Source organism: Boleophthalmus pectinirostris, unplaced genomic scaffold (genome assembly GCF_026225935.1).
Source record: "Boleophthalmus pectinirostris isolate CB_2022bp ecotype Guang Dong unplaced genomic scaffold, ASM2622593v1 HiC_scaffold_18, whole genome shotgun sequence".
Classification (NCBI taxonomy): Eukaryota; Metazoa; Chordata; class Actinopteri; order Gobiiformes; family Gobiidae; genus Boleophthalmus; species Boleophthalmus pectinirostris.
The window spans coordinates 13889960-13962048 of record NW_026571133.1 but is presented as its reverse complement, the minus strand read 5'-3'; the positions used below and the strand labels follow the sequence as shown (position 1 = coordinate 13962048).

General features: G+C 37.9%; 1 protein-coding gene across 1 annotated transcript; it reads left to right on the top strand.

Annotated features, from left to right (window-relative positions):
• The first annotated feature begins 35195 nt into the window (after positions 1–35195).
• Positions 35196–39156, top strand: LOC110161405 (macrophage mannose receptor 1-like). The gene is made up of 5 exons (XM_055153853.1): positions 35196–35215; positions 35799–35858; positions 36015–36292; positions 36372–36668; positions 38013–39156. The coding sequence occupies exons 3-5, from the start codon at positions 36175–36177 to the stop codon at positions 38396–38398; spliced, it is 801 nt and encodes a 266-aa protein (XP_055009828.1). The 5' UTR covers positions 35196–35215; positions 35799–35858; positions 36015–36174; the 3' UTR covers positions 38399–39156.
• Positions 39157–72089: the final 32933 nt, after the last annotated feature.

Genomic DNA, 72089 nt, shown 5'->3' with positions numbered 1-72089 from the left:
TGTGATACTAACTGTAAGCACTGCTCTGTTTGAAGCTGTCTTGCTCAAATTAGACTTAAATTTAAGTAACTTTTATTTAACACAATCTAACCATAAAGAAACTAATGTAGCTGGGCAGATAGCAGGTGAGGTGATTTGTGCTGTTAAACACTATGGCAACTGTTGAACATTCCATCATAGACATGCATGTAGAACACCCCCAGCATGATGTCACTACAAAGCATCGATAGAGTACATCATTTGAAGCATATGCCAATTTTAGGTGTAAATTCTCACAAAAATAGGTGGAAGATCTGCCTAAACCAAGACTGATGAAGAGTTTTAGATTTGATTTGGTGCATTTATGTGTGAGAGAAAACCCACAGCTTTGACTATCACAAAATGTAGTTACAAAAAGAGACAGCAGATGGTCCTAGGCCTGGATCTGCTGACTTTGCTGACATATACAAATTCAAATAATGTGTCTAAGCTAAAAAAATATGCCTGTTAATGCTACACTTACTCTGCTAATTTAGATGCAATTTGAGCACATAAATGGACAGAAAGGATTTCTTGAAGATGACTGGACAGTAAAAGGAAAAATAATGATAATAATGGTAATAAACAATAACTCTGAACACACAGTACGGTACTGCAAGATTCTGATTTTGATTAGGTTAAAACATACTAACAGCTAAAAGCACAAATTGTGAATTTTATATCCCAGTGCTTAAGGCTAAGTTAAAGAAATGCAAACCGCTATCCAACTTTAGCAATAAATTATTGTGAGAATTATTAAAAACTTTTACCAAAAGCAGGTGGGGGATCTGTCCAAAATACGGCTGATGTAAGATTGATGTTGGAGCCTCCAGGTCTGTCTGAAGCAGGTGCTGTAACAAAACACATTAAGGAAAGGTGAAGTAAAAGTGTCTCTCTGAATAGTTTTCTTTCTGGTTTGATCTCTACAACTTTTTGTTCAGCTTTTACTTTCATATAAGTGCCCTATGAGGACTTTAATTATAATTTCTGAGTGGGTACTCTCAATGGCTACTTCATTGCTGGAGTTAGCTCTTAAACATGACATGAATTCTATAAATTACCTGCCTTTTGACGTAAGTCGTTTAGTCACCCCTAGAAACATAGAAGGGTTACAAGATAAAATAATGAAAAATAACTGTCATTCCTGTAGTTGTGTTTTATTTGATTAATTTACAGCTACATTTAAAATTTAGTCCAGCAAATATCAGCAATTCTAGGGCTGAAATTATCCAAATGATTCTGCACAGAGTTTAAAAACACTGCAGAGGACTTCCTGTACCACAGGACATCACAAGGTGGCACAAAATGTTTTCCGTTTGAGAAAAGAAATAAATATGCAGGATGTGTGAGTTAAACTTGTGTGAATGAAACAAAAGCAAAACAAAACTCCAGGTATGTTTTTGATGAGGAAACAACATAATAACATCAGATCAGAAAATAGCTTAATAATATACATCCATTAGGCATACATACTAGGGGTGTAACTATATCCAAGTCTCACAATATGATATTGTCATGGTATGAATCTCACAGTACAATATTTATTGCGATATTGTGGGAAAGCTCACGATATGGTGGGGGCGCTCACGATTAGGGATGTAACAATATCCAAATCTCTCTGTAAGATATTTTCACAATATACATCTCAGGGTACGATATTTTTTGTGATATTTTGTTGAGGCAAACAAAACTGTTTGACTTTTTCCTCTTAAAATGCCTTCACAAGAGTTAATCCAAAGAACTAAGACTTAAAAGTGCTTAGAACTGTTATTTCTTCATGTAGTCTGCACTGAAATGGAGCAAATAATCATGGACTATGTAGTTCTCTCTGTCTTTTTTTTATTTATTTTTTTAGCTATTTCTGCACCATAACTCTTAATTTAAGCAAAGAGACTCGTGATTCGATATATTGTCATGGTCCATGATATTATTGTGACAACTCTGACGATACAATATCATGATATTTTGGTTATTGTTACATCCCTAATACATACATATATGCACCACTTACTTCTATTGGTTTCCAAATGAATTAACCTCTGTATGTTTCTGATTTTGTTCTACTTTGATGTTTTATGGTTTCTTGATTCATCTTAAAGAGCCTTGCTTAATGACATTGGAGCAGGTCGATACCAAATTGAACCACCAACATTGAAGCAAGAATATATATATATATATATATATATATATATATATATATATATATATATATATATATATATATATATATATATATATATATATATATATATATATATATATATATATATATGAAAGAGCACTGAGACAGCAAGCCCTTTATTACATAGTTTGTTTGTTTTTTTTCTTGGCTACTCCAGCTATTTTAGTATGCATACCCTTATTTTACCAGCCAGCCTCTTATATTGAGCCAACATAAATTTTACATGTAACAGTCATTTGTGGAATTATTACATTTGGGGCACTGTGTTGCTTTTTAACCCAGTGACAACAGCAAGAGCCATTTGAAATCATTTGCACTTGAAAAACGTGCCCACTTTTGCCGAGAGTAAATTGCAGGGGGAGAGCAGGGACCCATATGTAAATGTCCCAACAATTTCAGGCTGCACAGTATGCTTGAAAGGCTTTAGTCACTAGATATGTGCATATGATCTGCTCCTATAGGCGACCCGTACACACCAGACAGTGAGGAGGCACACATCCAGCTCAGCCAAGTCTAATCGATTTACACTTTAAAGGACGCTCCCCCTCTCCAGTGCCAGCGCCTCCACAGACCAGTTCAACCTCTGCATTATAGGTTATTAAAGGATCCCGCATCAAACTTTCTATAGAGTATGTATAGAAAGAAAATACTTTATACATAGTGTCTATAGATTGTATATATAAATGGATAGATAAATAGATAAATAATTAGTCACCTCGTTACAGGGAGGAAGTGTTCATGGAGGTGCTTCCAAGTCCATTGACTGTTTCCAATTGACTTTACATTGGAAAATTGTCACCCCTCTCTTTAACAGAGGCATTGTACCTAAAAAAAAATTATATTCCTAGTCTGGACCTGGCTCCAAATTCGCTCCTATAACCCGTAGCATCATGAGTTTGAATTAACTATGGTTGACGTCACACTCCCTTAGTTCACTTCTTTATACAGACTATGACAGTGACCTACGTTTGTGGAAAAGTATACATCTTAAAAGGTGCACTATGTGTTTTTTTCCATAGAGATGTTGTTGTTTTTACAAGAATGCTGCACAGTATGGCGTTAAACTTATCAATCTAGCATCTATTCATTCGCTGGTGTCATTATTGCTCAAAAAGACATTGAAGTAACATGCATTTTTCTGTGAGCATAGTCACGTCTTCACAGATCTAACTTGTAACTGTAGCTTCACCTACTTCTCTCCTTGGAAAAAAAATTATCACAAGACTTTCCAGACCAAGGAACAAGACAAACTGCTAAAGTGAACAGTGAACTCCTCCCCAGATAAGTTTGAAAGTTAATTTTTAAGCAATGTCTATTTAGTCGTAGATATATTCAAAAATCTCAAAAGATGATCAAAATGCAGTTATTTAGGCAACTGGATGTTCTTTCTTGAAAAAAATAAATATATATATATATTATAGTTTATTTTACAATGATGTTTAGAAAGGTATAGGATTCACTCTTAGACATTTTTACTTTTAGAAGTTCAGATTCAACTCTTTTCCCAAGTGTTAATGCTTTTGGGTGCGTTTCAAATGTGCACTGTGAAATGAATCTTGATCTGAAAATATAAATTTCAAATGTAAAAACCCACCATTTGAAATTCTGCCAGTACAGCTGTATATGTAGAGCTAAATTTATTTCACTAAATGTAAAAGCATTGGAGTGAATCTGAATCAGGCTGTTTTTGATGGTACTTGTTGACATAAAGTGTGCTGTACAAAAAATTTTAATGAAATCATATAAACCACATACTTAATAAATATACAGTACATACAAATATAGCAAGTGCTTAGAAATTATAGAGTGCACAACACTGTTTCGAACACTGAACTGTAATAAACCTAGAATACAAAGCAGTATGTTTTAGAAAGAAAGCCTCTTTTTTAGTGTTAGTCAGTTGTGTGGGGAATGGGGAAAGCCTTTGTCTGGTACCAGCTGCTGACAATGATGAGATCCATCTGTCCTTCAGAGGCCTGTGTCTGCTTGAGTGGCCTTCCCTCTGGCAAACCAAACTCACACAAGTAAAACAGCAGAGATCAAGGACTGAGCCGCTGGGTGTAATGTGCAAGGTATATTCTGGCATTTGCACTTGATCACTGAAAAAAAGAGCTGAAAACTTAGAGAGTCCATATTATGCTATTTTCTGATCTATGTTATAATGTTGTTTTCTCATTACAAACGTACCTGAAGTTTTTTTTTTGTATCATTCACACATGTTTAACACACAAACCCTGCATATTGACACTGAGTTCTTTTCTTAAACAGAAAACACTCTGTTCTACCTTAGGATGTCATGTGGTGATACATGAAGTGCTCCACTGTGTTTTAAACTCCACAAACCTTCACTAGAATCCTTTGGAACATTTCAACCCTATGGGCCTGTTTACACGAGAACTCTTGCGAGTAAAAACAACAAAATACTTTATCTGAAGTGTCTTTCGTTTAGACGGTGCCACCATTTTTGGGGATTAAAAATGCAAAAATCTAAAACCACCCTCCAGAGTGGAAAAGTTGAATATGCTCCGCCATAGTGTTTCTGTCTACACTGCCCAAGACTCAGAACTCTGGTCAGATCTGCTCACGTTGCGTATGCGTTTAAGTCACATACATACGGTACATAGAAACAAATGCATCGGACCTTCAAGCTGCTCTGGCAGCTTCTAATAAACTTACACAAGGCATCCCAACAAATGTACAGAATATGCAGAGATACTATTAGTGAACAGAGAAGGATCTGCAATTACCTCTATGAAATTCTGGATGCACCAGTTCGTCGCAGGTGAGCCAGACGACTATGGACGAGACCTGGGAGAACCAATCGATGGTGGGAAAACTTTGAAAACTTTGAGTAGCTGATGAAAATGTGTGATGTGAAAACTTTCGTGTGTCCTAAGATGCCCTTGTTGCTTTAAGTACAAGCATATGCAATCAAAATCCACACACTTTGGCGTCACAGTATGCACGCAGATTTCCTCCCGAAAACGCTCGTCTAAATATATATATAAAAATAAAATAAAATATAAAAAGTGAAGATGCAACGCCACTTTTGCGTCTTCTGTTCAGACCGTCATTATATAAACGTAGCCTAGAACTGCCCACCTTTACTGAACTAAAGGCAGCTGTTAACTTGAAAACTACCACTTCATGACATCACAAGGTGGAACAGCTTGAGCTTTGGAGATGTAGACAAACTATTACTTAAGAGTTACTCAGAAAAGTGTGTATGAAACAAAACACAACTCCAGGAATGTTTTTGAGGAGGTGTGCCGGTGGTGGTGAAAACGGTGGTTGATCTGCAATATGGCGTCTTGAAAAGAAATGATTAAAGACATAGCGCAAACATGAACAAATACAACTTCGAGAGGATAAATAAGAAAAGGAATCAACTATAATATGGTTAAAAGCTCTGAAAAGTCGATTCTTTAAGTACGTATACCATCATTACAATTTCAACCAAATGTTTGTTCAACTTTTCACAATAAACTTCTGATAATAACACATACATATTAATCAACTTCATAATAGTTACATGTCATAGTATTGTGACTTACAGTAGGTTTTCAAATACATGTAAATAAAGGAAAATAAGGGGCAAACGCACATTGCAGTGATTAAGATAAAATACAGCTTTACATATATTGATTTGAATTCCACTTTATGTTTGGCTTGTATTTACTGTCCACAGTTACAGACGAGCTTGTGTTTTTGCCTCAGGCCCTTTCATGTGTGCGACTGGGATAGATTCGCAATAAGATACAGAGTTTGAAAAGTGGAAATATGAAAAAGAGAGTAGAAAGAGAGAGGGAGAGAGACAGAGAGACAGAGAGAGAGAGAGAGATCAGGATGTCTTCACAAACATCCCAGCTTGAGAACAGAAACAGGAGTAAATCTGAGGGCGGCCGAAAAGCACGAATGAAAGAAGTAAGAAATCCGATGAAATGCCGACAGAATTAAAAAGGGGAGCTCCACTCATTATTCATCAGATCTGAAACACTGCCGGGCCTCCACGCGCCGTTCAAAGATGATAAAACTGCACAGAATGAAAATGGGAGGAAGAAGATCCCAGGATTCATTAGAAAGGCATACAGACCACTGCCCGTCAAAAACAAAGTGTTATACTCAAAGACATAAAGGATTTCACTGCCAAAATGTGCAAAACATTTGTAAACTATATGTAAATGTTGCTTTCATTTGATATTGTAATTTTTATTTTAATCAAAAATTCACAACTCAAAGATAAGAAGTTTCTACATTTGTTTTTATTTATTTGAGTCTCATTTTCTGTACATTACAGTAAGTGCATTGCCATTTAAGTACATAGCTGAGGTGCTCAAAAGAAGTAAGTATAAGTTTAAAGGGGCTGCAACTTACAGTTCAGATCTACGGGGAGGCGAGCCCATTCACAGTAGGAATACATGTGTGTTTTTGCTATAAAACATGTGTAGCCATAACGACTTGTCAAAGGCTGATCCCGTCAGATCTCAGAAGCTAAACAGGGCCGGACCTGGTTAGTACTTTGATGGGACACTGCTGGGAAAATCAGGAACCACAGAAGGGCACCAGTGGCAAAAACTGTAGTTGTGTCCTCAGGCAAGACACTTCACCCACATTGCCTGGTATGAAAGTGGTGTGTGCATGAGTGTTGGTGGTGGTTGGAGGAGCTGATGGCACAGATTGGCAGTCTCTCTTCTGTATGTCTGCTCCAGGGCAGCTGTGCCTAGGGATGTAACAATAACTGAAATATTGTGATATCGTATCACATCGTCAAAATTGTCACAGTAATACCATGGCCCATCACAATATATCGAATTACAAGTCTCTTTGCTTAAATGAAGAGTTATGGTGCAGAAATAGCTAAAAAAAAAAAAAAAAAAGACAGAAGGAACTACACTGACCATGATCCTTTGCTTCATTTCAGTGTAGACTGCATGAAGAAATAACAGTTCTAAGCACTTTTAAGTCTTAGTTCTTTGGATTAATTCTTGTCAAGGCATTTTTAGAGGAAAAAGTAGCATATTAACAGCTTTTTTTGCCTCCACAAAATATTGCAGTAAATACCGAACCTTGAGATGCATATCCTGAAAATATTGCACCGAGAGATTTGGATATTATTACATTCCTAATTGTGAGCCTCCCCACCATATCGTGAACTTTCCCATGATATCACAATAAATATCGTACAATGAGGTTCATACCGTGACAATATCGTATTGTAAGACTTGGATATACTACTACTACTACTACTACTACTACTACTACTACTACTACTACTACTACCAATAATAATAATAATGATAATAATAATAATAATAACAATAATAATAATAATAATAATAATAATAATAATAATAATAATAATAATAATAATGAATGTATTCTGTCAATGTAACATAGATGTGTTTAATGCTATGCTGTGGAACATTCCAGACAGATATACTAACTCCATGGAGACAAGCAGGTGGCAGCCTTTCCACTAGAAAAGTTACACCTTTATTGAAGACATTTGTTGACGGTATTTAGCAGCTTGTCCCTGTGTGTGATGATCTGGCATTTTTAACTGAGAAAAATATTGCTCTCAAAATCACAGAATGTAAGTGCAAACTAATATGTTTCTTGAGACATGTTTTTAAGGTGTCTGAAAATAATTATAACTCCTCTTTCTTTACAAAAGAAAATCATGCTTGGAGTTATGCTAACTACTAAAAAAAAAACAAAAAAACATCACAACAGTCATAACAACAAAAACAAGTGCAGTCTTTGGTTATAAAAGGTGAATCACACACACAGGTACACACTTACACACACACTCGCACACAAATACATATTGATGAGTTTCTGATAACATCACAGCATAATATAGGACAATATTAATTCATACAGATGAGGGTCAGTTATAATTATTGTTGTTAAAATGCAAAATTATGTTGTGATACAGTGAGTTTTAGAGTTTAGTCAATAATTTAAAATATCAGGTTCAACATTTGTGAGATTATTTTAACTTACCTGGATATTTCATGGCAAAGTACAATGTAATCAATAGGGAAATCTGCCTCTTGCCCTCATCTGGGAGTATGAGATCATCACATTTCCGAAAGCCAGTAATACACACACACACACACACACTCCAAGCCGTGTGTTCAGACGTGTGTTTAAAGTGTAAAAATGTAGACTCCTCTCCTCTCTCTCCCTCACTCTGTACAGTCTGCTCTGTGAAGCATTAAGGGTCTGATCCGCTGAGGTTTGTACAGAGCAGTGATGTGTTTAGCTTCAGCACCACGGACAGCTCCTCTCCCCGTCCACCACAGCCCCTCCTCCTCCTCCTCCTCATCCTCTGTCCCAGGACCAGGGCCCGCAGGTCCCTCAGGTCTGGACTGCTGACGCTAAATCATTACTCTGTCTACACTCACATGAAGCTGGGTTTTCTCCACAGCATGTCGTGTTTTATTATGGACTTTGGATGTGGCGTCTGATCCATGTGTTCCAACTGAAGGGAGCCACCACACAGTTCTGGCTCATAATAGGACTGATTCCTGAAGTATGAAGAGAAAGCTGGACAAAAATAACAAAGAATGATCTCTGTCACAGACTTCTCACAAAAAGTTGCTGAATATTGACTTTTGGTGATCATATCATTACTAGTTGTTTGTCAGTTTATTTTTGGTGAATATTCTACATCTTTTATAGTAACATAAAGTCAATAAAGCCAGATTTAAACCTTGTTCTTTTTTATATTTCTGTTTTGAATGTTCCAGAAATTGTAAATGTTTGCCTGATTTTTTAAAACTAAAATGATTTTTATATGAAAACAAGACATGATGTCATAATACATTATGTTCTTACAATTATGAATGTGTTTCAGATTTATATATCTAAATGTGAGATCAACTTACATCAACTTCATGTCTTGCAATTTACCTTCTTATAATATACACATTGTATTTTAATCAAAGCATATTTGATATTCTAAATGTACAAATATGTAATGTCAGTACTGATACTTTGCAGCTGATGTCATTAACATAATTGAAAGCACTGCTCCGTCAGAAGCTCGGTTGCTGAAGTTATACTGGTTGTACACTGTGCGATATTTTTGGTCATCTTCACTCAGCCCCAGATCAAACTGTACGACCAAACTGCAGGGTATAAATGTTCACAGCTCACTAATCATGTCCTCACACTATACAAACTACTTCAACAGTGTGAAACCCTCACGAGAGGTGACAGGTTTGATATTCTTACGAGCTATGATTGCCAGTCAGGAGCTGGTCATGAGGTATGAACCTGTTCTTGTTACCCCATGTATGAGGCACGGCACGAGTGAAAAATCGACTTAAAAAGAATCAAAAATTGCATAGTGTACGCCCGGCTTTAGACATAATCTGAGCTTTATTTTTACACAGTCTGGTTGGAACTACAGCAGGTGACATGATTTGCGAGCTTAAAAAAGTCGCTCACACATAACATTACAGTCACAAACTCGCATCAGCCAACAGCTTTTCAATTAGTCACATGAAAATCAAACACCTAAACAGGACCATGAATGCTTGTATTGATCCCAAGCTTCTGAAAATGTTCACATCAATTTTATATTGTTTTCTTTTTCTCTCTATTTTTTTATTTATTTTTTTTGGCCAGTGTTTGCTGATATGTGCTTTGTGTCACCATGGTAACTTCTACATCCATGTCTATTGGTGGAATGTTCAGTCTCAATATCTCAAGCAAAAGTCTGTATCAGTCTGTAAAGGCCTATTCAGTTTCATCACTTGTAAATGCATGTTTGAGGATAATTTAAAGCCACATCTTGAACACTGCAACAGAGCTGACATGTTTCAATACAGGTCAGCCCATGTGTCAGTCATGTTAGGGTAATTCACCTGCCACTGTGTCCATAGGGAGATTTGAATGGAAGTCTATGCCACAATAACCTTTAGCGAGTCCACTTGTGTGTGAAGGTCAAACTCCCCACAAGTCTCCTCATTATTCCAGCAGAGTCACTCTCCAACATTGATTGCTGCTTCACTAGAAATTAAGCTCAGACTTGTAATTGGTCACCTCCCAGGGACAGGTCGCATTAACAAGGTGCTTTCCTCTCTGCAATCACGCCTTTTATATTTTTCTAAATTAGGAGAGAGGTGTGGGCACGTTCATTTGAATTTGAAATGCCCAGTTATGGATACATTTACACATTAGACATCGCACTTTTTTATTTTCCATTTTTCTAAAGGTTACAGGAAATGAAGTCTTGTTTTCGTTATGTCCTTTGTTATGCCATGTTGAGTCTTTTGCAGCGTCAAGTATGGACAATGGACATACACGTACATAGACATTCATCCAGTTTTTTTTCCACCAGGAAGTATTCTGATGAGCCAATTTAAAGAGAATATGTAGCTTGCACTTACTGGTTTAATAAAGGAACAGCTGAACCTGGTTGCCATTGCTTTAACCTGTGATGTTGGGATGTAACTGAGCACATATACTGAAAATCACTTATATTATACTACCAAGCTTTAACAGTGACTCTTTGTCCGCACTTGTAAGTAGTTCATATGGTTTAATGCAAATGTCTGGAAAAAGCAAAAGATAGCTCATTGTGTTAGATTACAGTCCCTGACAAAGGTCTTGTTGCTTATCCATTTTGTAGAAACAAAAGCTTATAACCTGACTTTAAATTAATCGATTGGTTTTAGAAATGTCTCATATGAAAGGTAAAACCCTCCCAAATTATGCTCAATATACTAAAATAAATTTGCTTCACTGAAGAAAGATTGATCATTTAATGAACACAGAAAGGTCAGATTTTGGCAAGACAAAAGTCTTGTCGCCTTGTCATATGATGCACCCAATCCTAGATTACAGCCTCACCTGTGATCAATTACTGATCAATCAATTAGTGGGTGTGTATAAAAAGAACCCCAGCACACCAGACCTTCACATCAACTGCAACTTGACCTCTGACAACATGCTTAAGATCCACCCTGAGACCAAAGCGTTAATTATCAAGAGGCTGAAGACCAGATCCACTGCTGAGGTGCTGACACCTTCAATGTGTCTCAGCGTCAAGTACAAAGAATAAGAAAAAGATCTGAAATGACTGGAGATGTTTTTGACAAGCCCAGGTCCAGCAGACCCCGCAAGACAACTGCTCGGGAGGACCGTTTGTTGATTCAAAAATCCAAGGCCCCTTTTCCACTGCAGCAGACTCCACCAGGCCTGGTCACCTCAAGTCCCTGTGTCAACCAGAACAGTTTGTAGAATTCTGTCTTGAAATGGCCTCCATGGTCGAATCAGTGCACAGAAACCAGCACTAAACAAAAGGCAGTTAAAAAACCGTGTGGCATTTGCCAAGACCCACAGCCTGCTAAAAGGATGGACACTGGAAAAGTGGCAGAAGGTGGATTTCTCAGATGAATCCTCAGTTGAATTACATCACAGCCGCCGCAAATATTGCAGGAGACCTACTGGAGCCCGCAAGGTTCACCCAGAAAACAGTTAAGTTTGGTGGCGGAAAAATCATGGTCTGGGGTTCCATCCAGTATGGGGTGTGCGAGACATTTGCAGGGTGGAAGGCAATATCAATAGCCTAAAATATCAAGAAGTATTAGCTTCCGCTTACATTCCCAACCATAAAAGGGGTAAAATTTTGCAGCAGGATGGTGCTCCATCGCATACTTCTATCTCTACATCAAAGTTTCTCAAGGCGAAGAAGGTCAAGGTGCTCCAGGACTGGCCAGCCCAGTCACCAGACATGAACATCATTGAACATGTCTGGGGTAGAATGAAAGAGGAAGCAGGAAGGCAAAACCAAAGAATCTTGATGAACTCTGGGAGGCATGTAAGACGCTTTCTTTGCTATTCCTGATGACTTCATCAACAAACTGTATGAATCATTGTGGAACCGCATGGATGCAGTCCTTGAAGCTCATGGAAGTCATACAAGATATTAAATATGGATCTCACAGCACCACTACTTCATTCACTGATGTTATGCAACATATTTTTGTATTTGAAGTAAATTATTTGTTCAATTTTCTGTAGGCGACAAAACTTTTGTCTTGCCAAAATCTGACCTTTCTGTGTTCATTAAATGATCAATCTTTCTTCAGTGAAGCAAATTTAATTTAGTTTATTGAGCATAATTTGAGAGGGTTTTAACTTTCATATGAGACATTTCTAAACAATTGATTAATTTAAGTCAGGTTATAAGCTTTTGTTTCTACAAAATGGAAAGTGACAAGACTTTTGTCAGGGACTGTAGAAGAGGGGGTGGGATTAAATAAGTTTTCTTCTTCCCACTCCTTTTTTGTTGTGGTTATTTTAATTTCTATTATGATTTCACTTATGTTATATGTTCCATTGTATAAGAATGTAAATCTTTACTTGCCCAAAATAAATACATTAATAATAAAATCTATATTCTGAATACTATGAGTACCTATATATGTTTATGCACTTTTTCATTTGGTGGTATTCAGAATAAAGTTACTTTTCTAAATGAAAGGGAATACATGACATAAATACTCCATTATGTGATTTTTGCTTTGAACTGGGCCGCGATACGATACACATCTCGATACAGTGTACTTTCGATTTGATACAATATATTTTAAATCGATTCGATACAGTTAAATAAAAAATAAAGGCTAAATCATGGCTGTGATACTAAAAGTCTTGTTAAACCACTTCTTGTGCAAAGTTCATATGAAATACAAACATTTTAAACATCAAAACAATGAATATGTCAAATGTTTCCTTCCTTCATACAAACAACAAAATTGCAGCGCTTGGTGATATTTTGATACAACAGCCCCCAATACTGAGACTATATCATCACATTAAATGATACGATATATTGATATTTTGATGTTTTTGCCCACCCCTAGTCATGTATCAGAATACAGTGCAACATCCATTCTTATTTGGGTATTCAGTATTCTGTAACTATATTTACATTACATACACATTTTCTCATTCTCAGTATATGGACAGGCCACCCTCATGTGAAAGCTCAGAACCTCCAGAATTCCCTCACTGAGTTGCAGAGGCTGCACTAGCACTGATTTATGATGGCTGCAGATGCTGAGTTTTAGGTGGTGACGATTCATCAGTGAGTTCTTTTAGGTTTAAACCAACTGGATTTAGACACTGCGACCTTTAGGGGAAATGAAGAGGGACATTCTGTACATTGTGTGTTTTTATGAGACATTCACCAAATAAAAATATCCGTTGTTTCTACTCACAATAATTGTTGAACTGTGGGGAAGCTTGTCCAACCATCTAAACTGGAGTTCCCTTTTCTGCATCAATGCTACTGTTGTGTCCTTGGGTTAGACACTTATCCACTTATCCTTGTATTAATATTTGAGATCAATCAAGTGAAACATCTTCTCTCAAAACCCACATAATAAAGGGGACATGTTGTGCTTTTAACAATGTTATAATAGTATTTCCTCATCATTAACTTGCCCAAACTTGTGTACTACATTTGAGGCTTGGGTGCTTGGATAATTTCACCTACCCCCTATCTCCACCCACCTCTGTACTTCTGCTGCTTACTACGGTGTGATCAGTGCCACATCATGTACTATGTTACAATTCTGAAAAAAAAAAAAAGCAATATGTTGTCCATTTTAGTTTAACTGGGTATCTTCTGAAAAAAAGGCAATATAAACACCTTAAAAATACATTCCCGCAGATATTTCTTGACAACTCTGCTATTTCTTTATAAACCTTTTTGAACCTGAACTTTTTTTGTGTCTTATTTCCCGGTTCCTGAACCTGACGTCTGACCCATTTCGAAAAGTGATTCAGGAACAATAGTACTGTGAGATGATGACGCAGAGCAGCCTTATGTCACCTAAATCTCTTTCTTTCTGTCCTATTTCATCTGTGCAATTTAAACTCCATAGACTGTCCTGTCCAATTTAAAGACATACTTTTCATTCAAGTTCTATTCAATTTTGTCCCCTTTAGTGTGTTACAGCAATATAATATAATTGTAAGCAGTGAAAGCTTTGAAAGTGAATGACAAAACGTGGTGGTGCCCTAAACGCTTTAACCATAAAAAACACTGGACCTAAGTAACAGTTTGAGTAGTAAAAACATAAACATTTGTAGTTTGAAAAACAGTTTTAAAGCAACACTGTGTAACTTTCCAAAGGTGCACGTCACTTACAGAATACCAGGGAAATAGATTAGTTAAAACCATACTTCAAAACATTCTCCAAGGAGACAGATATGTTTGATTCTATATTCTGGAATATCATTAGCCTAAATCATCAGCCGGATTCTCTTCATGGAAACTGTCTGACCACACAGCATTAAGATTCAACTCAAGATTCAACTCAGATTCAACTTAAGATTCGCTCAACAGTAGACGGGTACTTTTTTAACTTAACCGATCGCTGCTATTTGATTGTGACGTATGTAATGCACCGCTAACGGGGATAACTGGTATATTAAGCTTTTCCCAAATCCCGTAGGAAGAAGGGCAATAATGTCTTTCCCCTTGATCAAATTCACCAAACATTCCCTTTGTTCTGGCTATAAATCCTCTTCCAGATTTACTGATGTCCCGGAGTTCTTGCAAACCGTCTTGTGTATTCCGATTCCTGATCTAGTCGCTGGAGAGAAACGAAATTGAGCGGAGGCACTAGGTGGTGCCAGCCTGGCTAGAATATTATAGCCAAAGGGGCAATATTTCCATGGAGACAAGCCCCTCATCTAAGCCAAATAAGAGAGGCGTTCCTCCTCACACACCTGGGACGCCCTCCTCCAGAGAACACCGGGCGATGGGAGGCGTGGTCAGTCTGAGCGACCTGCCAGGTCCATCAGGCTGACCACACCTACAGGAAGTAACAACAGCTGATATACGACACGTCACCACCAACACTGGGGACAGTTCTGAAGATGACTTGCAGCTAGCAGCCGAAACATGTCACTAAGGTAAATCCACTTTACTGCATTGTCTTTAAAAAGAACCTAAGAAGTTAAAATAGGAGAGAGGTTTGTGGAGTTGCAAGCCTGCTCAGAGGTTGCAAGTTATTTTATTTTATAAAAAAAAATCATTTTTCAGTGCAGTAAATACATAGAAATGGGAACAAATTTAGTGTATATGACTTCATTTTCACCTCAAAAGTTACATAATGGCAAATGACAACATAAATTGATATATAATAAAACTTAAAATACACTGAGTTGTTTTTTTTTTTTGTTTTTTTTCCCCCAATATAAGTAGAATAACTTGAGATGATAACACAGTAGTCAATAGTTTTGGTTTGCCATCTCAAACTCCTTTGACATGGACTAAAAGCCAAGTTTTTAAACAAATAAAAAATTATACCAACACATATTATTTATGAATGTATTTATTTCGTGACATTTCTTGACCTCGTAATGCTAGAATTACACTGTGGTTGAATTTCATTACAGCTTAGCTCTTTTCAAACCTAACTGCACTTGATGTAAACGAGCTGTTTTTGGAGGAGATCCTAAAAAATGTGTTGAAACTCATCTTTAGGCAGACACAGCTAAATCCTGTCTAAGTATCTGAGCTGAGTACAGGGCACGGCCATAAGAAGAGGATTACAGTTTCGCCTGGAGCCAGAAATGCCCTCGGATTCTCTCCACCCCCGACTCCAGGAAAGTGCTTTGGAGATTTCAAATTACAGCCCGGATACCGCATTTATTATTCATTTGATTCGGATAGGCCTTAAAGATTGTTATTAAGCTACTTCACAGTTAAGAATTTGTCTTTCAAGTTCTCTCGTTAATCATGTTTTTACACCCCGCTGACATGTTCCACCGTAAGGGCTCATTCTGAGAAGGAATTAAGAGGAACACTGTAACCAGCCACCTGTCACTTTGTCTTATCTACTGCAGTACATTTTAGCAGATCTTTGGTTATATATCTATGCGTTTCAGAACGATGAGAAGACTGTTTGAATAGCGATCTTTTGAATGGGACAATTCCTCATAATGTTGAATATAACAGGAAGTCATGAATGATTTTAAGCACTATGTTTTTGACTTGAATAGAAAGAAATATAGAATTAATATGTTCAGGATTGGGTCCGCTAGCAGATTATTGTGTGTTTTACCTTTGTGCTTCAGTCAAATGTCTCAGTGCAGTTTAACAGGAGGACTGGTCAGGTAGGGTCAGAGCGATTTGAGGAGAGGAAGAGCCAAAAGTGTCCCTCCTCTGTGTCCTGCAGCCTGAGCATTACAGCCAGCACAAGGCCTCCTTCTTACTCCGCTCTGGTGTTTCAATTTGGCGATGAAACGGTTCATTCATTCAAGAGTTCCCTCTGGAAAGTCTTATGAGTATTTCCTCTGGAAGGTCTTCTGCCATATTTGTTGCCACACATGGTGTAAAAATCTGCAGCATCTCAAATGTCCAAAGCTAGCTTCTTGTCTACTATCTCGCACAGTGTCCATGAAAACAGGAAAAACAAACAACTCAACAAAATCTGTTTCAGAACCACGTGAAGACCGTTTGCATAGCGATCTTTTGAATGGGACGATATCTACAAAATATAAAGTCAAGTTGAATATAACAGGAAGTCATGAATGCGATTTTAAACACTACATTTTTTACTTGAATAGAAAGAAATATAGAATTAATATGTTCAGGATTGGGTCCACTAGCAGATTATTGTGTGTAAAATGTAACGGAAGATAAACATTATAAAATCTGTAAGATATTACATATTACATACTGCCCATATTACACTATTTTCTGATCTAAAGTTATTTCCTCATCAAAAACAGACTTGGAGTTGTGTTTTGTTTCATTCACACACGTTTAACACACAGATGCTGCATATTTAAGCAGAGTTTTTCTCTCAAACAGAAAACACTGTTTGTTAGAGAGAAACACTTTATTGATCCCCAGGGAAATTCAAGTTTTGTTGCAGCCACATTTACATTGTCTTTCTCTGTTGCCTTTGTGTTTCAATTAAATGTCACTGTGCAGTTTACCAGGAGGACTGGTCATGCAGGGTCAGAGCAGTTTGAGGAGAGGAAGAGCCAAAAGTGTCCCTCCTCTTTGTCCTGCAATCTGGGCATCAGAGCCAGCTTCTTACGCTCTGATGTTTCAGTTGGTGATGAAACGATTCATTCATTCAAGTGTTCTTCTGGAAAGTCTTGGAGTATTTCCTCTCTTGCCACATATGGTGTAAAAATCTGTAGCATCTTAAATGTGGCAGGGCCAGCAGTAGTTCAGTTAGTACAGTGTTTGTCCACTGATCTGAAGGTTGATGGTTCGACATAACATCATGGGTTGAGCGAGTTAGATCCACTGACCCACAGGTTGGCTGGTGTGATCCCAGATGAATGCTGTCATTGTGTCCTTGATCAAGACACTTAACCCAGTGTCTGTGTACACTGGTGTGTGAATGGGTGTAAAGCGCTTTAGAAAAGTGCTATAGAAAAATGTGACCATTTACCAATGTCCATAGCTTTTCTTATCTACTCTCTTGCATAGTCTCCATGAAAAGAGGAAAAACTAAAAACTAATTTCACAAAATCCAACAGTCCCTTACCTGTGCCCGTTTGAACTGCACTTGCCGCACATGCCATTGGTTAAAATCCCATGATATGATGTTAAACACAGATGGTGCATATTTAGGCTGAGTTAAACAGAAAACACTCTGTTCCACCTTGTGATGTCATGTCGTAATACAGGAAGTTCTCCACTGTGGTTTTAAACTCCATAAACCTTCACTAGAATCATTTGCATGATTTCACCTCTGGAAATTCCAATCTCTGCTGAAAACTTAAACTATCGCTTCATGACATCACAATGTGAAACAAAGCATTTTGGTGTTTGGAGAGGCAGACAGACTAATAATAAAAATAAAAAAAAATATTCAAACATGTGTGGATGAAACAAAGCACAACTGCAGGTCTGTTTTTTCTAACATAACTTAAACCTCACAAGAGTCAATTCATGTAACAGAATAACTAGAGATTTGTATCCATCTGCTTTTCTTCTTGCCCTGTGTTTAAGGGAAGCTGCCCCTAAAATGAGTGCCCCCTGATGTCTGGCGTTCCAAATGAAGTACAGCGCCCCCTCGAGCCTGCACACGCACACACACACACACACCACACACACACACACACACACACACGAACACACATACGCACACGCACACATGTGTTGAGACAGTGCAGCTGCTCAGAGGCGAAACATAACGACAGAGCAGAGTATGAGTCAGTAATGAGCGGGGCTGTACTCGCTCCAGAGGGGACAGTTCATAAAGAAGGATTGATAGAGTACTTTAATGGCACCGGGACACATCTTGTTAAGATGCTGTGTAAGTCCCCCTATAGCGCCAAAGGGACAAGCTCACATCATCAAACCAAACTTCAGCTGGAACTCAGAAGGCAAAGAAGAGCTGCACTGGGGGGTGCATTTGAGGCAAGACAGAATATTAATTATAATTCAGAAGAACAGATCTAATTGGCAGACATAATGTAGATACATTTTAGGTTAAAGATTTAATATGAATGTTTTATAATACATTACAGGCATTACAGATATTTTTTATTTGTATTATTTTATTTTTATCATTTGTCCAAGTCCTCTGCAGTTAAAATATTTGCCAGATTCAAAATAGTTTTACTCCACATTCCTGTCCTTGGTTTGTTTCGTTCTACTATAGCTTTTTGGGTAGTCTCATTTATCTTTAGTTTAAACCTGTAACTCATCAATCAGATTTGTAATTTGTATTTTTTTTTTTCATGTATTTATTTATTTTTTATTATAATTTGAATACTCACTTTTTACAGCAGATCCTCAATGAGTTTAGATCTGTGAATTCCAGTTTGGTGTCGACAGTCATGACACTCCTCACTTTGGGGAACGGCCACTTTAACCCTCCTGCCGTGTTCATCTCCCGCCCCTTACTTTAGTGTTCCTGGTCAAAATTGACTGGTCTGTTTTAACTGCTCTTAAATTTGCACACAAAAAAAAAACATTTTTCACCACCATATTTGTATTCAGCATTCTTTAGCTGTGAACAATGTCTCAAAGTAGTGTTTAGCATGAATTATACAAAAAAAATACAAATAGGCACTGAAAATGTATTACAAAATGAACATGAAATGTAAAAAAAATAAATGGAAAACCAAAGACCAAGCTCAACATGAATTTGTGTTTGTGCGTGCGTGTGTGTAAGTGTGTGTGTGTGTCTCCAGTTGTCCCCGAACACACACTTCTCCAGGTTTGTAATCTCCAGTATAATTCCCTCAATGGACTCTGGTAAAAAAAAGTCGGACGCTGGACTTGATTAACCGGTTTCACTTTGTGGTCGCTTGACGGTAGGTGGGTACTTTTTATTATTTGACCAATCGTCAATTCATGTGGGAAGAAATGTGTGTGTGTGAATGTTTGAGTGAGTTGGAGTGGTGTGTATGTTTTCTGTCTGATGGATAAATATAGTCTGGGCACCCAGTCATGTCCAATGGAGGTCACTTTTGACGGGGAACACAACAAGTGTAACAAGGTTGATTAAAACACTCAAAACTCAATGAAAGAGGTGACCATCACTTTTATATGTTCAAGTGCATAGTGTGGAGGATATCATAAGGCACAATCACAATATTTATGAGAGTTTTAAGTTGTAAATTGGTCAGATTTGACCCAAACATGACAGGAAGGTTATATAAACATCTATTTTCAGATTATTATTTTTTTCTTTTCCAACTCAAAATCATACGGTAGCCATTGTGGGTCACACTCTGCACCACACAGTCACTTCTGTCACATTTGAGCTCTTGTGTGTTCTCATGTTTATGTGAATCTGAAACAGAATACACACAAATACTCAAATGTCACTTATTCAACTTTTGGGGGAATGACATTTCAAAATCTTTGAGAAGCCGAGGCCAACGCGCCCCAGGGTGCTGCACACTGAACACTCAAAGCAGCCACACTATTGTTTTCATTGTCATTGCTAATTTGATGGCGAGGGACAAGATTAAATTTTGTGGGGTTTAATTCACAAAGACTTGAAAATATTGAGAAGATTTTGCCTTTGCTGCTGGAGAAATCAGGTCCATGTTGGGGGATTACTGGTGAAAATTGTGTTTGAAAGTTTTAATAAGATACAATATTTAGCTGTAATAATGTAAGCAGCAATGACAAAATTATATATTAGTTTTATTGAGTTTTACTGTAATAAATGGGCAGTTAGCAATGTCCCAATCAAGAAGAAAACATGTTTCTAAAATAGTTGTATATTATTTATGTCTAATTTACAAGAGAGAGAAACACTTTATTGATCCCGAGGAAAATTCAAGGTTTTTTGCAGCAACTTTTACACTGTGCTTCTCTGTCGCTTTTGTGTTTCAGTCAAATGTCTCAGTGCAGTTTGACAGGAGGACTGGTAAGGTAGAGTCAGAGCAGTTTGAGAAGAGGAAGAGCCAGAAGTGTCCCTGTGTCCTGCAGCCTGAGCATCACAGCCAGCAGAAGCCCTCCTTCTTATTCCACTGTGGTGTTTCATTTGGTGATGAAAGGGTTCATTCATTTAAGTGTTTCTTCTGGAAAGTCTTGGGGTATTTCCTCTGGAAGGTCTTCTGCCACATTTGTCGCCACATATGGTGTAAAAATCTGTAGCATCTCAAATGTCCATAGCTAGTCCTTTTCTACACTCTTGCACAGTCTCCGTGAAAACAGGAAAAACAAACAACTCATTTCACAAAATCCAACAGTCCCTTACTTGTGTCCATTAAACTGCACATACTGCACTCCTTAGTTGGTTAAAATCCCATGATATGATGTTTTAAAAATTTAGCTCAATCTTAATTTTACATTAAAAAGGGGATATTATGCACAATGGACTATGTTGAGCTTTTTAGAGCTTTCTTCTAAAGAGGTTTTATGTCATCCATGCACATTTGAGTAATCTAGTGATCTCTCCCGGGCCCAAATATTTGCCAATTATGTGTTTTTAATGTGTATAACTGTATTTACTTTTAAATCATGGCTTCTGCAGCACCTATTTTCCTGTTTATACAGTGTGTTTTTTAATATTTCTGCCTGTTTCTTAACCTCTTAACATTTCTCACCCAAATCAAGCCATTAAAATAATAAGTCTGAGCAAGTGGAGTTCCCTTTGCAAATTAGGAGCAAAAACTCAAATTCGACAAAAGATGTGGACGTTATAATGAATAGAATAATTATATAGAAAACTCGAGCAGATCCACAGCGCTGACATTTGGAGCAGGCCCACAGCAGCAGAGGGCCTGTGGTGCAGCATTTGGGGACCACAGACACAGACACAAATACACTGGACATGAAACAGATCATTTGTGTGTTTAGTTGGAGGGAGAGGACTATTTTGGAAACACATATTTCCTTGTAATTTTGACAATTTAAGCCTTGTTTGCACTCTTAATACAGCAGTTAATATTTATTTAATTATAATGTAATCCTACTGTAATTGTGTTTAACCATCAATCTTTTCATGGTTTGAAAATCAGTTCCCCCAGGTTTAAGCACTCATTACTAATTAGATGGCTAGATTTTTTTGTAATTATCAGAACTGAAAGATTATCAATATTGCTTCCGCTTTTGATACTTTACAGTAACAACACACTGGGGGTGTTCCACATGTATATCTATGGCAGAATGGTCAGCCAAAAATAATTCTTTGGTATTCTAAACCAAATCATGTAGTTTGTATGAGCTGAACATGACAGAGAGTTTATGATGAGAGCACATATTTTGTTATGTAAAGCTGCACTCTTTTGTCAAGTCATGGCAGCCTGAACTAGAGTCCTGCACTGGTACAGGCAAATAGTTGCTGAAATGGGCGGGTTTTAAAGTTCTGGAATTTTACAAGAGGGTAGGCGGACGGGTAGTGATTACACATGGGCAGGTCAGTACTAAACGAGGACTAAACCAATACTATACCAGGATCTAATCTAATCTTGAGAGAGAGAGAGAGAGAGTCCGAGTTCATGGAGCAGGTGTCCACAAAGTGCACCACTTACCTCTGTGTGGCACGTAGCTGTGCTCCGGTCCTTTCGCCTGAGGTCATTTGACGTCGATGGACTATGCGGGCGCACCTCCAGAACCTGTGAGTCCAGGTTCAGTTCTGGTTTAGTCCTGATTCAGTCCTGGAATAAGTCCTGGGTTAGTTCCGGGTTAGTCCTGGTTTAATCCTGATTCAGTCCTGGTTTCGTCCCAATTCAGTCCTGGTTTAGTCCTGATTCAGTTCTGGAATCAGTCCTGGGTAATTTCCGGGTTAGTTCCAGGTTAGTCCTGGGTTAGTCCTGGGTTAGTCCTGGTTCAGTCTGTGGCATGTACAGCGTAAAAGTCCGGCATCTTGATCACTGTTTCTTCTGCTCAGTAAATAATGCCTGTGAAGTGATGACAGTCGAGTCGTGTCTGTGAATTCATATTCCAATGGATGCTTCAGTTAGAAAGCTTGTAATTTGTATGTGATTTTTCTCGGGTCCAGGTGGGTGTGGGTTTAATTTGGATAAAATCACGGGTTAACGGGAGGGTGCAGTGCTGAACTGCGTGGGTACGGACGGATTCAGGTCTCCAATAATGGACCCATGCAGGACTCTGGCCTAAACAAGTGCGCCCCCAAAAATGTGCCGACAGTGTGAACCCGATAACAGAAACAGCAGTGAAAGTTTCATGTGAGATGTAATGAGCAAGCAGTTCAGAAATATCATGTGAAATATGAAATCGGGCTGTTGCATCAGTCCAAACTGACCCAATATTTCATCTGTTATCTGGTGCACTTTAAAGTCATCTCATTTGGTGAAGGGCAGGATTGGCGCGATTAGCATCTTAAACATGTAATACTTGGCTGTTGGAGAAGCAGAGCCGCTTGAATAAATCATTAACTGTAGCTTGAGAAGAACATTTTTGTATTTCATCTTTCTTCATGCACACAAACGTCCTATTGTTTATCTAATAAGCCAGAGATATGACCATGTTTATTCATCGCGTGCATGTGTTATGGGGGCTTCGAGTTTTCTCTCTTGAGTGATGATAAAAAACAAACAAATAACCTGAAAGTCCTCTTCGTTCTCACCAAAAATGATATATACATGTTTTGGTCAAAGCACTTTTCACAACTTCCAGAGGACAGAGCGAGGTTTTGTAGTCATGGTAATGCTAACAACGACTAGCATGCTAATAGTGCATCAGACTCAGTAAAGCTTTACAAGGACACAGGTGGCTGCTTTTACAATACAGAGGCAAGAAATTTTCTTTATTACATGAAAAAAAAAAAAGTACTACCTCTTTAATGCTATACTGAATATTCTATATAACAGGGATCTCCAACCTTTTGCATCTGGTGAGCTACCTTTACGAAATGGAAACGCCAGAGAGCTACTCATTTTAGCGGTCAAAAGAAATTGAGTCGACAAAAGAGGGCAGCCCTTAGATGTTGTACAGCTTTAGAAACCTCTAAAACCTCAAAGCATTATCCATTTTCTAGACATACATACAATACTTAAGATTTGGATGGGAATTATTAGAATAACAGTTTAATTACTCATGCGTAATCTTTGTTATTGATCCGTGTGCGTAATCTGCATGGTGCAGTGTGTCTTGGTTGCTGGGCGACAGGAGCGGCTTCGTAGGCTACACCTTGTCACATTTCGGCAATGATCTTGCGGTCGGCAGAGGCTAGTTCGAGGGCTGCAGTCTTCGCTACATCGGAGGACCCTGGCAATGACATCATCGTTTTCCAGAAGCTGCGGTTTGCTCATCCACATGACAACACAACAACGGCGTTCTCAGATTTCTCCACTCTGGAACCTGTTCTTAAAAAACACAGTTTTCGCCCACCCAAAACACCAGCTCTGTGTGCACGAAAGGCAAAAATTAACACAAATTTCACAGTTTCGACCAAAAAACATTGTCGTGTGGACAGGCCCCAGACCTAGCTTACAGAAACTGTAAACAAATAGGTGTGTTAGTTTCAGTGTAGTTAGATCCACCCTTCTTTAATACCAGACTGAACATTCTATATAGCAGAGATCTCCAACATTTTGTATCTGGTAAGCTACCTTTATGAAATGAAAATGCCAGAGAGCTACTAACCCAAAAAACTGAGACGATATAAGAGGGCAAGCCTTAGATGTTGTACAGCTTTAGATACCTCTAAAACCTAAAAGCATTATCCATTTACTAGAGCACAGTTTCAAAACAATGGTAATTAACAAAATGTGAGTTATTCAGAACAATATGTATAATTCAGGAATCCCTTGGCGAGCTCCTTGTAAGGAGGTGGAGAGCTGGTACCTCCCGAGCTACATGTTGGAGACCCCTGTTATAGAGCAGCATCATCGCTATGGAGACAAGCAGCAGACCCACTTCTAGAAAAAAAAAAAAATAATAATAATAATTACATAGTGCACCTTTATTTGTTTACTGTTTGATTTTAAATGTGCATTGTGTAACTTTTTTGGTGGAGCGCCCGCCATCTGCTTTGTCTCAAATGTTTCACAGTATGGCATTATAACTTTCTACCATCATGGAGACCAAACCAGGCCAAGTTACTGCAATAAACCCACCTCTAACTGAATACATGTAAAGAAGATCTATTTAATATCATATAAAGTAGAGCAATGAACAAGCAGGTGAAAAGTTACATGGTGCTCTTTATCGTGTGGTGTTTCTAATTAAATTTAAATCCGTTCTGCATTATTTCTCCACTCTCTCAGTGCTCTAAACCTGGCCTATCTGCAGTGATGGTGCAGTAACATCTGGTGACTGCAGGCAGGAGTAGCACAGGGAGAGCTCCATTGATCATGAAACCCTCTGAATAAATGCACACGCCACAGCACTCCTCTCAAACTGAGCGGAAACCAGGAGCCCAGCGAGTCGAGCGGAGAGGAAGCTAACCAGAGGCACAACAGAGACAAAGACTGAATGGTGTAAAAGATGCTAAAGCGGCACATTTGGAAACAGACTGGGGAGAGATACTAGTATGTCGCCACGAAACAGAGAAGATTCAAGATTACAGTGGATATAAAAGGTCTGTATCAGGGTTTTATATGGAATCTGGGAGGGCTCATAACAAACGCAAACTCTGCAACAAATGCAAATGCCACAAAAGAACAAAAACCCACCACAAACCAAATAAAAAAGCCACAACACACCAAAAAAAAGCCACAACAGAAGTGACCACGGGACTCTATTTTAATGCAAACACCGCAACAAATACAAATGCCACAACATAAATGTAAACACCAGACAAAGCGACGGTCAGACAGTGACATTGATCCTGACCACAGAACAATTAATTACTTACTACTTTCCAACTTCGTTCACTTCTCCGTTCCCTTACTTTTCACATTCTTGTTCTTCTTTTCAACTTTTCCCATTCACTTCCCGCTTGATCCTCTAACGCTTCGCTTGGTCAGTCAGAAAATAGAGTCCCGCGGTCACTTCCATTGTGGCTTTTCGCTTTGTTGTGATGTTTGCATTTGTGTTGTGGCGTTTGCATTAAAATAAAGTCCCGTGGTCACTTCCGTTGTGCCTTTTTTGGTGTGTTGTGGCTTTTTTTGGTTTGTTGTGGCTTTTTGTTGTGATGTTGCGTTTGTATTTGTTGTGGCGTTTGTTATGAGCCCTCCCGGCTTCTGTCGTTTTTTCCATGTATTTAAGAACATTTTGTCTTGCCCCAGAACAGATATATTGTACAGTATAAGCAGCTCTTGAGGTCAAAATCAATCAACTGTGCAATGTCTGTATCTAATGAAAAAGCAATGTAAGTCTGATCATAAAGAAGTGTGGGTTAGCATGCTAGTTGTTGTTAGCTTTACTGTCACTGTAAAACACCACATTTGTCTCTGTAACTTGTGAAAAACACTTATAAACTGAATAATTTGGATATCTGGAAAGAGAGTAATAACATTGGATCACTTTTAAAAGGACTAGTTCTGTTTTTCTCGTATTTAAGACACTAAAAATCATCCGCGGCCTTTCATTACTTTTATCTCAGCACAAAATCAGGGCAAATCAAATGTGAAAACAAAACAGATGTGATTCAAATTGTCATTGGATTATGTAAAGCCATTCGGTGAGTGTACCATTCGTTCTTTTGAATTTCAATTAAGAACAAAAAAACAATAAACTGGGAAAACATTTTCTTATTTCATTACGCCGTTTTAGTGTCAAACAAAAAAAAAAAAAAAAAAAATTGGTTTCGACCTCTATTTTCAATATTTAATTTAACATTTATTTCAAATAACACCAATCAATAACCAGTCCCGGTGCCTATTTTAATTTTGATATTTTATTCTCTCTGGTTTATTTGCCCCAGAAGTTCTACTGCTCAACCATGGATCTATAATAAAAACTATTTTTATTATAGTTCTATGGTGTCAACCGAACAAAGTTTATCGCTGCTACTTGTTTCTCGTCATGGAGTTCAACAATTACTTTTTAAGACGTGAAAATAAACTTGCCGCTATAAAAGAAGTCATGTTTGTCCACAAAATTGCAACAATTTTTCAAGTAAGTCTTTCTAGCAGCAGAACTTCCTGGGCAAATAAACCAGAGAGAATAAAATATCAAAATTAAAATAGGCACCAAGACTTTAAATGTTAAATTAAATATTGGGAATAGAGGTTGAAATCTGTTTTTTGTTTGACACTAATATGGAACAATGAAATAACAAAGTGTTTTCCCATTTTACTATATTTCGTTCTTAATTGAAATTCAAAAGAACGAACACGAAGGATACATGGACCCTATTCTCTCCAGTCCCTGGCCTTTCTCTCCCAGCACAACATGTTGACATGTGGGCACTGGGAGTTCAGACTCTATAGATGCTGAGGGAGCACTATGCTAATGCCAGCTGTGACTTAACCACCTGTATTATGAATATATTTAAGATGACATTTAACACTTTTCACATGGAAGGATAAAGTTGCAAGAGCCAAAAGGACAGTAAGATTTTCATTTGGAATTTTATCTGTGTTATCAGTGTGCCCAGATATGATTTAAACATGTTCAAATTAAATATTGCTTTTACTGATTATAACCCTCACTATTGCAAAAGAAAAAAAAAATCTATTCTGTCAACTGGACAAAAGGTTTTTAGAGTAAAGAGGTTTCACCACTCATCAGTTCTGGACAGATTGCCGGTGGACACTGCCTCAAAGCCGCTAACTACTGCTTTGAAGATAGTGAGGTACAGATCTTAGCCAAAGAAAAGAAAGAGTCTGAAAGGGGAGTTAAAAAGGCAATTTTTGTTAGGAAAGACAATCTATTTTTGAACAGGAATGGGGGGCTCAGACATCACTTATGTCCTATTTAGAACTCCATCCTCAGACCTAAATCAGAACAAAGAAAACAATAACAATATCCTGAGAGTGAGAAAACCCATCAGAGGCCTGTACGATTATAATGATATAACTCAGACACAGTTCACATTTAGGCTACGTCCACATGACAATGCTCCTGGAGTTTTTATTTTAATTTTATTTTTTTGCAGGTTGAAAAAAAAAATTGTGTCCACACACGTGTCAGATCAATAAATATTCACTTCCAGACGACAACGAAGCACCGAGTGAAAACAATGTAATACACAAGCCACACCTGTATGTGGTGCTGTTAGCAATGATAATAATATTTAATAATGCATATCCTATCACAGTTCTTTTAAACTTTAAGGTAATTTAACCTGTTTTAGATGTATCCCAGAAATATTGTTTTGCAAAAAATAAACATAAGTTTTTGTTTTGAGACATAATATTTGGATGAGAATTATTAGAATAATTCAAACTAATAATTCTCAAACTCCAACAATTTAATTACCCATGCGTAATCTTTGTTATTGATCCATGTGTGTAATCTGCGTGGTGCGTATTGTTAGCATTAGCACTAGCAGTGTGTCTAGGCTAGTTTGAGGGCTGCATCGGGGGACCCTGGCAATGACGGGGCTGTGATGTCATTGTTTCCCAAAAGCTGCGTTTTGTTTGTCCACAATGCAACGCCGGCGTTCTCAGATTTGTCCACTCTGGAATCGGTTCTCAAAAAATACTGTTTTCGCCCACCTGAAACGCCTGCTCCATATGGACGAAAGGCCAAAATGAACACAAACTTCACAGTTTCGACCAAAAAACTTTGTCATGGGGACAGGCCCTTAAACCTAACTAACAAACAGAAACTGTAAACAAATAGGTGCGTTAGTTTCAGTGTAGTTAGCTCCACCCTTCAGATAAAAAAACGTGTCCACCAATAATCTGACCAGAACTGAAGAAGCCACTTTGATGTGTTCAATCATGACCCTTTTGCTAAGTGACAGAACTGATTTTTGGATTTTCTATGGGTCCTACCTGGACGACTGAGGGATTACACAGACAACAAAATGAATTCTGAAGGTTCTGAGTCGTGGTCTGTCTATATACTGAGAACTAGACAAAACTTGTAGGTCTAGTATGTGTCCCCTTACAGGTTAAGGAACTGATGATAACCCAGGTTCAGTTGAGATTTGTATAGTTTTTTGTTGTTTTTTTTTTTTTTTTTTATTGAAAAAGCACAAATTATACTATTCCTTTAAGCCCAGAGCAACTTGTGAAGTGAAAAAAACACACTTTTTTTTTTTTTTTAGGACCTATAGTGCACTATTATGAATAATAATAATAATAATAATAATTGTAGTTGTATTTAACATAGAAATAGGAAAATACACAACCTTGAAGAAGAAATTGTAAGCAAAGATGCCACATATTCAGCACTTCAGCTCAACATTTGAAGCGTGAAACTCATAGATATTAGAAGAAAACCAAAGTTGCACGGTACCTCTTCACAAGTTTGCTAACTTTAGGAAAACACTATAAGAAACATACCATTTTAAGCCTTGACACTTGACCCAGCCAGACAAAAAGCTGTAAACATCAACACGTATCTGAGCGCTCGTGTTAAGAGGGGTTAACCGAAGACAAGAGCTGAGAAGAAAAAAAGCACGGCCGCTCCTGGCAAGTAGTAAAACAGTGAAATTGTCTAACAGCACAACACGAAGGAAGAAAAAAACAGCTTCCATTTACTGCTGATGCAAACACTTACTCCCATAAGCCGCGCGCCATCGATTTCACAGCACAGAGAATTTGAGTTCGATACGCAAGTTATTCAGTACTAGCGACGCCCCGTGACCAGCACAGCCAGCCTAAATCAATTAAAGTTAAAATCAAATCTCATCTCATTTCAGCCGACCGGCCCCCTCAGCAGGGATCTGTGTCGGAGCAAGTTAAGGAAGAAAAGAGTTGAAAGGAGGAAGGTGGAAAAGTGCAGTTTAAGCCAAGAGGGAGATAGAATTGGCAGAAGTGGGAGTATAGGAAAAACACTACAGAGGGAGGGTGAATATGTTTAGTACTAATGCCAAATGCAATAGTAAAAAATGTGTTTTTAAAGGTCCTATATTACGCAAAACTGACTCGTGTGAGCTTTAAGGCATGTCATAATGTTGTTACCTCCTCAAAAAATATACCTGGAGCGTTTTGTTTCATTCACACATGGTTGAGTAACACTTTATTTTGAGTCTGTATAGAGGCTTTGCACCGTCACGTGACCCCTATAGCAACGGTACCTACACCGCCATGACACCGGGCACGCTATGCCATTGACTTCAGTAACGTCAGAGAAACATGGGTAGGTTTTGTTGTGTATTTGGTTGTTCTAGATGCTCTGAAAGGGATAAAATGAATCGTTTTTTCACTATTCCTCTGGAAATTACTCAGGAGCTCAAACAAGGGAATTATCGAAAAAAAAAAACGCGGATTATAGCTAGCAAAAATAAACCGCAAAGAGATTTCCTATGGTACTATCAAGACACCCGAAGTTTCATCAAGGTACTTGCTATTTAAATTGTTTCATAGCTTATTTAATGAAAGAAGCACATTTACTGAACTAAAATTTCATTAATTTATCCAGGAAAACCCGCACTAGTTTACGATTCAATGAGCCCACATTGGGCTCCTATGATCAACATGGCGCACGAGTCGAAGAGTCTGTGAGCCGAACCTCGAAAGAATCGGCCATGAAAAGATCCTCGCGAACGTTAGAAAGATCTGCTCACAAAAAGCGATTAATTCTCGAAGACGTAGTTGTGGATAAGCAAGACAATAAAGAAAACATCGGTCCTACGACGAGTGACATGTTTATATGTGCGTTGGAAGATACAGTTTCTACTGCCACTCACACTGCAAATGTTTTCTTTTTAAATTTTAGTAGAGTAAATGTGCTTCTCTCATTAAATAAGCTATGAAACAATTTAAATAGCAAATACCTTGATGAAAGTGACGTAAGTGTGTCTTGTCCATTGGAAATCTCTTTGCGGTTTATTTTTGCTAGCCATAATCCACGTCTTTTTTTCGATAAGTCCCTTGTTTGAGCTCCTGAGTAATTTCCAGAGGAACAGTGAAGAAACGATTAGTTTTATCCCTTTCAGAGCATCTAGAACAACCAAATACACAACAAAACCTGCCCATGTTTCTCCGATGCTACTGAAGTCAATGGCATAGCATGCCTGGTGTCATGGCGGCGTAGGTACTGTTGCCATGGGGGACACGTGACGGTGCAAAGCCTCTATACAACTACAAAGCTCAAAATGCTCTGGTCCACCTTGTGATGTCATGAAGGGGTCGTTTAACGTCTACCTTTTACCTTTAGCTCAGTAGAGATGGGCATTTCCAGAACTTAAATTATCCAGATGATTTTAGTGATGGTGTATGGAGCTTAAAAACACAGTGGAGCACTCTCTGTATTACCACATGACATCACAAGGTGGTTTCAGTTTGAAAGAAGAACTGATTTGTGTGTTAATAATGTGTGAATGAAACAAAACACAACTCCAGATATGTTTTTAATAAGGAACAAACACTATAACATAGATCAGAAAATACTTTAATTTGGGCCCTTTAGGTAAAGATTTATAGAGAGGTGTGACAGGAAAGTTGTTTTTTTCAGTCCCTCAAGCTTCAACTTGTGCATGCTGTTGTTGTGTACTTGGGCAAGACATGTTACCTACTTCACCCTAGTATGCTGTGGACACTATCAGTATATTTCTGGAAGTAAGTCTGTCATCTGCTTGTCTCATGAAAATGTTCTTGCTTTGCCTGGAATGTTCCACAGTATGGCATTATACTTAACTTACATTTATCGAATTACTGTTGTAAAATAGTGCTTTTATGTGGAAAAAGTCCATGTAGGCAAACCGACATCATCTCCATGGAGAAAAAGCTTTGGATCCCCAAAACATACAAAGTGCTCCTTTAATTTCAAAAGAGTAATATTTAATGTAAATATTTAACTGCCATGACAACAGTATTTATTTATTTTTTTAATCCCCCTGAAATCCATCGGTATGTGGATCGTTTGCAATGCCCTAGTTTATTGTATACTACTGACTAGGGATGTAACAATATCCAAATCTCTCAGCACGATATTATCACGATATGCATCTCACTGTACGATATTTATTTCGATATTTTGGAGAGGCTGACATAATTGTAAATGGGACACTTTTTGCTTTTAAAATACTTTGACAAGATTTTGGTGTGAATTATTTCTGTCTTAATCCCAAGAATTCAAGTCAAAAACATATCTCTTCATGTTGTCTGCACTGAAATGAATCATGGGATATGTAGTTTTTTATGTTTATAAACTCTTGCTACTATAAAACCATGCATTTAAGCAAAGGAACTTGTAATTCGATATATTGTGACAACCCACGATATTATTGTGAGACTTTTGACGATACGATATCACAATATTTTAGTTATTGTTACATCCCTACTACTGACATCAACAAAAGCTACAGTTTTGGATAAGGTAGCTCATGAAATTAGGAATTGTACCTCATCTACAAACCCAGTTGTGCAGTGCCTATAGTGCCACTGCAAATGTAGATGAATAAGACAACAATACAAGTCCATCTTTCACATCTCTCCCTTGTATCCATCACAGTCCTCTCCTTTGTTTGCTCTGTTTTATTCACCTGCTCTTTCCTCTTCCTCTCTCTCTCCTCTCACGCTCTCCTCCCCTCTTTCCACTCTCTCTCCTCCCCTCTTTTTCTTCTCCTCTCATCTCTGGTTCCTGACACTTGTTGACTTCCCCTCAGTGTCTCTTTTGGGAAATCTTGGCACCACCAGCATCACTTTGTCATTTCTCTGCTTCAAAGTAAAACAAACTCACAACACAAAAGGGAAGTGCGCAGGAGCAGGGATGACTCATGGCTCGGCTTTACTCTGATATTACAGTAGTCGTACATTGTGCTATTGATACTGTCCATCAACAAACTTTAAAAGTACAATATATGTAACTTCATGGAAATGGAAAGTTATAACATGTTTTGGAACATTCTCCAGGAAGATAGATAGTTTTAAAGCCATACTCTGGAATACTGTAGCTAAAGGAACAACATTAACATAGAAAAATGTGAGGGGAGGCCAAAATAAGAGCTGGGTTTGTGGAGATGCAAGTCTGCTTGGAGTAAGAGCACAACTTTTTCAGTGCAGCAAATGCAACCAAAATGATGACGATGACGACAACAACAACAACTACAAAAACCTTTTATTTTAGTCAGTTTTTTGGCTAAATGTTACACACTGTTAGCCTGATTCATCAGCCGGTTTTACTTCGTTTTACTTCAATTTCACTTCGTACAAACCGTCTGACCTCGCAGCCTTAGATTTTGTTCGCTCAACAGTAGGTGGGTACTTTTTTATCATTTAACCATTTGGTTGTGTCGTATGTAATGCGCAGCTAACGGGGCTAACTGGTATATTAAGCTTTTTCCCAAACCCCACAGGAAGAAGGACAATAAAGTCTTTCCCTCTGATAAAATTCACCAAACATTATCTTTGTTCTGGCTTTAAATCCTCGATCTCAGGAATCGTTGACAACACTGAATATATGACTCTGGCTGGTGCCCGAACTTGCACTTCCGGGGTTTTTGCAAACCGTCTGTTGTATTTTGATTTCTGACCTAGTTGCTGGAGAGAAATGAAACTGAGCGGAGGCACTAGGTGGCGCCAGCCTGGCTAACACACTGTAGCTTTAAGACTAGTTTTGATAATTTGACCAAACTGTACCTTTCATGGTTATGAAAATAAACATCCAATAAAAATAAAAAAAGATACATTTGCACAGAATAATCTTGTAGCATCATTAAAAATATACTATATAAACAATACAAAATCTACACCTGTAGCTGTTTGACATTGCACTTCTGGACCTTGGACATAAAGATGTTCATTTGAAATTCAAATATTTATAACACCTGTGATACTAACTTCTCCCAGGGTTAATGTTTAAAATAAAACTGTAAACTCAGCAGGAAGTGTCTGACTTATGTTTATGTTTGCCACGGTAAATGCAAATTTTAGAACCATTTTGAAACAAGCTACTTTCTATGTTGTTTCCTTTAGCAAGATGCTTGACTTTGCATTAACCCTGGAAGAAGTTAGTATTATAGGTGTTATAATGGAGAGTTAAAATATATAAATGCACAGGTAACTATAATAACTACATCTTAATTTATCTCACGTAGCCTTAATAAAAGAGTAAACAAAGGTGTCTTTTTTTTAAAGAATAATTCGGGCTTTGTAACTACTTAAAGGTGCACTATGTAACTTTTCTGGTGTGGGCTCTGCAATCTGCTTTCATAGATTTACCATCTCTATTATGTTGAGATATATATATATATATATATATATATATATATATATATATATATATATATATATATATATATATATATTTTTTTTTTTTTTTCATTTGTTTGGAATGTTGCAAGATGCTGCTTTAAAAAAAAAAAAAAAACTTTTTAAAATGTATTCCCTTTACAGATTACAGATTACATACCCCAAAATGTAGTTTGTAGCATAATCCATTCAATTACTTAGGGTGAGTAATGTAATCTGAATACTTTGGATTACTTGATATTGTCGTGCTTTTTAAAACTGCATGAATGTAACAACAACAACCTGAAAATTCTTGTTTGTTGTCTTCAAATTGTCTGTTGAGCCCAAGTCTCCATGAAGAGGCATTTGTTTACTATAGAGAAGCAAAGACTAAGAAATCTTAATATATAATGTTTTGTCTTCTTAAAGAGAATAAAAAGATCAGACTTTCCTTAACCAGATTAAAAATATTATTGATAGAGAAATGCTTTGTTTATGAGATCACCTTAAATTATATCCACCTTACTGTTAGGTGTCATATTGTTTATTTAAAAAGAAAATCACTTTCAGTACAAACATAAGGCACCAGCCCAGTAAAAATCAGTAATATTGGATGTTTTTTACTCAAAATGATGCAGAATCAGATTATTATCAACGCCGATTATTAACGACCGCGTCCACGCCACCAAAGTTAACAAGATGTTTACATTGCTCTTATTGCTTCGTTCTGTTTAGGTTTCCAGCAATGAATGGAATTACTCAAATAAAATAAAAAAAATAAAATAAAAAAAAAAGGGATATAGCCCAAAATGTGAAAACAGGAAAATAACGCCATGTAATCCATTTATTTCAACAAAGTAACTATAATCCAATTACCACTCACTGAAACAGTAACTGTAACTGAATACAGTTACTCATAATTTGTACTCTGATTACGTAACTCCGGTACATGTAATCTGTTACTCCCCAACACTGACTGTAGGACATTCCAAGAAAAGTTTATCAATGGAGATAAACCGACAGGGAATCCTCTACCAAAAATGTTTAATTAATACCCTACCCACCATAGTCTGACCTACTGTGCATGCTTAGTTACGGATAGTTTGACATAGCCATCACTCTTCTAGATGTAACTGATCATAGTATTTGCATTTTGAACATTTGCATATCTCTGACAAATAAGATACTGTGAGGTCCTTCCTGGTCCTTTTGGTCACAGTTGTGGTTGATCACAGTTAATATTTGACTAAATTCTGCATCTGATTTGAATGTGACCACACAGCCTGCAGCCTATAACTGTACAACCATTGATTCAGCATCTCAGACGCCATCTCCCCTCTGACTCTACAGGTAAGAGCACGGCCACTGCCTACATCGTATTCATTATTATTACTTTTACTGAATTATTGTGAAGGATTTGTTACTTTTGCTAAAATAAACATTGGCTTATCATGAATGTAAGGTTAGTTTAGACATACAAGGGAAATTACTTTGGTGTAGTAGCTCACGTATTGCAATATTATAACAAACACACAAAATATTAACTACAATACAAACATTATTGCACTTTGTTGTATCATCAAAGTTTTCCATCACTTTGACTCGCCTGATAAATGGTGCACAGCGTAACTTTTCTGGTGAAGAGTCCACCACCTTCATCTCCATGAGCTATTGCTTTGCTATTCAGTGTGGAATCAATTACAATTACAAAACATCTTACTGTTAGCAGGCTCACTTTTCCACATATCTGATATGTAACTTGGTCTGATGGTGTCCCTTTTTTGTTTCCATTAAGATATGTCAATTTAAGCAGGTGGCAAACTCATCACCTCTTCACTTACATAGTCTTTAAACACATACTATATAAATGCATACATAGATTATTTTATGTTTATGTGGTAAATATTAAATGTTTTGCCAATTTTATTTTCAGACTTTTGTGTCTCCGTTACAATGGGACCCATACAGCTAATCCTATGTCTGTTGATTACAGGTAAAGTGCTGTATCTCACAAATAAGTCACATGTTACTCTGTCTGCAGGGATTTTGCATCAATGTTGCACTGCATGTTTGTTTGTGGAAAAATATATATATATATGCTGGTGTGCATTGTTCTCTAATATGTATTATCCGTCTCTTACCGTCACAGGATTTGTAAAATCTTCAGTGCTACAATTACGAAGATTTGAGAGGGTTAATAAGACAAAAAGACATAATGCATCCGTAACGTGTCAGAACAGGAACATGAGCCTTGTTACTCTGTACGATGAAGATGATGCCGAATTTGTGATCAAGTTTAGCAAAAAAGTATGCCCACTGTCTGGGTCGGCCTCACCAAAACACTAGATAATAAGGAAGACGAACCAAAGTGCCCATCTACATCTGGTGTGATGAACTGTTCCGATCGATTGTTCTTTAAGTGCAACAGTAAATCATTTTATTAACATCACATATAATCCTTTCATATCAGTTGACAAATAATAATGAACACAATGCTGTTTTACAGGTTCTGACATCAAATCAAATGTGAAACTGAACTGGTGTGCAGCTAAACAGTACTGCCGATATCACTCTTTGGGAGACCTGGCGACGAATGAGAGCTCAGCCAACACAACTGACTCATTGTGGATTTCAGGGAACATCACTGACGACTGGAAATGGGATGATGGTGGCTGTTCCACATATCGTGAATGGAGCAGCCCTTTTGATGAGGAACAGAATGATACTGCTGCTACTCTGGGCGAAAGTTATGAGCTCAAACCTCAATCTAGCGATCTGGAATTCGAGGCAGTGTGCTCTACAGGTAAAATCACATAATATAATCATTCCACACCACACACAAAACATGCAGACAAACAACTTCTACACTTTAGATTAAAGGCTGCCACACACTACAGGATTTTTTGATCTTCAACGATTTTTAAACATGTGACAAAAGGTCCACACCACAGACACAGACACAATGAGAATCTTATGATATTTTAAATTTCAGATCACAAAGACTGCACGGGCTACACAATTGTAACCACCCCTCGCATCAGCTGTTTCCTTTCTACAATCAAACCAGGCTCTGTGAGACTCTGTGTTCAGAAGATCAGAGCACTGCACTAGTTTAGATGCCCAACAAAACTGTGTTTTTATTATTTGTGAAATGTTGTGGTGCAATACATGATTATTAATGCACAGAAGGTTGGTGATAAAGTACAGGGTCATTATCGCTAAATCTGCAGCTTCACCCTGATCCATGCTGCGAGGATGTAAACAGACACACGTGAAAAAATACTCTCACCTTTTTACTTTTGAAGAAAGTCTCAAACTGGATTAATAGCACAGCTTTGTGGACTAGGTGACATTATTTGTGTAAGACAAATTCTATGGATAGTGTGAATGAAAATGCTGCATTTTAACTTGACAACTTGTGAGGTGAGTAATAAAGTAGCCTCGTCATTTTTGCTATTTCCTTTGTATCTTCCTGTAGCGTTGCTGATGTTTGGTGATTACGATATGACAGAGCAGCTCAGAGTCACACTCACACCACACACATGAGGAGCATAGGAGTTTAAAAATTGCACACAAAGACACAAAGTTGGGTCACACCTCCCTGAACTCGGGACGAATCAAATCACAGCTTAAATCGGGCAAGTTCTCCTGTAGTGTGTGGTGGCCTTAAGGCAGTATTTTTCTTTGCCCATTGACCTGTACTTACATAACTAATTAGACTGGTGCTTTGGTTCTCAAGATGATTATCTAATTAGAAAGCAGAATGAGCATCACTTGAGTCTCTCATTTGATATCCATTACCCAAAAGATTTGAATCTTCATGATTCAATTATGACTCAGTGCTAGTGCAGTCTCTGCAGCTCAGTGAGGGAATTCTGGACGCTCTGAGCTTTCACATGAAGCATGTCCTGTCCATAAATTGAGAATGAGACTTGTATGTTTCTGCAGGTTAAGACACTGATTCACTTGTGATAATAATACCTAAAACATACTGCACTCCAAATGTACACTATATATTTCAGAATTATAGTTTATTTTTTCAATCTGCTTCAAAAGAGGCTTCAAAAAAGTAAAAAAGTAAAATAACTTCTGTGATTGAATGAAAGCATTGTCAGACATTTGATTTTACTTGTACTTTGTCAAACAGGTGATACGAGAATAGTGATTGTCAATATCCCAAAGACATGGGAGCAGGCTCTAGAATACTGCGACAAACATCACTCTGGGCTGCTGCAGATCCCCACCAGAGAGCACCAGGAGTCAGTGGAGCAGTGGTTCAATGCAACAGAACAGAACGGAACATTCTGGGTGGGATTGAGGCAGAGTCAAGTGTTTGGATTCTGGATGTGGAAGGACACAATTGTGAGCACCAATAATTGGGAGAATGGGATGCCCATGTTGCCCATGTCTCACGAGTGTGGGGTAATGGTGGTGCCTGGGTTGAAGTGGAGAGATCACAACTGCCTGTACCCTCTGCCTTTCATCTGTCAGGAGAATATTGTCTGGTTAAACAGTTCATTTGTATATCATTAAAGATCATATGTTACAAAAAGCTTTCAGGCATGTTATAATGTTGTTACCACATCCAAAAACATACCTGGAGAAGTGTTTTGATTCACTCACATATGTTTGAGTAATACCTTATTAGTCTGCTTACATCTCTAAAGCCCAATATGTTCCACCTTGTGATGTCATGTAGTGGTAGTTTTCAAGTTAACAGCTACGTTTTACCTGTAGTTTAGGGAATTCTGTGCTGAAAGTATCCAAATGATTCTAGCGAAGGTGTTCGGCATTTAGTGAAGCACTTCCTGTTTTACCACATGACATCACAAGTTGGAACAGAGTGTTTTCAGTTAGAGGGAAGGACTAAATATGCAGGTATGTTTGTGATGAGGATAAAACATTATAGCATAGATCAGAAAACTGTAATATGGACCCATGTGTTTGAGAAAGAGCCCAGTACAGTTCATTAGCAGCTTGTGAGGTCAAACTACGCAAAGTTGTGAACAGTGCTTTTAAACTTATTGCAGCGAGTAATTAAGATGTGTAGTATGCATAAAATGTAGAATAAATCACTACAATAAGTTCAATTTATTTTTTTTCTCGCATTTTTATGACTTTTAAGCCATGGTTTTATTGTATTTATATTTTGTGTTGCCCTTTGCTACAAGGAGCAAGCTTGTTTTAGTATATGTTTTATTATTAAAATAAGACAAACCTCATGAATTTGTGTGGTGAATTACTAAATTTCTAAACTACAGCAACTACTACTACTATTACTACAATCGGAAAATGTAAAAAAAAACATAGAATAATATGCATTTGAATGATAATAGTTCAAAACCATTTATGGAAGTGAAAATGGAAATTGTAATAATTTCAGCATGTGTAGCCTGAAGAATTTATTTGTTAACTTCATGTATGTTTTTTTTTTTTTTTTAATAAAATCATCATGCTTTGAATACGTGACACTGTTCACTTCCACAAAACGCACATTTGTACACCATAGTTTACTGACATTTTGAATTGCCCTGAACATCAAAACATAAGCTTACATATTATTCATTCTTGTGGCTTTAAACCCTTTAAACATGCCTTTGGTCATCTTGGTATATATATTTAACATTTTCAAAATTAAAATAATGTCTGCATTTAAAAAATACATTTTATGAACTCTGCCTCTGTTTCCAATTACGCATTTAGGCATTGGAGCGCCCTCTGCTGTCAGCAACCGGAATGAACAATGGGAAAGTAAACACATATACACCTATATTGATAGAGCTTAAAGGTTGTATAGAGGATTTTATAAGGAAAGAGGAATACAGCGATGGTCCTTTTTCAAATGTTGTCCCTCCTCCACAGCTCCCTCAGTAGAAACATCTCCTCCCTCCTCCTTACTTTAGAAATCATACTTGTTTACAGCCAGTGCGTGTTTAGAATTACTGTTGAAGTTTGCTGTCTCGAAATAATTTATCGATCGACGCGTCTTCAGTTTTTAGAGCCTTTGTCTGCTTCAGTTGCGCCATCGCTGGAAGGAATCTCCAAGAATCGCCTCAGTTTGTCTTCGCTCCTTTTCCCCTTCTTCTCTTCTTCTTTCTGCGACTTCAAAAACGGACTTTCTTTTGCGGCGAACTGGTCGTGGATTCTCGTCCGCCATCGCAACAAACTTTGTGCGAATTACGAGGAAGCTACAGTTTGAAAAAGCCTCTAAGAACCGCTGCATAAACCACGTAATCCCCGCGCGCTGTGAGTCAGTTACACTAGAAACACAGGGAGTTTGATTGACAACCTAACAGCCAATAGAAAATGAGGGAGCCTCGTTTTCTATTGGCTGATGTTTATCTGGCCTCAACACGTCCACAGTTGATAGATTTTCATTTTTTTTCTTTTCTTTTTTTTTTTTTTTTTGGTCATCATAATTACAAGGCTGGTGCATCTCTGAAATTGTATTTTAAACTTTCACTGACAATTTGAAACTAAAAAAAGATCCTTCGTACAACCTTTAACAGAGCCATGTGTTTGTTGTGAATAGTATAATACTATTTGACTGCAGAATGAGTCCAGTGATGGTTTATCGATTTTATAAACAAGTTCAGTATAGTGTTTCATCTTTGATACAAATAGGCAATATGCGTTTGGAGAGTTTATGAGTTGAAGATGATTTTGGATTTATAAATTAATGAAACAAGCAAGGATGTAACAAAAATCCATCTCCAGGTATGTATTTGATGAGGGGACATGAAATGTATGGTTAAAAAAAAAAAAAAAAAGTAAATTGTGCAAAATATGTTCTTTAACCAAAATCTACAATCAACATGTACATGAAAAAGTGTGCGGTGAATTTCAGAGTGATGCAAACGAGCCAACATTGAGGTTAGAAGCCAGAGTGCGTGTTGAGCAGCAGATGGGAGGAGGTATTGAGCTCTGTTAAACTATTAGCGTCCCAGTGTGCGCCCGGGGCAGTGTGGCACCACAGAGGAACAGGTCTGAGTCGGGCAGCCACTTCTTAATGTTCTCACATCGTTTCACCTTCACAGCCACTGTAAAAACAAAGTCTGCAGTATGAAGTTGTCAGGGATGGAGAGTTTGGTCAAACTAAGTAGTTCACCGTAGCTCAAACAGTGAGAGATACAGGACTACATTCATACCATACTCCAGATAACTTATGTATAACTTATGTAACAGATAACATTTGTCCTGCCAATCATCTCAACAACATCTTCCTTACAACCTCTTGTATAAAGCTGAGATATTTTTATTTATGTAATTATGCCTTATTTGACCAGTCTTTCTTTTGCAACTTATTTAGAATTTCTTATTGCCATTTTTTTTCTTTTTTTTTTACTCTTTGTTATCATAATATAATGTTATGTGTGAGCTGCTGTGTCCAAATAATGTCCTTTGTGATTCAATAAAGTTTGTCTATGTCTTTGTATATGAGGGACACAGGAGAATGACACAAACATACAAAGATGAGATGGGTGAGATGTTGTACTTTCTTTCAGTTAAAGCCCTACCATGTACCTTTTAAGAAAATAGATTTAAATACAACCTTTTATTGCACTGTGTCCTACTGTGAGTGGACTTGCATCTCCACAAACCTGACTTACTTGGCCTGAGAGAGTCTCAACCTAGCCTGATTCATCATTAGGTTTCAGTACGTAGAAACCGTCTGACCTCGCACTGTTAGAATTTGTTCGCTCGACGGTAGGCGGGTACTTTTTTTTCATTTAACCAATTCTATTTGGTCGTGACGTATGTAATGCACCACTAACAGAGCTAACTGGTATATTAAGCTTTTCTCAAATCCTGTAAGAAGAAGGGCAATAATGTCTTTCACCTTGATAAAATTCAACAAACATTCTCTTTCTTCCATTTTTTTAAATCCTCGATCTTGGTAATCGTTGCCAACACAGAATGTATGGCTCTTTGCTGATTGGCTGGTGCCCGAACTTGCACTTCTGGGGTTTTTGCAAACTGTCGAGAGTATTCCGATTCCTGACCTAGTCGCTGGAGAGAAATTAAATTGAGTGGAGGCACTAGGTGGCACCAGCCTGGCCAGTCTGAACCTGCTTGTCTCCTTGGAAATGTTTGGCCATCGTCCACATTATGTAACTATTCACTGAGAATGTGGAGGTGACATGCTACCACTTGAAGATTACACAGTGTTACTTTAATTTTGCTGTTTTGCTGTTGTTCCAGCAAAGACAGAGAAGTTGTTCTTTGAGAAGACAGGCAAAGCAAAGGGATACAATCTTATGTATGATTCATTTTTTAATCTTGCAGAGTTAGAAGAGATGGCCCTGCTCACAGCGATAAAGTATTTTAAGCAATGGAAACACATGCACTTAAAAAAATGCAAAATGTAATGCCATATTATGAAACATGGCCATGCAATATCATCTCCATGGAGACAAAGTAGTGGACCGATCACATTCCATAGTGCACCTTTAAGTGTCAATTTTTCTTACATAGATTGGTTTGTATTGGAAAATGATACAAATAAAATGAATAAATTACATACGTTCAGATTTAAATAATGACAATAATAATAATAGTTGTTGCTGACCCAAACCTTTGCAGTACAACAGTAACACTGAAATGAATTAGTCGTCTCATGCAGACCCCCTCAACCTATGACGGTGTTTCTGGCATTAAAATCACTACATGTGCATGAGTACTGGCATTTCAGACATGCTCGGGGTATAGGGACAGCTCATTTGCATGTGGAATTGGACCTCCAGGCTTCCGTAGGGTCAGGGTTACTCAGAGGTAGGCGTGTGCTGTCCTCAAAGCTAAGCACTCTCTGTTTTAGCCTTTGCTCCATGAAAAGTTCACAGTGACCCCATCTCACCAGAAACCTGCTAATTGCTATGTATTTGTTCAACAGTGTATTTTCACTCGCTAACTGTTGTTTGTACATTCATAAAAGCTCGAATTACAACAAGTACGAACCGATGGAAAAATATAATGTTTGTGATTCTGGGATATCAGGTTTTAAAACATTTATTTACCCCAGTCTGTTAGCTGTGAGTTGTTCGTCCACTCTTCTTTGCTCTAGCTTGAGTCATCAGCTGGTTTCACTTCGTACAAACCGTCTGACCTCATAGCGTTAGAATTCGGTCACTCAGTGGTAGGCCGGTACTTTTTTTTTTTCATTTAACCAATCGCTGCTATGTGGTCGTGACTTATAATGCGCCACTAACGGGACTAACTGGTATATTAAGCTTTTCCCAAATCCCGTAGGAAGAAGGGCAATAACATCTTTCCCCTTTGTAAAATTCACCAAACATTCTCTTTGTTCTGGCTTTAAATCCTTGATCTCAGGAATCATTACCAACACAGAATATATGGCTCTTCGCTGAATGGCTGGTGCCTGAACTGGTTTTTGCGAACCGTCTCGTGCAGGGGTGTCAAACTCATTTTGGTCCGGGGGCCGTATCCAACCTACTTTGATCCCAAAGGGGCCGGATCAGAAAACTCATGGCATATATGCCCCAAAAATAACAATAAGTTCAAATATTTGTGCAGAGAAACATCAATCTATTACAGAAATCTTTTTTTAATTGATGAACTCTTTCTTTTACATAATATTATAATATTATGAACAACACAACGTGTTTAACATTAACTTGTATGTAAGTAGTAATAAGTCAATTTTTCTTGGAAAATCCTGCACTCAGCGTCCACTTTTCTCATTTCTGACATTTTGATGATGAGGATGTCACGGTCAACAGTCAAAACATCAGTCCTTTAAGAGCATTTGGAAAGAGACAAGTCTTCATTTGTACCTGCTCTGCTGGGAGGGGCCACACACAGAGGTCTAGTTTGTTCCAAATCCTGACCTAGTCACTAGAGAGAAATGAAATTGAGTGGAGGCACTAGGTGGTGCCAGCCTGGCTATCTTTGCTCAGCTTTCTGCACAAAGTTGTTATGAGGAAGTGGTAAGATAGATTTAAATATCTGCTTCCTTGATACCAGTCCCTTGCTATATTTGCAACTTATTCTTATGTATGTATTTTTTATTTTTTGAATGTACCATTTATATGTTTTCTCTTTGACTCTGTTAAGTGTGAGCTACTGTGTCCAAGTAATTTCCCTTGTGGATCAATAAAGTTTGTCAAAGTCTCTGTTCACAGTTTGAAATCATCAAATACTAATATCAAATATCTATTGATTGATTTTTTTTTTTTTTTCAAAAACGTCTGAACTGAACCATGAACAATTGCCTTGATCACCACGTCCTGTGTGTTATTTAAATCCATTTTGTGTTTTTTCTTGAGTTTCCAGTCACATCTTAAAAACAGCTTTGGTAATGTTTGCTAATGTTTGCATTGTGTTGCTATGGTAACTGCCAAACATTCCTCAATAGGAAATACACGCAGATCAACCCCTGCGTGGTGGTGTCACTGCAAAGTATCAAATGAAAGATAAGGTTATCATGGTCATGTTCATGTATGTTCAGGTAATGATAAACACTTTTGGGTTTGATCTATAATGGTATAAATACATGTTTTTATTTAGCATTACAAACAAACACATGATGGATTGCTTATATATATATATATATAATATATATATATATATATATATATATATATATATATATATATATATATATATATATATATATATATATAATTGTATGTTTGACACAAAAAGATCTTAAAGCACCCCCACAGGTGTGTTTATGTAGGATCCCCATGGACAAATGCTCTTCAGATCTGCAGTCTAAGGCACATTTCGATCATGTTTACTGTAATGATAAATACTGCACCATAAAATCACTCTGTCAAGGTCACAGCTCGCCATGACTGATAGCAGGGTAGAGGCGTTTCATGGACTATATGTGTGTTTTCATGGAAATCTAAATCTATTCTATTGTATTTATTGTTTTTTCTCCATTGGAATAGACTTTCAGCTTGGACCAGGAATGGTCCTAGGGGGTATTTTCAGTTATGAAACTTTTCAGAAGTTGGTATTGCTTGGCTTTGAATGTTCTACAGCGAAGGTGTCAAACTCAAATTCACAGAGGACCAACATTTAAAACTGGAACAACGTCATGGGCCAGACTAAATATTTATTGACAAATTTCAACAACTTCTGCATGTTTTTTCTTCTTTCGAGATATGTAATGTTAAACCTTTTCTTATTAAAATAAATCTTTAATAATAGCTTTGCTTAAACACTGAATACAGAACAAGTATAATGTAAAAATAATAACTAAATAATGTCTCTATAACCCATCTGTAGCCTACGGGCCAGCTCTTCTAATACATAATTGATACTATCTCGCGGGCCAAATATAATCATATCGCGGACCAAATTTGGCCTGAGTTTGACATGTTTGTTCTACAGTATGGTATTAAACACACCTATCTCCATGGAGACAAGCAGGTGATGCTTCCAGACCAAGTTACAGGTCAGATCTGTGCAGAGATCATCACACTCATAGCAAGAATCTTTCCAAGTCTTTAAGTCTTTCCAGGTATAAAAACTCCTGATTTTGAATAGTGGAGCATTTTAAAGTAATTATATCTCATTGTAAAGAGAAAACCTAATCCCATGACTTTCACCAGGAGTTACATAATGAATCTTTAATAAATCATACTTTGAAAACATACTTGAAAATAATTACATAGATAATATAGATTGAAATTGGCTCTTAATTCCTCTCTCAAATGGAAAACACTTTGTTCCACCTTGTGATGTCATGTAGTACTACAGGAAGTGCTCTACTGTGTTTTTAAACTTCATACACCTTCACTAGAACCATGCAGATGATGTCAGCCCAGGAATTTCCATCTCTATATCTCTACTGAACTAAAAGGAAAATGTTAGTGAAATGTCAACTTGAAAGCTACCACTTCATGACATCACAAGGTAGAACAGAGCATTTTGAGCTTTGGAGATGTGCTTAGCTTAATAATAAAGGGTGAATGAAACACAAACACAACTCCAGGTATGTTTTGGATGAGGTAACCACATTCCTGATTTTTGAACATGGCTAAAAGCTCACAAGAGTCCAGCTTTTGTAATATAGGACCTTAAATATTGACAGAGAATCAGACAATAGTTTTCAAGGATGACTTTTGAATTTTTTTTCAAATGTATAGTCATTTCAAGTTTAGCTGTAGGCCTATGCAGGTGTGTACAATTGCCCATGATGCTATTGAAATACTCCCTGCATCTGCATGTAAATTGAACGTGCTTCACCCCCTGCATTGTAAACTGGAGAATAATAAGTCCAGTCCAGATTCATACAATATTGTCATGTAGATGTTCCATGTTTGAAGCTCAAGGTCAGTGTTTATTATTATTAAAATGAGACCAATTGGTGCATTGTTCTGGTTCACCAACAGCAACAATCTGCTGTCAAAACCTTTTATTTTCTATTAGATGATGTCAAATATCAGGCTGCCTACAGCTATGATGAGATGTTACTCGGATTTATGTTCTAATAGGCCACTTTTAATGAAATATATCTTTGTAACTGTTCAAATGGCCCTATCGAAGTAGCAGATAATGCAGTATCATTTTTAAATTGACACATTTTCCCTTGAAAAGAACAACATGTCTGTGAGTTTTACTCCCAAATGTGACTTGGATCTTTTTTTTCAAATGTGACCCAGACCACTTATGTGGAAATAAATCTGATTTGAATCTTAGATCTTTGGCAAAGTGAGTGCAATCTGAACACAGAAGTCTCATTAAACTGACTTCCTCAGCTCGGAAATGCTACAGGTGCCACTTTTGTCACTGAAAAGGGTGGAATGAAACACCATTCAAGCGTTTGTCAGACAGCAGCAGTGCCGATGGAAATGAAGAGAGATTTTAACGTTAATTGATACTTTAGGAAAGTAAGTGAATCAAACATAAAATATCAACTTTAGATTATTTAAGGTGAACGATAAAAATGACTAATTTTAGATCATTATTGTTGTGAACTTTTGCATCCGCTGCATAGTCTGAGCAAGGACACCTTCAGTTCATTGTAGACATTTCTTTGTGGTTAGCATCCAGCTATTAAGAACTGTCTCTTCTTTAACAAGATCAGTTTCCTTGGTTAACTCATCCCACAGAAGTGTTATGCTCTGCTCTTCTCATTTTATCTCAGCCAGCATGTCTCCCTGTTGTCCTTCTTAGCTCCTGTTTAAACCTCCTTGTGTGGAAGCATAGTCAAACTTGAATAGCCAACATTAAAGTGCAGTGTTGAGTATTCATATTCACCGGGTCCTGGACTGATGGTAAATAAAGTTCTGCTGCCTCAGACTCCAGAGTCTCTCTCTCTCTAGGAATCATGAGGACCACATTTATTTTCCCTAACAATTACTGGCACATTGTTCTTGTTAACATGTATTTACACTGTACGACTCGTGGTTTTGGTCCTCTTCTGCACATCAAACCACTTCAAGTCTTTGGGTTCACAAACACACACAAAAAAAAAGATTTGACACATATTTTATTTGCAGTGTGACACTCCAAAAATATGAATTAAACCTAAAGATCTGTGGTGTGAAGTAGGGGTCTCTATGTCGCCAGGAGTTCGACCATGGGATCTTGTTGCTGTGAGGAAAGAGTGCCCTGCTGGTTTAAGATTAATATGTTACTATGACATAAACTATAATCTAACCATAGCATCTTTATATGCCTAAAATGTCCCAAAAAAAACAAAAAAAAAAACAAGCATCCAAGTAAACACAGCAGCAAAATATTAACTGGCAATGTGATGTAATGCCAATTAAATGAATTAATTATCCTAATTAATCATAACTATGGTTTAAAAACTATCTGTCCTTTTCTTTCACTTTACATGCTGTGTTGAAATTTCATGATAAAAGCTTGTAACATTTCATAAAAAGGGCAGGAATAATGAGGCTTTGTCCTGTAATGCAATTGAAAAGAAAATAATAAAGATCGTGCAGAAACAATTGTTGGAGAGTAAAGTCACCTAATACAGGCGGGTCCACACACACACATGCACACACACACAGACACACACTTCTTCACTGGGTTTAGAGAGCTGTCTTTTGGCTGACCAGTGTATCACATGACTACAGCAGTGAAATCTTACTCAATGAAGCAAGTCTAATCCAATGAACAGGCTTCCAAATTTTGTTATTTCACAGTTCTTTTGGGGAGAAAGCATCCTAGTCGAGCCAAATAAATGCAGGCGACGTAAATGGAACTTGACTCCAAACCTCCATCTTGTTTAAAAAAATCAAAGCTAAACAAAGTAACTAGCAACAGAGCTCGCTTGTGAAAATACATGTCAGAGAACAAAACGAAAAATATTTTGTGTGAAATAAAGCAACTTAATCTCATACAAACATATAACCATTTTGACAAGGTTGACTTTGCACCCAGAGACAGTATCACGTGGACTTACAATGGCATTTAATGGGTTAAAAATGTTACTCAGGTTCTGCTTTAAAGGTACACTGCTTAACATTTCTAGCGGAGGGTCAGTCGCCTCGCTTGTCTCCAAGGAAATGTTATTGCATCTATCATAAGGAAGAAAGTTATTCCTAAATTCAAGGGAATTTATTGAGCTACAATTTATGCCTTGAACTGCACCATGGCCCATAAACACGGCTCTGCAACTACATACACCTAAGTATATAGAATTAACATTTACGTGGCAATTAACAACATTCACAAAAACAATATTCTATGTTTTGAATGGTGAAAAGTTGTGAAAAAACTGTGCATAGAAAGCTGAAACTTTTGAAAAAGTAGATCTCCAGGAAGTGACTTGGAGTTTGTGATTATGGTTATTGCCACAAACCTGAGAATTGTATTTTGCCATAAACTTTCTCCTCCCTCAGAACTCATAAGTCTAATTAGTTTGATAACTTTTTTTTTTTTTTTTCTATCTGATACACTTCTCTATTGAAAACTGTCATGGCAAACAGCTCACACAAAATCACAAACAGGGTTTTAGATATCCAAAACAAAATGTAATCTCAGTAAAATGCAGCTTTTCCTTAAAAAAAACTGATCATGAAAACCAAGTTTTACTGTCAAAACTTGATTTCTCTGTGCTCTTTTATTCATTGAACAAAGCAGCTCAGGAGCCTTAGTCCTGCTCTTTGTGACCACAGAGAATCACCGCTTTAGAGCAGTCTGACTCTGAGGTTCATACTTTACACAAATCTGGGATTAGAAAATCTTATCTTTAAATCCTGTCTGTATTGTATAATGCAACACATATAACGTCAAAATAAATGTACACAATGCCAATTGCATACTAGATTTTGTAGTATTGATCAGCTACTTAGGCTGTAAAAATGGCAATAGCAAATACATCAACACGCTGCTTTTGCAATATGTAATATATTCTTGAAACCCAACCAACCCAAAACATGCTACACAGGTCTGCAGGAAGAACAGTTGATAGTCAAGGCCAGTTAAATACAAACAATCAATGAACCTGCCCAGGGACTACAGGTGGAAATTAGCACTGATGCTACAACCTGATGTACAATGCATCTCTCCTCTTCAGGTTAATGCAAAAATTGTGCGCTGTCCCTGTCTCTAATAAATAATTAAATACAAATAAAAAAATATAAAAAAATCAGATATCCTACTGGTATGTCCTGTATGTAAGATGTCTGTATTCATAGTCAGTGCATTGCTGCAACCCTGATTCATGTGTAAAATCTTTTGTTGTTAGATTTCAGGTGATCACAAACTTTACTTTCTTGCTGACACACAGACAGTGTTTGGGTCAGTGTCCTTTACCACATGAGAACAGGCCTCAAGTGTTGAAAAAACAGGCTGAACTCAATGGTCATGTGTGTTTGTGAATAAGAGCTGGTCAAGTGTTTTAAAAAGAGCCTGAGAACTGTGTGAGCTGAGGAGAAACATTTCAAATGCTGTGATCACCTGCGCCCCTGTCCAGATACATGTTTGATTCAAATGATTGAATGAACTGAATGAATTGAATGAATGAAACTAAACCAAGTCTCAAAAAATGTGCTAAAACTATTGAAAAAATGCTGTGTGGCATGTCAGTTTGAAATCACATTTTTGAGGCATGTTTTATCATAACTTTTTCAATTGAGATTTTTGATGGGGTTCAGTTCTGTCTGAGAGTTCCTGTTTAGATGGCTGCCCCCATGACCCATCCCTTTATAAGTGGAAGAAGACAGATTGGATTTAATTCTAGTTGGTCCCAGGATCAAATACTGAGTATTTCTTCACATGTACATCTTCTGGGTGGAATTGCTTTTTGTTACACTAGCAAGACATTTTAGGACTTCTTGACACTAACCTTTTTAAGTGTTTGGGCTGAGGTTAAAGGTCCTGTATTACACAAAATTGACTCTTGTGAACTTTAACTCCAGATATGTTTGTGATGAGGAAACAACATTATAACATAGATCAGAAAACACTGTAATTTGGGCCCTTTAAGGTATATTTAATTCTCCCCATACGGCAATTTGTCCTCAGCATTTGACCCAACCCTCAGTGCTGCTGGGTGTCTCCTCTAGAGCAGTGGGCGAAGGACCCATCTCCATGACCTTGTTGCTCGGCTTGGTCAGGACTGTCTTAGAGGATTTTACCTATTGTGCATGTTTTGGTTTGATGGGGGAAACTGAGACACAGGACAAAGGAAGAACACACAAACTCCACACAGAAAGAGCTCGTATTAATGTGAACCAAGTGATATCACAGCAAGACCACTCTTTCAAAAAACATCCAACATACCTGATTGTGTTTATGGCGTCCTCACAGTCCATTTTGTTTTATTTGATGCCTGGCTATTCTCCCATGGGTACCTCTTAGTGTAAGTGTTGTGGGTGTAATGAAGCCACATGATTCCTCAGGCGACATGCAGTTAATGGCATAAGCTGTTCCCTTGAGCATCATCAGAGCAGCAGTAGCCCAGGCAGGTGCAGGTGCAGGCAGGTGCAGGCAGGTGATGTGGTAGAGACTGCTGTGGGTTAACTATTGGCTCAGTGGGGTGTTGGACCGCTGTGTGTATAGTCTGAAGACGGGCCTGTCATATGAATACAGCAAGACAAAAAAAAAACAAAAAAAAAACTAACCCTTTCATTAAGTAGTAACTAAGAAACATTTATTTTTATTTTTTTTAAACAAGGACAGTGCACAGAAAACACTAATCTGAGAGGAAAGATGCTCCGAGCCAGATTTAGCTACGAGCGACTTTCCATCTACAGTCCTTGCAGATGGATGATCCATTCAATAATTACTTAATTAAGGTTAATTAAGGTGTAAGTGCAATAGAAGGTATCAATGAAAATGTATTTGAGTGGATTTGATTTTCATGAAACGTATCTGTTTTATAAGTGAATTCCCTGACTAGTAGGCCACATTCTTTGACTGATCTTGTCATATGTCAGAAGGTAAGTAGGTCTGGTTGGTACTTGGAGGTGAGACCAATGGGAATTCCAGGTGTCATTGTGCGGTGCCAGTGGCAGAAAAAACTACTGATGTGTCCTTAGGCAAGAAACTTTGCCTAGTATGAAAGTGGTGTGTGCATGAGTGTTGGGGTGGTCAGTAGGGCCAATGGTGCAGATTGGCAACCTCGCTTCCATCAGGCTGTCCCAGGGCAGCTGTGCCTACAAAAGTAACTTACCACAACCGAGTGTGGAGCAAATGAATAAATGCACTTTGAGCATCTGGAATAGTGCTATATATAAAACAGAAAACAGAAAACCCTATGATTATCTAATCTATTTTTGGTAACACTTTATAATAACTACACCTCACTTAGCCTTAATAAAGCATGAACAAAGACTTAATTAATAATGATTCATGCTTAGTAAATGCTTAATAAAGCACAATTTGTCTTCACTTTAGAAAAGCTCTCAAAAAGACTTAACAAATGACAGTTGCCTGAATTAATATTGCATTGCATTATTAGTAAATCATTCTCTCATAGCTTACTAATGATTAATAAATGCTCAAATGGTTAGTCCATGAGTAATTAAATATGAAATAATTATGAGTAACTATTTACAGCACAAGCAAATTAAGTAGTAAGGTAGTAATTAAGTAGTTACTAAGCTTGAATCATTATTTATTAAGCCTTTGTTCATGCTTTATTAAAGCTAAATAAGGTGTAGTAATTATAAAATGTTAGTAATTATAAAGTGTTACCCTATTTTTATTTTCAGATCATGACAGGTTGGCCAATGACACATTCAGTGTGATAAATACTTTTACTTTCAGTGTCCTTATCCTTGGAAGTTTTTAGTGTTACAAAAACTGAGGGGAGAAAAGCAAACATTGCAAAATTCCATGTGAATCACCAGTCCATTGTGCTGCAAAATTGAGGCTGTTACTTTAACTATATGCTACATTAAGCCCAGTAGTGAGACTTTACCCTCCAAACCTATTAGAGTGTTTAGATCTGTGAGACTTGTGGAGCACTAAGGAGCCACAGTTCTCTATTTAATCTGGTTGACCCTATAGAAACAAGATCAATGTACCACTATCAGTGGGTCCAGCCCAAACTACTATACATATCTTCACATCAGTCAAGTAAAACAACAAAACCACATCAGAGCTCTGTATCACGCCGAGGTGTTCTAGATGCATCTCTATTGGCAGAATGTTCAGCAGTTACCATGATGACAAAATGCACACATTAGCAAACACTGACCACAATTTGTTAAAATATACAAAATAGATTTAAACAACACATTTTCAGGAGCCTGTGATCAATGCAAGCGTTCATGGCTCTTTTTAGGTGTTTAGGATTTGTGACTGTGATTTTAACAGCACAAATCAGCTCACATGTTGTAGTTCCAACAAAGACAGCACTCTCTGACCAGATCATGTTAAAATAAAGATCAGATTAAGTTTGACTTTGGTAACAGACCTTCTAACAGAGTAGTGCTTTCAGTTAGCTTCACACTTCGAGGGAATGTTGATGACATAATAGCTGCAAAGTATCAATTATTACACATATAATTAAGGACAAAATAATAAGAAATTAACATAGATCACTAACCTCTGCTTAACAGAGCATTTACAAAGAGAAGAGTCACCAGCCAGACACCAAAATAACACAGGGAATATTAGAGTTCACACAGAAAAGAAACAAAGATACAGTAGAACAGACTGAAGGACCCAGACTGCAGTGAATCAAACACCAGGTATAAACCAAACACAAATTCTGTGTAATTTGAATGGTATTATATGAACTGGTTACTTCAATATTCTTCTTGTAACAGAATTGCAGACCAGAAGAACAGATGAATGGTTTGGTAGGTCTTTGTGCTTCCCAGCATGCACCTGGTCCCCTCTCTGCAGCAGGAACCACTTCTTTCTGAAAGAACAGCAGTGGAGAATCTGACCAATAGTCGAACCTCGGATCCAGGAGGAGCAGTGTGGTTTTCACCCTGGCCACAGAACACTCTATAACAGCTCTATATTCTCCACAAGGTGCTCGAGGGTTCATGGGAGTTTGCTTAACCAGTCCACATGTGCTTTGTGGATCTTGAAGAAGGCACTCAAACGTGTCCCTCATGGTGTCCTGTGGGGGTGCTCTGGGAGTATGGGGTTTGAGGCCCTTTGCTGTCCGGTCCCTGTATGACCGGAGCAGGAGCTGTGTTCGCATTGCCGGCAGTAAGTCAGACCTGTTCCCGGTGCATGTTGGACTCCACCAGGGCTGCCCTTTGGCACTGGTTCTGTTCATTGTATTTATGGAGAGACTTTCTAGGCGCAGTCAGGAGCCGGAGGTGGTGTGGTTTGGGGACCACAGGATCTTATCTCTGCTGTTTGCGGATGATGTTGTCCTGATGGCTCCATCAAACCAGGACCTGCAGTGTGCACTGGGGAGGTTTGCAGCTGAGTGTGAAGCGGCTGGGATGAAAATCAGCTCCTCCAAATCCAAGGCTATGGTTCTCAAACCGAAAAAGTTGGCTTGCCCTCTCCGGGTGGGTGAAGAGTCCCTGCCTGAAGTGGAGGAGTTCATTTTGGGGTCTTGTTCATGAGAAAGGGGAGAATGGAGCGTGAGATTGCCAGGTGGATCGGTGCAGCGTCTGCAGTGATGCGGTCGCTGTATCGGACCGTTGTGGTGAAGAGGGAACTGAGCCAAAAAGCAAATCTCTCAATTTACTATCAATCTACGTTCCTACCCTCACCTATTGTCATTAGCTTTGGGTAATGATTGAAAGGACAAGATCGCAGGTACAAGCAATAAAAATGAGTTTCCGCCGTAGAGTGGCTGGGTGCTCCCTTAGAGAAAGAGTGAGGAGCTCAGTCACACAGGAGGAATTCCAAGTACAGCTACTGCTCCTCCACATCGAGAGGAGCCAGCTGAGGTGGCTCGGGCATCCGTGCCCTTGCCTCCTGGACTTGTCCCTTGGGAGGTGTTCCGGGCATGTCCCGCTGGGTGGAGGCCCTGGGCAAGACTCGGGACACAGTGGAGGGACTATGTCTGTGGACCAGCCTGGGAATGCCTTGGGGTCCCCCTGGAGGAGCTGGAGGAAGTGTCCAGTGTGAAAGAAGTCTGGGAGTCATGTGAAGAATCACTCAGTCGTCCAGGTAGAATCCATGAGGAGAAAAATTAAGTTTGTCGACAAACTGAATTTCTCTCCTCAAGTCTGGGAGTCCCTGCTTAGACTGTTGCCCCTGCGACCCGGCCCTAGATAACTGGAAGAAAATGGATGGATAGACATATTCATTGTTGATTGGGTGAGTATAAAACTATACTGTATACAAAAATAGCAAGAGGGGTGATGAACGAGGATGACTAAACTTTTCATAGTCCATCATGAGTCATCTTAAAGACCTTATTTTGAAAGGGCATTGGAAGTTTATTTTGACACCATGTGATGTTTTCTTGCTTTTTCTTTAGACAAGCTCCAGTGACACTGAAAAATTAGAACCTAATTTGAGCATAATTACTCCCGTCTGACGGGCAGATGACAGTGCTGGTGTAGATGGCACGACCTCTTAATAATACAAGAGTCTCCTACGCACATGCGGAGCTTTGTTACTGCTTTGATTTAAATTAGGATTATAGTAGCACATGGAGTTACAACAGATCAGTCATGGTCATATCTCAAAAATTCTTGTAGTCTGTGTTGAGATGAAGGTGAAATGCTTCAAGGCTTCATTCCTGTTCATTCCTTATTGGACGAGCTAGCTGACATGACTAGTTGATATGCATGTGTTAATGTGACTGTGACCTGGGGTTAAAAGGGAAGTGCACAAACAATACTCCAAAATCATTTGTTAAGCTCTTTGAGAGTAAAATCCATGTTTAAACAGTTGTCTTATGATGGATCAAAGTTATTGACATCCAGTGTGGGTTTGTATGAACACTTGACACATGAGGTGTGCACAGCTGCTCTGTGTGAATCACCACATCACAAACTGAGAGAGGAGAAGGAAACACACAAACATGTCTGTCATCACGCCTTGTGCCTTTAAAAGCCCCGACCCATTACCGTAATAGCGCTTGATTTTGAAAAATGCTGCTCCTGGACAATTGCCTATTGTTGGGCCCATGTTCTATGAATACTACCCCTCCATGTGCCCCTGCAATGTCCACACATTTCAGCTAATGGCTGTGCTCCCTCCTGTTAGGAGGCGGCTGTCAGCACAGCTCCAGCCGTCCTTCTCTGCTCCTGTGATTGGTCATGTCATGGCATGGCCGCTGGGCGTGTCACCCACTGGGCTGTGTCCAGTCCAGTGGCTCCGCTGTGTATGTGCACAGAATATTAACAAACATACAGTGTACAGGCTTTGTCTTTCTGAAAGCAAAAAAAAACAATGCCAAAAGATATGCTTGAGTCAATAGAGTGAAAATATTCCACTAAAACTGCCCCACATATATGGATATCCCTAATATTTCAAATATCAGACTCAAATGAAATAGTTTCAATCTATATGAGTTAAACAAATGTATGACAAAGTCTATTTGGCAGTAACAAACACCATTCAGAGTTAGATTTGCACTAAAAGAGAAATACAGTATTATTTTATTCCAATACGACTTCTAATTTAGCAAAGACATTCAAATTGCTGCTTGTAATAATTAAAGACACATCCAGAAAAGCATCTGCCTTCACTTACCACAGATTCTTCTGTTTTCTGTACAATTTCTGCACAATTGCTGCTGTAAAGGACCTGCTTGTTATTGTGTATTGGTAATATGTGAGTTGTTAAAGAAACATAAAGCTCTGAATGATTCCTTGTAGCTGCTCCTTAGCACTAATTTCCAGATCTTCACAGCTCTGTATACAGCACCTCGGGGTGCTGCCAGGCTCTGTGGTGTTATTTCACAGGCGTCACTGAACCCGGGCTCAGCTCCAACATGAAAATATGTCAGCTGCTATTACCAGGAAAGTGTCATCACAACCACTGGAAACAAATGCACCTCAAGTGTTCAGAGTCAGAAATATTGGACTGAATGTAAAACACTTCCAGCTACTCTGTTGTTTCATATTTCTGTGAATATTTTGGGGTTTTCCTCTTCTATTTTTTCTTTTTTTTTTCTTTTTTATTGTTTCTTAAAGTGACCAAGTGTGTACAAAATTACAATTATACTTACAAGCACTGTACTATATGTTTTCATAATTCTACCACATGTCCACAAATATAATATTCTTTCTCAAAATATTTATTTAATCATTTCTTGTCTGCCTTTTTATTCTTTTGATCATGCATCATTCCTATGTCTTTCCTTCTTTTTATTATCATATTAATTTAGCAATTTTATAGTATTAACTAGAATTTCATTATTTAGAATTAAGTTTACAGGTTTTGATTTAAAATTGTGAACATAATAAAAAAACATATATAAATACATACATATATCATACATAACATACATAAATCATAGTTGCAGCTTATCTGTCCTAGAAAACATGACTCAAATGAGAATCTTTTTTTTCTTTCATTCCTTCTGTTTCATTATATTCACATTATATTCACAATACAGTAAATAAGTTACAATAATTGCCACCAAGAAGTCTCTCTTGTTACTGCTCAATAAGAAATGCTGAACCACAATAAATAAATAAATGAATAGAATAAAATATCAAAACATTAACATAAGAAAAAAAAAAGTGAATTTAGTTCTATGTTGCTAAGAAAATATGTTGTACAGTCTTTTGCTCAGCTCAGTTTCTCTGTGATCCATCATGGCCTCCTCTTCACTACTGTCCGAGTATCTTCTTCAAGTGTTTTTATATATTCGAGTATGACCCAAAAGAGTAACAAGCTCAATTTGATAACACCGTGTTGGATCAGTCATTTTACATTCCTATTTCATGACGCAGCAATTACCCACAATGCACCAGACAGGGTGATGAAAGTGGAACAAATTTTGGAGCTGTTGCAGAGAAGCAGACCCCCAGCAGACTTCAGCTAAACTCTAATTAGCAAGTACTTCTGCGTTTTCATCTTTACAGGTGCACTGTTTGGCGAAGGGTTTGCCAAGGGTATGCTCGTCTCCATGGAGATGATATTGCTTTGCCTTGAATGTTCCATAGTATGACAATAAATACAACACAAAGCAGGCATTCATACTGTAAGCAGGGTACCATCTCCACAGATCAGACCTGTAACTTGGCTTGGTGGAGTTTCATGTCTGTTACCATTGAAAAAGTCATGCTGTGGAACATACCAGGACAAAAAGGGAGAATTACACTGGCAAATAAGTGAACGCTGTAACTTGCTTGTATTCTGAATATCTGTACAAAGTTCCTCAAAAGTAATATTCTGCACGTGTATTTTTGGTTCATGTGTCCACCAACGCTGTATATCATTGGCTCCCTCTCACTCCTTGAACCCTTTTCTTGTACACAAGCCTCGGCTGTCCATTTCCTTATGACAATAATGTGAAGGTCACCAGCGTTTCTTATACAGAGAGACCACATATTGTTCATGGACAAAGAGCTCTGACAACTGGAGTACAAAAGGCGTGCTCGTGTGTGTGGCACTCTACAGCACAAAGCGACACACGACTCTGCTGCCGGGCCAAAGCACACACTGAAAACCAATTACGTTCATCAGGGAGACACGTCCACTCCATTTGAAATTAATTCCTATTGTCAAACAAATGAGAAGGAGAGGATTTTCGTTGTCAGATTGCCTCGTCACAGCACCAAGTCCATAACCGCACTGTCAGACTTTAATCTGGTTTTAAAAGCTCCTCTTCGCTACAGTATTATCCCTTTTCAGTCCTGGAGATATTTGACTGAAAAGCTGTGTAGAGTTAGAGCCATCCAAAGGTTAGCTGGGTTGACGAGTTAAAGTCAGAGATTTGAATATGCATTTTTAATTGGCGTTTACGGAAATAGTCACTGGAGAGTAAAGCGAAGTGTGAACTGCCAGATGTAATGTGTGTGAATAAGTCTTTATTTATAGTTCTGGAGGATGATGAATCATAAACACGAGGCAGATGCAGAGAAGGTGTTATGGGAATTTATTATATTTAAAGCGGTGCACTGTTTCGTTTCCAACAAACTTTTGTATTTGAATATGCAAGCAAATCTCACTGTCTTTGTTTTTGCTTTTAAAACACTCTAATTTCTCTTGCATTTGACACATTTTGAACCAGTGCTATTGGGTAACATGTAAGGAGCAGTGCAGTTTGGGTTGATGGGGAAACACACACAGAACGTGCAAAAATCATAAAGAAAGTCCTCACTTTGTTGAGTCAGACCTGGGAGCCTTTGCTATGAGATAACATGGGCTTTAGAGCTTTGTTTAAGCATTGTCAGGTGGGTTGCAAGAGATTTTTTTCAGGTCGCCTTGTCACGATCTGCGTGTAGGTTTGCAATATACAGTTCTGACGTATGTGAGAGTAATTGAATGTTTTTCATTGTTTAAAGCTTGATTAATACTAATTGTTCAGAGAGACATGATCACTCAGTCAAAAAAAATATCCTCATTAATGTTCAATAATCGTCAAATCCACTGTTATTTTGTGATTTACGAATAATGTCTTTTTTACGAATAAATAAAAAAAAAATTTAAAAATTGGGAAACACTGCTTTATAGGCACCATCTTTCTGTATAGTAGAAATAGTAAACTTAAGCATAGTGAACCTTCTAGTCACGTAACACATGCAGTCATATCACTAAGTTTCATCTTGGAAGATAAGAATTATTGGGCCTAGTTAGTAATGGGATTGAAGACCGCTGGGAAAACCATGTGCCTCAGTGGAACAGCAGTTGCTACATACTTTCACCTCTTGCCCATTTCCCATAGATGAATGTTTAGTCTGAGTGTTGGCTGGGCACAATGGCACGGATTGGCAGTCTTGCTTCTGTCAGTCTACTCCAGGGCAGCTGTGGTTAGATAATTAGCTCACCACCACAGGGTAAATGAAAGATGCATGCATGAGATTGTAAAACTTTCAGTGTCTGGTAGTGGTAATTGTACGTACATGAGTATGTACATGGAGAAAAAGTGCAATTAGTGAGAGTAAAAAATAACAAGAAATCAATCACTTAACAGGTCAAGGGCCGATAACAGAAACACTAATTGAAAACCATGTTGTGTTGTTATTTTGGCCTCTCCAGCCTGATCTATTACTCATTTTAAGTGAGAACAAGCTCTACACAGAGGAAAGTCAGATTTCAAATTGCACTTTGAGTTATTTGGGGTGAATATAAGAATAGGTGTAGCTGGTGTCTCTGGGGATGGCCTGAGAGGCAGCAGATTGGGCACGTTTGGGTCTTGTCAATTCCAATGTCAAAGCTAAAGCACATAAAAATAATAATAATAATAATTAAAAAAAAGAAAAGAAAAAATAAAGATTTAGGCCTTTTTTTGTAGGTTTGGAGTACAAAGAGTCCAGATTCTTGAGTTGATTTTGTATTACATCACTATGAAATTAATTGTCCCCTTTTATCAGAAGCTAGGCAAAAAGTACAAGTACATCAGGGCCCTCGGAATTTAAACTTAAAACCCATGTGTAAACCCATGAGTAAGTGCAGTATGGATCTCTTATACTGTAACCACATATATCCACAGATGTGTCTCACATGCAGCCCCTCTGAATGAGAAACATGTCATGGGCCATAAACCGAGACAAGATTTCTGCAGCTCCTCCCTCCACTCTCGTAGTATTAAGCCACATGACAGCAGTTACAAGCACAGGCAAAGGAGCAGTATATGCGCCGGTATCTACTATATCCACACCCCCTCATCACCTGCACCTCTGTGTTCTCCCATTTAAATTACACATCCCTGGTCTGTAATTTTGGATCCATCTCGTACAGCGCCATATGCCACAAGCGCACATCACACCAGGCATTAACATCTGTGATCCATGTGAGCAGCTGCCTCTATAGGTGTGAGCCTCAGATGGGTCGCCCTTGCACCTTATAATCTTGTCAGCACACGACCTGAGAGTGAGCGGATTATCCCCCTCAGAGACAGATGTGCAGCTCTGATATCATAAGAACAGCACCCGGATTAGCTTTTATCAGCAGCTAGATGCTCACGCACTCACCAACTCACGACAGGCGGTATATTCTGAGGACTGCTTGAATTAATGCAAATTTGCAGGATAGAAAAGTAACAATGTCAAGTTATTTGTGTTACCAGTTTGTGTCATGTATGGAAGTTTTCACACTAAGTACTTAAAATAGGCCTACATGACATATTTAGCCTCCAGAATACACTTTTAATGAAAATGTGTTTAGCTTTTAGTATTAAAATGTCTAATAAGCGATTTGTCTTTTTTGTAATAGAATTTATGGTATCCATGATCTGACATTGCTGATACAAGTGGCCGAAGTGAGTTTCCTCCGCAGGGTGGCTGGGCGCCCCCTTAGAGATAGGGTGAGGAGCTCAGTCACGCGGGAGGAGCTCTGAGTAGAGCCGCTGCTCCTCCACGTTGAGAGGAGCCAGTTGAGGTGGCTCGGGAAGTGTTTGGGGCATGTCCCAATGGAAGGAGGCCCCGTGAAAGACCCAGGACATGCTAGAAGGACTATGTCTCTCAGCTGGCCTGGGAATGCCTCAGAGTCCCACCAGAAGAGCTGGAGGAAGTGTCTGGGGTGTAGGAAGTATGGGAGTCCCTGTTCAGACTGCTGCCCCCGGGACCCGGCCCCAGATAAGAGGAAGAAAACAGATGGATGGATGGAATTTATGGTGTGCCACAAGGCTCAGTCCTGGTGCTCCCATAATTATTGCAGACAATGCTCTATAAAATGAGGAATCAAGGTAAGAGGTCATGAAAAAAAAAAAAAAAAAAACTTATTGTGGATACATTTATTGAAAAAATAATAAGCATAGTAGAATTAGGGCTCCTTACATTTGTTTAGCTATACATATATAACTTTTTAATTATTAAACATTTGTGTTAAATGCACAAACTACAATTTCCATTCCATTTACTCCAGGCAGCACTCATTTAGAAGAATATATTTTTCTTTCAAAGATATGAATAAAAAAAGTCAAAGTAAAAGTATGAATAAAACCATGATATTGATATACAAAACTATAAAATAAATTAAATTATGTGCATTTTTCACTTACATGTGACGTACATAAGGCAGATGAGAGATGTAATAGTGCTCCATCAGTTTGAGTTCACCTTAAGGCAGGAGGTAAGTGGACAGCAAGTGCATTTACATGTAAATTGATAGCACACAGATGTAATGTCGGTGCTCGATTCCCCTGCATGCTAATACGGCGGCAGTGGCTGTTAGCATTTCTAATTACAGCATCTCTACCTGCATTTAAACAAGTGCAGATCAAGCACAGACTTAACCTATGCGCTAATAGCAGATGTTTTTTGGAAAGGGCTGCGTTCATAACTCTAATTACATGCAAATAAACACACCTACATTAAGTGCAATTAAGGCAATAGAATAATGAGCAGTTAAAAGCATAGTTTAGTCTGCCCAATTTGCATTATGAAATTATTTGGTTTAAAAGCACAAACACACCTCTAGAAAGGTCCAGTAAATACAATAGTACTAATACAGCCTGCTATGTAGTAATTGCAAATGGATTAAGCCCAATGCCGTGACCTTTAGATATTGGGACTGCTGTTGTTGTATACAATAAAAAGTAAACATTTATCATAAAGCTCAGTGTGGAATTTAAAGGTGCACTGTAGAACTTTTCTAGTGCCTGGAATGTTCCACAGTATGGCATTAAACACATATATCTTGTATTGTTTTTATCTCTCAAAATTACTGTTCAAACATGCATTATGTCTCTGATGGGGACCACTTCTCCACAGAGCCGACCTGTAACTTGGTCTGATGATGTGGCCTGCTTGTCTCCATGGAAATAGTTAAATTAAATCCCATACTGTAGAACATTTCAGGAAAAAACAAAACAAAACATGAAGTCAAGCAGGTGGCAGACCCATATACCAGACAAGTTACACAGTGCATCTTTAATTATTCTCTCTTTAAAAAAGCACTAATTGTCTTTCGAGCTTTTTGTTTGAGAAGTTTTAATAGTCGAAGGAGAACATTGCTTGAGGCCAAAAACCTATGAATTAATATTGTACTAAAAGGAACTTGAAAGCTGAATGAGAGTGGGCTAAAATGGGAGAAATGTTCCCTGGGTCTACACAGCTGGGTGCTTTCTTTTAAATGACACACTTTCACTCAAAGTGTTAGAGCTGTGATTCAACCAACCGCACCAGACTACACATAATTGGAGCTCGCACTTCTTCAAATAATTTTGTCATCATGTTCACAATGAAAAAAAAAAATGTTTGAAATTGTTTTATTTATTTGTTTTAGTTTTGTTGGGTAAAGGGCCCATATTTTACAGAGCATGCACCTTCACTAGAGTCATTTACATAATTTTAGCCTCGGAACAGCCAGGCTCTACTGAAACAAACATAAAAGACAGTCATGAAAACTTCATGACATCGCAAGGTGGAACAGAGCATTTTGATCTTTGGAGATGTAGATAGACTAATAATAAAGGATTACTCAAACATGTGAATGAAACACAACTCAAATTGTTTTTGATGAGTAATGACATTGCAAAATGGCTTGAACCTCACAAGAATTAATTTTGAGCAATATAAGACCTTTAATGATGTCTTACATGAGCCTAATTCATCAGTTTGACCTCACAGCATCAGGATTCGTTCGGTCGACGGTAGGGGGGTACTTTTTTTATTTAACTAATCGTTGCTATTTGGTCCTGACTTATGTAATGCACCAGAGCGCTCAGTGTTGTCAAAACTATTGCCAGCACAACAGCAAACAAGCAGAGAGTGAACATGTCTGTCAACAATCATTGTTGTTTCTGCGAGATGAACTTGTGAATTAAAGGTGAAATAAAAAAAGGAAAGTTTGTATTTGACAAGGAAGTCCAGAGGAGGACAGCGTATGCAGTCTGCTATCACTTTTTAATATATCCATGATCATAACTCGGGTTGTTTCAGCTCTTCACTGATTGGTCGGTGCCGGTCTACAACTTTCAGGGTTCTTGCAAACCATCTAGTGTATTTCGATTCCTGAACTAGTCGCTGGAGAGAATGAAATGAAATTGAGCAGGGGCACTAGGTGACTTCAGCCTCGCTAATCTTACATAGAGAGCAAAAACATTTTGAGCCATAAAAACACTAAGGTTTTGAAAATATATTAGACAAATAAATAATAACCAAACAAAGCTTGTCATTTATTTATTTATTACACTGATGTCTTCACACCACTTACACAGTCAACACAGTCTGTGCCTTTCCTTTCAGTACTTCCATGAGAATTTGTATCTCTCCTCAATACTTTTTTTTTTTTAAACAGAGAAAGCCCAATTTATCTATTTTAATTCTGCCTCAGTAAGCAGGCTGTGGAGCTGGCAGAGAGCCCACAGTGGTGCCATCCAGCTGTATCTTCAACAGGCATACAAACATCTGTAGGAGGCAGCATCCGTATCACTGGTGAGTCTATTTAAGGTAATGGCTTCCCCCGGCACAGGCCATCTGACAGAGCTAATTACGATAAAGTCTCGGCTGGGAGGCTCCACGCACCGCTTCAGAAATCTTAACCACAGAAAACGCAATTTCTCTCCATTTTCTCTTCTACTTTTCAGTCTTTGTTTTGTCTCTAAGATCACTGTTCCGTTCCTTAGGCAGCCCAAACTCCCTAACGCAGACTTGCTCATTAAAAGGATAGGAGCATTTCACGGTCTTCCCACTCGGCGTGATGGCGGGGGGAGAGTTTGATTGACAGGTGAGACATTTGTGCCGCTGTGTGTCTCCCAGGTGTCCCAGCGTCTCACGGAGCGCACGCGTCAACAACCGCCACAAAACGCCACTGGTATGGATGCATTTAGACAAATCCCAGAAGAACACATACTAATAACTAATACAGATCAAAATGATGAGCCTGACAACAGTTACGGAGAGATGGGTGACGTTTTTTCAATACAAAATCAATTGGTGCCGAAGTCAGTGGAACCAGAAGCTAGCCCATGGTCACTTCCTGTTTGGAATGCGGCAGGTAGCAGTGTCCGTTTACTGTCCATGGTAAGAACGCATGTTTTTAAGCAACAACAATAAGAAAAAAAAATAAAATACCCATAGTGGAATAAATACTGTTACTTACAATTAAAAACTTAAGAGAAAGTTAATATAGCCATTACTGAATGAAAATGTAGTTCTCTTTGACCCATATACAGGTCTGAGTGTAGAGAGCAGTGTATTTATGGTTATTGTGAGATTTGGGATTTTCTGACAGAGACAAAATGTGCATACACATTTTACTCAATCATGTGTTTACTGTTTACACAAGATGCCCACCCTATCTGACACTGCCTTTTTTACCCTGGCTTGTGGATTTCAAATTTATACAGTACACTACACAGTATTTCAATACTCATATATTATAACAGAAGATCTTAGATTTAGTAAAAAGGCTGAATTTTATATCAACACATTTTAAGCATAACACTGATGGACAGAAAAGTTGTCAAGAGATGAGGACCCACAGGGCACAACTGACATTTGCTGAACTTTTAAAACGACCAAACAACTATCTCATTTGGGTTTGACATTTTGTTGCAAATTAAGACTTAATAAAATATACATACCCACACAGACCTGTAAGCAATCATCCAGTTAAATGTTCACATGTTTTCATTATTTTTAGTGGACAAACCTCCTACTTGAATGACCTTTTCTCTGCAAAGATACTGCTTTGAGATGGATGGATTTAAGTTTTTAGTCATCTGTCTTAATAATGTACAAGGTTCTTGTGAATTTTAAACAGTATAATATAAAATAACCAGTTTTTCTTGGCCAAAAAGTCACATCTGAAAAGATGTATTTAATCACTCTGTACAAGATCAAGACAGAGTAGTCATACAGTGAATCTCATCAAAATCATCTTTTTGTTTAAAGGTCCTATATTTTGTAAAACGGACTCATGTGAACCTTTTGTTATGTTGGAAAATGAATACCTCTTCAAAAGAGTGTTTTGTTTCATTCACATGTTTTAGTGACTCTGTATTATTAGTGGTATTTTTCAAGTTAACAGCTCCAGCTCCAATTCCAGAGTTGAAATTATTCACATGATTCTAGTGAAGGTGCATGGGTTTTTAAAACACTATGAAACCTGCATTACCACATGACACCACAAGGTGGAGTGTTTTCTGTTTGAGAACTCAGCCTAAATATGCAGGCTTTGTGTGTTTAAGCATGTGTGAATGAAAAAAAACAAACAAAAAAAAAAACTCCAGGAATATTTTTGATGAGGAATCAACATAATGACAGATCAGAAAACAGCGTTATATGACTCTTAAACAGCAGTGAATCTCTGGGCCTGATATGTGGACACCACGTAACAAGATTTACATCATGGGTTTTACGGCTTGATCCAAGGCCTGTTGTAAGATTTGACATCCATGTGTTTAAACAGTAATGCATCTTGGAAATGTGTTACATATAAAACATATCAAACATATCTTAGTAATCATACCAGTGTATATTAGAAAGTGAGATGGAAGGAGGAGAAGCCCACAAGACATATAGGAAAGGTCATTATAAACATGTTGTTACTTATTACATATTACCTATTAGGCTGGAATAGGAGCTCACAGGTGTTTCTCAACCTTTCTGTCTTAAGTACCACTAATTTTAGTTTGAGTAACCCCAAATTCAAAACATGTTTAATTATGTACAACTTACTACAGTGAATCTCTATGTATTCTGTGTGCACCGATTGGGAAATACTTGGTTTCTGATGTAGCTCATGCTCACTTACTCTCATCCACTCAATTTATTATTTATTATTCTGCTTTTTTTTATTTTTTTTCAGATTTTAATAAATTCATCCATAATATATAAGTTCACCCTTCCAATAGACACAGGAAAGTCAAAATAATAACATATATAATATTACAGCATTGCATACAATATATAATGCTATGTTGTGTTATCTTATGCAAGATTCTTATGTAACAAACCCACTTCAGTCACAGTAATTTGAATTACTTTTTTTTTTTATCTCTCATTTCTAATTAAACCGTCTGAAGTTGAAAAGAGATTTCTGTGCTTGGTCGGGTGCCCGTGATCCACACCTGGACTGAAGCTCTCATGTCAGTCCAATTCACTGCTAATTAATCACAGCAAAGAGCCCTGTGTAACCGCTGTACACGCTCCGAAAGTCGCAGTGACGTCACCATCCATCTGGTGGCGCTATGAGGACTTTTACACAAGTGCCCCCCAGACAGTGAGCGCTGTTGTTACATTTGTCAGATAGCTAATCCCACTTTGGTGAACACTAATCAAATGACAGAGGAAGACACCAACATCTGCGGCTGGAGCACTACAATTCCCATGAGGCCGTGCATGTTCTTCACACATGGAAACAGAGCAGTGACAGGTGCTTAGACTGAAAGAGGGATTTTCATGGCTGAAGATCAAATAATGACCTTATTTCTTATTTGTTTGATCATAACATCTGAATCCCTAAACATACAAAGCCAGTTGCTCCGTGAGATTTTTGTAATTAAATATTATGTAATTGTGAAATATGAATACAGATGGTTTGGGATCTCTTCAGGGCTTCATCACCAGCATGCAGCGATTTGCATATTAATGTGGCACAAATTGTACATTTCTTGGTTGATTTAATCAAATTATGAAAATCAGAATAAACCAAACCTACTGTTCTAAAGCCACAGTCGAAAATGTTAATATCTACTATAGGTTGTATGTATAGTGTATTAAAAGAAAAAAAACATAAAAAGGTTGGAGGGGAACTTGTTTAACTGCACAAACTGACCTTCAGATCGAGCAGTGCCTCTTGTTAGTGTCACCCTCCAGGGAACGTTGATGACATCAGCTGCAAAATATCAGTATCAATATGACACATTATGATTGTTGAATTATTTATGAATGATTTATTTGGTTTACAACTAATTTACCTGTTTATCATGGAGGGTATATCTATGGTTCCCTCTATATTCCTTTGCCCCATTTCCCTGCACAGCCAGCTGAGAATACACACACGTCTCTAGTACTTTACAAAGATGGACACTAGGGATGTAACAATAACCAAAATATTATGATATCGTATTGTCAAAAGTCTCACAATAATATCATGGACTGTCACAATATATCGAATCACAAGTTCCTTTGCTTAACTGTATGGTTTTATAGTAGCAACAGCTTATAAGCATAGGGAACTACATATCCCATGATTCGTTTCAGTGCAAATAACATGCAGAGATATGTTTTTGACTTGAATTCTTGAGATTATGATGGAAATAATTCACACCAAAACCTTGTCAAGGTATTTTAAAAGCAAAAAAAGTATCCCATCTACAGTTATATCAGCCTCTCCAAAATATCGCAATAAATATCGTACCATGAGATGCATATCGTGATAATATCGTACTGAGAGATTTTGATATCGTTACCTCCTTAATGGACACTGGTTTTATCACCCCAAACTCTATAGAAGTGTGACTGACAGGTGAATTAGCCAATCAGGGACAGACGTGCTCTGTCATCAAATCAATCTGCTTGCATGGAAAAACAAAGTGACAAAATACCACATGGAACTGAATCCACTATCCCCAACCTGAGAGATAAAAGCCAACATGGTAGAATCTGGGAACTATCTAGTTTTGGTATCACACAGTAAAAATGAATAATACATAGAGTAAAAGTGTTGTGCTTTGTGTTGTACTTTGAACACGCCACAAACCACCTCCAGACTGACAGTTGTACAGCTGCCTGGTACACGTTGCCAGGTGCTTCTCACTGCCTTGAGCTGTATCGATCTCTCTGGTCCGAGTAGAATGGAGTCAGTGATGCGTCTGACTGGCCCTTTGAGCTCTCCTGGATTTTGGAGGCTTGGATGAGTGTGAGGTTTCAGACTGTTACTGGAGCGCAGAGCAGGGAGTTGTGTCCACTTAAAATTCACCAGGTCTGTTTCCCATGTCCATCAGCCAGCACGGACCTGAGGAAAAAGATCTAGAAAGAAACAAGTACTAAAATTTTAGGACAGATAAAAAGCAAATATGTGAGGAATCTAAATCAAAGCACAGAACTGGTTGAGCAGTTTCTATGATGAAATATCTCCTTTTTGTGAACAGGTCTCTTAAAGGGCACAAGGTACATCTTTGTTATTGATACTTTGGAGTGACGTCACACTGGGGGTGTTCTACATGCATCTCTATTGGCAGTTCAGCAGTTACCAGAGGGGGGGACTTGCAAGTCGTAACTTGGACTTGAATCAGACTTGAATCACTATTTTTAGGACTTGAGAACTGACTTGATAAAATAGACTAAGACTTGGAACTTGACTCTGACTTGAAGCCTGTGACTTGAGAAGACTTGATAAGCACCTTTAAATCTGAATTCTTTCTACTCTGAACACACTCAAGATCTTGTCAAGACATTTAAAAAAGAAAAATTAACATTTCTACAACCCTTATACACTCTATAAATACTCATATAAACATATACTATGATTTTTTAAGTACAACTTAGTTTAAAAGTCATATACATTGCAAACATCTAAGCTATTTGGTACTTTGGTTCAAAGACTTGAAATGACTTGAAGCTCAAAGCAGACGACTTGGACTTGACTAGGACTAATGGACCAGAGACTTGAGACTTGACTTGGACTTGCCTGTATTTGACTTGGGACTTGACTCGGACTTGAGGTCAAAGACTTGAGACTTGCAAAACAATGACTTAGTCCCACCTCTGGCAGTTAACATGGTGAGACAATGCACACATTAGTAAACAAAGAAAAAAAAAAAAAAAAAAGTTTTAAGACAGTCTGACAGCTCAAGAAAAAATACAAAATGAACTTAACTCATTTTCAGGAGCCTGTGATCAATGAGTGTTCATGGTCCTGTTTGGTTTGATTTTCAACTAAAAAATGTGACAGTGACCAACTGAAAACATGTTTATAATTTTATGTGACAGACTTGCTAAACAGCACCAATCAGCTCACCTGTTGGACATAGGATCTCATTTCCTAGTTAGTCAGAGTGTTGGAGACGTGTGGAGACATTTTTTTTAAATATCCCATCCAGTCCTTGTATTTGCAGAGGTCACTGGTGCTAGGTTAGCGCATGTCAATGGCCATAGTTATCCTGTCACTAAAAACAGTCTTACCCACTCCACACTGCACCTGAAGTAAAACAGTTATAATGCCAGACTGTCAGTGTGAATGTCTGTAGAATAATTTTAGAAGTAAAACCAACCTTGTATTTGAGGATTTATGTCTGAGCAGCAGCGAGTTGTACTTCCTGATAGAAACCTCGGCAGCGGCGGACTGATATCACCTAGCACCTATCTTACCGGCAAAGTACAATTCCGCTGCTGCTGAGAAAATAGTCCCTCAACATGCGACGATTCATGCGATGCAAGGCTAGTTTTATTTCAAACATTATTCTATCAACACAGACATTTGCTTTGTGCTTTGTGGAGTGGGTAAGACTGTTTTTAGAGGCAGGCTAACTGTGGCCATTAAGATGCACTAGCCTAGCACCAGCGACCTCTGCAAATACAAGGACTAGACTGAATATATTTAAAAAGTTTCTCCACACGTCTCCAAGACTCTGGCTCTCTAGGAAACGAGGTCCTATGTCCAAAATTCCAGACTGTCCCTTTAAGGTCTAACTTGAGTAAAAAAGCTTCTAACAGAGTGGTGCTTTCAGTTAGCATCACACCCCCAGCAAATGCCGATGATATCAGCTGTAAAGTATCGGTTGCTTCACCAGAATGTTCCATAGTACAATATGTGTTTATTTCTTTGGAGGAAAGCTGGTGATGCACTAGGCCAAGATACGGTTCAGTTCTGTTAAAAGGGAGCCTGCTGATATACTATATATGTATACTTTTAATAATGAAAACCCAAGTAAATAAAGTTTAATTCCATACTGTGCAACATTCCTGGAAAAACAATGACATCTCCAGGGAGACAAGCAGATGCCAGAGCCCCACCAGAAAGTTTTATAGCAACTTTTTTGGTTGAGGTTACTGTACTGCATGTTATGATTTTTTGAGTTAGGATAACCAGAAATATTCCATGGTGTGGCATTAAAGATATAAAATGACGTGTTTTTATTGCTTAAAAATACACTGGAAAAAACACACATTCTTAATTGAGGCTGGGCTTGCCTCTCCACAGATCTAACCCATAACTTGGCCTGGTGACATTGTTGTCTCCATGGAGATAGAAAGGTTAAATGCCAGACTACTGAACACTGGGACAAAGCAACAGCAGGTTTATCATGGTCCCTCCAACAGAAAAGTTACATAATGCATCTTTAAGTAAACATTTGTATTTATATCAGTGCAGTAAATCATCCATTGAACCTTTGATGTTGGTATGAAACACTGTCATTCGTCTTTACTCTTTATTGTTCAAAGAAATGAGTCTGTCCTCTGGATCTTGGGATCTCAGGAGTACCTAGCTGGAGGACTTTGCCTGGTGAGCATCTGTTATATTGACTACCCACTTGGATTCTACTGCACAGTTTTGCTGAGTATCTACCTCTGTATGTAATATTCTCCCTTTCATATCCGTCTGTGTTTTCAGACGGGGAAAGACCTGCTTGCACTTAGTCAAAAGTACTAAAATACCCCAGGATCTCAAGAGACAATTTGCGTCTGATAAAAGGCATAAAATGTAATGAATTAAAGCTTTTAGGATAGTAGAGCAGAGCAATTTTCCACTCATGCCGAAGCACTAATACCAGTAAATTGGCTTGATAATATTGTAATTTTCAGCTTTGTTGTGTTTATTTGGAGTGTTTGAGTGCTATGACCGATCTCATTATACAGTCAATCTAATAGAGATTCAGTTAAAGCTATTGATTCGTGCTTCACTTCTGTCTCAATAAGGATTTACTGTTGGGTGTTCAAAGAAATTTAATTAAGGACTTTTTTTTTAGCCAAGGAATTACTGCACAGCTTGGGCTTGTCATCTCCAGAAGATTGTGAATAGAAAGATCCAATTATATTTCTATACTGTCAGTGTGCAATCTTAAAGTTGGAGCTGAAAAAAGCTATCGAAAATGTATCATATTATAACATACTGTATATCGACTTTTGTTATGGAAGAAAAGATAAACAACAAAAGAAAAAAATGGCACCAGTTGCATGATTTTCGATATACTTATCTCTAAATTGGATAGGTGCTATGGTCCACCAAGTTCTAGCTTCTAATACAAACCAAAATAAACTGAAAGTAAAATACTTAATGTAATATTTCATTGATATTTTTTTTTCATATCATAATTTACGCTAGGCTGCTTTTTATCTCTGAGATTTTTAAATGAAAAAAACTCAACAGATCATCCCCTGTACCATTGTGGATCTGCATTCACATGGTCATTATTAAGTCTCATTGATCTCATTATTTCAAAAACACAAACACCAATCTACACATTTGCAAAACATTCCTTTATTATAAATAAATCTCCTTTTTGTATAAAAACTGGCATGCTTCAACCATGGCATTGTACAGGTTCACGACCCAAGGCTACGACCCGGTTAGCCAAGACAGCAGGACACACTCATCTCAGTATGCAGGGCGATCCATCAGACAACGGGAGACAAGAATGAAAAAATCAGCACGACCACAAAAATACTTACAAGGAGAATAACAACAAACAGCTTTGAGTCTCATAGATTTTCTCATACAATTCTCTTTTAAATATCTTTTAAAATCTGTTAAATCTCTCTCCCCGCCCCATCTTTGCCCTTTTTAGATATTAAGTCTACATTTGTTTTTTGTGCTTCTTTATTGTTTTGTGATTTTTTTGTGCATTTGTCAA

What these genes read in the sequence shown, in the direction of transcription:
- LOC110161405 (XM_055153853.1), top strand. Translation starts at nt 36,175, where the DNA reads ATGCCCACTGTCTGGGTCGGCCTCACCAAAACACTAGATAATAAGGAA. An exon ending in ATTGTTCTTTAAGTGCAACA is followed by an intron (nt 36,293 to 36,371) that starts GTAAATCATTTT and finishes GCTGTTTTACAG; the next exon opens with GTTCTGACATCAAATCAAAT. An exon ending in CGAGGCAGTGTGCTCTACAG is followed by an intron (nt 36,669 to 38,012) that starts GTAAAATCACAT and finishes TTTGTCAAACAG; the next exon opens with GTGATACGAGAATAGTGATT.